The sequence below is a fragment of the Malania oleifera genome, chromosome 6, assembly GCF_029873635.1.
Source record: "Malania oleifera isolate guangnan ecotype guangnan chromosome 6, ASM2987363v1, whole genome shotgun sequence".
NCBI lineage: Eukaryota > Viridiplantae > Streptophyta > Magnoliopsida > Santalales > Ximeniaceae > Malania > Malania oleifera.
The window spans coordinates 15046888-15118976 of NC_080422.1; the positions used below are offsets into that span (position 1 = coordinate 15046888).

The following is a 72089-nucleotide window of genomic DNA, read 5'->3' on the forward strand; positions in this document are numbered from 1 at the left end:
GAGGGTTGATCTAAATGACAAGAAGCTCAAACAGTGTTCCAATGATTGTGTTGTTGTATATTTGGGGGGGTGGGGGATGGGGAGGAATTATCACTGAAATAAAAGGTGTTAGTTATAGTACTAAACTGGTTCGATTAATTCTAATTGTCCATAGGAATAAATTAAATAAATTGTAAGCAAAAATATACGAATATTTGTATATTGATCCAGATCAATATGCATTATGGGTGACCGCAAGATATCCTATGTGAGGGTTCAATGATACAGTCCTCTATGAGGTTGTTTCCGTAACTGTTGATTATGGTCTACACATTGTTTTGGATGCACACTGCATATGTCCGACATATTTAACTGTGCAGTCATATATCGAAACCAATCCTCAATTTGGTGTCGCCCCTTCTGACTCTGCTACCACCCCATCGATGTCATACCTATTAGACGACATTCTCAATGTGGAGGAGGCGGATGCACCGGTCATGTCACCTCGTTCTCGTCCAGAGCCATTATATGTGTTATCTTCCCATCCGCTTCGCATGGATGCCGATTATGTAGTACCTCTTGGCAGAGATGCTGGACATACAGGGCGACGACGAGATGGGACACTAGATGCAGATGAGCAGCCAGGAGAGGGTAGACGCAGACAACAGCCACCCCGAAACTAGAGACGACCTGCATGCGACACTGAGTAGTCTTTTTTGATTTCGAGTGTATGGCATCGATTATATTTATTTCATTTGTATAGGATTGATTATTTCTATTTCATTTGTATAACATCGATTATTTTTTTTCATTTGTATAGCATCATTCATTAATTTTCTCCAACATGTATATGTGAATGAAAGTATCGTATGACTGTTGTGAATGAAAGTTGTAAATAAATATTGTGACCATACTGATATTCCTAAGTAAGATTATTTTCTTTTAACAGGTGCATGGATTTGAACAGGTGCTCTTATGTATTGTTTCCCAATATGTATATGTATATGAAAGTTTTGAATGAAATTTGTAAACATATTGGTATCGATTGTCGAGGATAAATGTTTTCTTTGAACAGATGCATGGAAATTTGGTCATTTTTAAAAGGACATAGTCGAAATTTTTATTGTAATTTGATACTTTAAATGTATATGAAAGTTGTGAATGAAATTTGTGAACATACTGGTATTGATTGTCTAAGGAAAATGTTTTTTTGAATAGGTGCATGGATGGATATGGTCATTTTTTAAAAGGAGACTGTGTCGAAATTTTTACAGTAATGATTTTTTATATAATTTCTCATCTAATTGTTAGAATCAAAATTGTGCTCGGTAAATCAGATTATTGTTGCATGTTTATGGAAGGAGATGTCCGTAGAATGAGAACGCCTTGAGGCCAATGGAACAGCAGGAGGTATTTTGATATTACAGAACAAAAACAAATTCTCTCATTCTGCAATCAAAAATGATAAGTTCTCTATCTATGTAAGTTACCATTCAAGTGATGGTAGTTGGGACTGGTTGTTAATGGTTGTGTATGGATCACATGAGGATCGAGAAAAAGACTTCTAGGATGAACTTGCATAAGCAAGGACTCCCTCATCCATTCCTTGTTGCATCTGTGGGGACTTCAATAGGATTCGGTATCCCCGTGAGAGGACAGGCACGAACCACTTGACAAAAAACATGCTAAGATTTTCTGAATCCCAGAGAGCGTTGATTTTAAATTGGCAACAATGGAGAAAAAAATCACATATATGAGAAAACCAAATAGAAAAAATAGTGTTCATTAAGTTACATGTCAATCTAATCCATCAACATTTCCCTTCAACAATTATAAGAATGTTTGATGCATCCACCTTCAACGTAACAACAATATTATAGGCAAAAATAGATACGAGGTCAACTCAACAAAACAAAAAAAAAAAAAAAATCAAAAAAAAGCATTGCCCAAACACATATCATCACATTTTAGACTTCTTTTGGGGGAATAAAAATTAGTAGTAACAAGGTTTTACTTTCTTTAAAACTTGAAAATTTTTAGGAAAGAAGAATGAAGAAAATATAATTTTATATACTATTTATATTAATTTTTCCTCCAGTCTTAATTATATTAATGATATATTGATATATTAATATTTTTAAAATTTTAAAATTTAAATACTAATGATTGTAAAATTAATTTTTTTCATTAATTTATTATATTTTTTATTTTTTACTATTCTTAGAATCAATCATAAAAAGTAATCTGGTTTGTTGCTTGAAAAATATAAAGAAAATAAAAAGAAAAGGAATCCACTTTTTTTTTATTTAGTTATTGACGAAAAATTTAAAAAAATATATATTGAACAAATTAACGAATAATTTTTTTTTCATTTTTATCACACTAAAACACAAATTAAGTGTTCAAAAATCTTTAAAAAATAAAATGAAAATGGAATACTTAGGATTTTTTAATTTACAAAAAAATTGCATGCACAGTAAGTCTCACTAGACTGTTTAACAAGATTTAAGGGGTCTATCCAATCGTATTTTGATGCGTGCCACTCAAATCTCATTGAACCATCGAATGAGATTTGTTTGGAAAATTAGTTGGTACTGATGCGTGACAAATCTCGCTGTATCCTGCAGCAAGATTATGTAAGCATTAAAATGCGAAATTTTTTTTTTCAAATAAAGTATTATTTAATATTTTATTCTAAAATAATATTAAAATTGGAAAAAACTCAAAAAATCCTTCTCACCACCAAATTTGTTAACCCATTATAGCACACAACAAAACAATAAAGAATAAACAAACAAAGGGAGTTTTTTTCGGTTTTAACCTTTTATTTTTTAAATATATTAAATAATACCTTTTTCAGGAAAATATTTCCCAGAATAACCCTGACGTAATCTCGCTACTTGGAGTAGCGAGATTTAAACAAATCTCGCTACTTCAAGTAGCGAGATTCGCCACGTGTCATTTCCATAAAAAATATATTATTTAATATATTTAAAAAAAAATGATAAATCAGGAAATAAATTATTCTGCGTAATAAATTATTTCCCAATTTATTACACAGAAGAATTTATTACGCAGAATAATTTTTTTAAAATATATATTTTCATATTAAATATATAGATAAATATATATTTTTTTTAACAAATCTCAAAATTTTAAAATATAGATTTTTATATTTTTCACTAATTCTCTAAGGCACTATTTTCTGTTTAAAATTTTAAATTAAAGCGATTCACATATTATTTTGGATACCACAATTTAATTTTTAAAAATTGCTAACAAATGATCTTAGTTTGAATGTCTTGTTGATAATTAGGCGTAATTATATTTAATAAATAATAAATTAACAAAATGTAAAGAGAATTATTTAGAGTTTGAAATGATTTTTATTTACCGTCCCGCGACAAATTCCCAAAATTGTCACCGATTTTCTCTCTTCTCTAGGAAATTGTCACCGATTTTTCTCCTTTCTCAGCCAAAAATTTATTTTTTTTAATTTCTTTTATTTATTATATTTTCTGGGTATTTACACCCAATTTTATACCTTTTTTATATGTATATTCAAAATATTTTTTACAAAAAGCTAAATTTTTATAACTTTTTAAAATTTTAAATATTAGAAAATAAAAAATATTTTCCACAACTAAGCAAGTCTTTAACATTTTTTTTTTTCATCTCTTATAATAAAGATAATCCATCTTTACTTTGAATAATAAATGTATACATAATTATCATATCTTAATTTTCTCTCTTTTTTTTTTTATTAATTGAACAAAACAATAAGTGGAAACACCTAGAAGTAGTCTTAGAAAGAGTATCCCACATAATTAGAATCCACAAATAAATACATTAATTACACAAATCTTTGACTTAAGAATATTTAACCTCAAAAAAGTCAACACACTTTTTTTTTTTCTATTTCTTAAAAAAAATCAACTTTTTACTTTGATTTTTTCTATTCATCGATCATAAAAAATCAGTTAATAATTAAAATAAAAAATTATATTTGGGAATTTGAATTCGAGAGTCAAATTTAAATTTGAGTAAAATTATAAAAAAAATATTCATTTTTTTGTACAAATACATAAAAATCATATTTATAATTTAAATTTCAAACTCTAAATATATATTATTATTTTTAAATATTTTTTAAAAATGAATAATATTTTTGAACGTTATATTTTTTGTCCCTTTAACAAACTGTCAATATATATATATATATATTAATTTCAGGTACAATTAAAATTGGTAATTTAAAATAAAGTTCAAAATTTTAATTTATTATACAATAAATTCTTTTAATATATTTTTTTAAAATGATAAATCGGGAAATAAATTATTCTGCGTAATAAATTATTTCCAGATTTATAATACAGAATAATTTATTTCCCAAATTTTTATTTTTTTTAAAAATATATTAAATAATTTTTTTATGGAAATGACACGTGGCAAATCTCGCTACTTCAAGTAGCGAGATTTGTTTAAATCTCGCTACTCCAAGTAGCGAGATTACGTCAGGGTTATTCCGAGAAATATTTTCTCGAAAAAGGTATTATTTAATATATTTAAAAAATAAAAGGTTAAAACCGGAAAAAACTCCAAACAAAGGTGTTGAGTTGCAAACAGGCAAATCGATTGACCATAGTAACCTTTACCTTCAACTTCACCTCCATCCCCAGTCACCTCAAACCCCACACCCAACTTCTTCGCGTGCATCTCCATGGCAGGCCCCAAGTCCAAACCCTCCGAACCCATCTACTCCTACCACCCCGTACCTCCCCACCCAGATGATCCCCAACCCCCAAACTACGTCGTTTTGTCCCCCGCCGTCCTCCTCCCCCCACTCCGCCCCCGCCGCAGCCAGTGGCAATGCCGTCTCACCTGCACCGCCGCCCTCCTCCTCCTCGCCGCCGCCGTGTACCTCCTCTGGCCGTCGGACCCCGACGTGAGCGTCGAGCGGCTGAGGCTCGACCATTTGCGGATCCACACCTGGCCTCACATCGCCATTGACATCTCTTTGGCTCTCACCGTCAAGGTTCGCAACAAAGACTTCTACTCCATCGACTACGAGAGCGTCAAGGTCTCGATCGGCTACAGGGGAAAGCGGCTGGCCCACGTGCGCTCTGGCCACGGGCACGTGCCGGCCCTGGTGTCGTCATTCGTCGACGCGAAGCTCGACTTCGACGGGATTGAGGTGCTCTCTGATGCGATCTTCTTGCTTGAAGATTTGGCTAAGGGTGTGATCCCCTTCGATACTGCGACGAAGGTTGAGGGTCAGATTGGATTTTTCTTCTTCCAGTTCCCTCTACATGTAAGTTTTTAATGTCTCGTTATTATAATGTTTGGGTATCTTGTTCTGGTTGGATTTGTATTCTAAATGCTCAGATTGGATTTTCTTACTTTGTCACTTTCTATCCTTGGTGCTTTAGAAAAAAAAAAAAAATGGTGGAAAGTGTTTGATCAATTGCTTCTTAGTGATATGGAGGGAATAGGACTGGGAGGAATTAAAATGTTGGTTTGGAGATTTAGAACTTAGAAGTCTCATGGATCATGGCCCTGCTTACTTTTTCATCCTAATTCCCATATCATGGGTCAATCAAATGCAACTTTGGAACAAGAATGGTTTGGGTTTTTTGGTATGTTATGATCTAGACAATGAGCAAGCTGTTTGATCTTGGCATAATAATCCCAACTTATGTTTTACAGCCCTCAGTCCTTGTGAGCCTAGTCCTGATAAGTAGTTTCTTTGAAGCAGTTGCACTTGACAAATTTGGTGCCTCCTGTTGGTTAATTGTGAATTTAGTCAGAGTGCCTTAGTCCATTCCCCTCTATATCAGAAACAATGTTTGATGCTTCTATGATTTGTGTATCGTAAATAATCAAACAAGCGTACGCATACTCATGCATTCAACAGATGCGGATGTGCACCCATATAAAGTCATTTATTATTATTTTTCAAAGCAATGTGCACCCAGTGTAAGTTATGTATCATACTCTCTATGTGGAAAATGTATAAACCAGCTTAGTTAATCTGGAAAGATTGTAGGAGGGAGTATGAATGGAGTTCCACTTTGGTTTTGGTGTTCCATGACTCCTCTTGTAGATTATTTAATCTGGAAAGGATTTGGACTGTTACATTTTGCAATCTGATGGTTTTCTTATTTTTATAAAATTTTCGATTCTGGGAAGCTCTCTCTCTGTGATACTATTCTGAGTGCATAAACAATGACCTTTTGTTGCTTTCTGATATCCTACCGATTCTATGCCTTCCTAGTTTGTAAAGCAAGATAAGTACAGTGCTCATATATTGTTATATTTAATTTCAAGCAGGCAAAGTTATCATGTGAGGTATTTGTGAGCACAATCAATCAGACAGTCCTACACCAAAATTGTTACTCTGAGGTAAGACTTTGTTTGCTTTTGTTGTGAATAAGGTGAGCTCTCTTGTGTAGATCCAAGAAATAATGATATGCTTCAAAAATTCTTTTGCATTGTGACCTTAAATAACCATTGATGGGCTGTTATCCCCTAGCTTCCTATCACAAAATATGTTCAGTTTGTAGGCAATGAATTTTTTATTATTGTTTTTATGGATTAGTGCAGACTGTTGAGTTAGGGGGTGGTTGACTGGTTGCATACATGCTCGCAAATGCATGATAGATTGCCTAAGAGCAGCACATTGTTGATATTTTTAGGATAAAGCAAGCACCAGATCTGTTTCACACTTTAACTAATTCATGTTTTTGTGCTCAGTGACTGGCTTGTATGCCATGTTCAAGAACTTCAAGGTTCAAGGGAGCTGATGGCTGCGTAGCTGAAGGGAGTTTGTGTCAGTGAAATTTGTGTACAGGTTTGGATCTGTATATAGTGAAAGGATTACCAGCTGTATTATATTTACATAATACCCATGCCAATATATGTAATCTGTGTGATAGGTCTTCTCGGATTCATTTATTATTTATTACTATTTATTACCCCTTTTTTTTTCGGTGTGTTTTTGCAAATAGCATCTTCTACATCAAACAATTTTTAACAGTTGGCTGCATAAGCTTGGACTAGCTGTTTTTGAGGTGTAATGTAATTGATGCATTTCATTTTAAGAATGTTGTTTGGACTTCTAACTCTTCCTGTTCTGTCCCTCAACTCGGGAGCCAGGTCTAGCTATGTTTGAACTTTACAGATGGCCATAGAGGCTTCATGTTTGAACTCCATACCTATGTTTCAGCTCGGTCTTTCACACATTGGTCCCAATAGAAGGATTGAGTACTTGTTTGGTATGTAAAAATAAAATGAAATTTGTCACTCAATTTCTACATGTTTGTTTTATAATTTTTATTTCGCTCGTCTAATAATGGTTTTAAATTGTGGTAGCTGATAGTGTAACTTAACTATAACAGGAAGTAGGAGTAGCGGATGTTACATAATGGGAAGTAGGTGTAACTAGGGGTGTACTCAGTTCGGTGTGATTCGGTTATGGCCAAAATCAATAACCCATCCGAAAATCGGTTTTTGAAATTCTAGAACCAAAACCAAACCGAATGTGTTATCCCATGGAGAATAGAACATTCGATAGCTCGGTTATGATTTTTTCGATTTTTAATCGATTCGAAGGTCGAGAGCAGTGTGCCAGTGTCCAGTGAGTCACAACTCACAAGACTCGCAACTACGGGGAGATGGAGAGAGACCTAGATGTAGAGATGTAGATGAGATTTGAGGGAGAGACAGAGATTCGGCGTGTGCCATGGCTTGGGGTTGGCGACTCGCAAGGAAGGTCCCAATTCCCCCACTCTTAGAGCATTGTGTAGGTGTGTGCTTGATCTTGCACAATTGCACTTGATCTTTCGAGAGACGGAGAGATGGAGAGAGTTTGATACGAGGGAGAGGGCCGAGATTGGCCCGAGAGGTAGAGATTTAGCGTGTAAGGGTTGGCGACTCACGGACTACAGAGAGAAATGGAGTGATTTAGTGAAACTTAAACCCTAATCCCCAGCTCATATAAATGGAGTGATTCAGTGCAACTTAAACCCTAATCCCCAGCCCATATAAATATATATTAACTAGTTATATTTATTTATATATTTATTTTTTATTTAAATCAAATTTTTGATTTTTTTTAGTTTAGTTATATTTTGAAATCGAAATCGAAATCAAAAAAATGTATTTTTGAAAATAGAAATAGTAAAATCAAACTGCACGTGCTTTCAGTTCGATTTTAGTCTGATTTTTGGTTTTTCAGTAATTTTTGTACTCCTCAAGGTATAATGACTGAATTTTTTTTTCGAGCACACACAACCTTGTGCATATTAGTGTATTTGCATGTTTTAAGCTATTGACCCTTTTTAGAAAGAGTTTGTGTATTTTGGATCCGTTAGTTCATTACGTATGTTTTTTGCACTTTCTCATTATTGTTATGCATGATAAATTCTTATGCGTAATAAATTAATTAATAAAATAAAAATAAATTATACTCTATTAATCTATTAGACGCATAAGACGTACCATTATACGATTAATACAAATATACCATAATTAGGGGAAAAAAAAAGAAGAAGATTGAAGTTCAAAAATATAAAACATAAATATCAAATTGCTAATTTTATCTAAATAAAATATTTTTCTAACAAGTTGGTATTTTTAAATTATTAATTAATGCATTTTTTTGTGAATAATTTTTTCTTCCTTCCGTAAGATAGTATATTGAGGGGGTGGGTGTGGAAATAAAAGTGAGCTTGTGGCACTTGCTCTTGTTTGCTTGTATATTCTTTTGGGGTGCAGAGAAAAACAAAATTGGGGAAACTTCCATGAACCCACTCTCTATTGTGTTTTCTGCCTCCCATCTGGTAGGGTGAAAGTGGTCTCTTGATGGGATAGGGATAAGCATCAACTTGTTGGGGTGAAGGTTCCCAGATATAGTTTAAGAATAGACAGCATTCAGATAGTATGCTTTAATTATCCTTGGGGGTCCATTGATGAAGAATTTTACTTTAAAAAAAAGAAAATGATAGGAAAATAAGGAGAATTTTTTTTTTTTTTTTTTTTGTATTTTACTTTTTTATTAAATGTTAGGGCAAAAGACATACTTATCCGGAGGTTTGATAAAAAGATAGAGACTTTTCTTAAGGTTTCAAAAATGCCACGGACCTTATTCGAAGTTTTAGAAATGTAACAAACCTCCCTTGAGATTTGCCCAAAAGGCAAAGACTGTTTCTTGAAAAACTTGTCTTTTTATAAAATACAAAAGAAGGTTTGTATATTTTTGGTAAATCTTAGGAGCCCTTGGAATTCAAGAGATCTCGGGAGAGGTCTTTAAAATTTTTGAATCCTTAGAAAATGTCATTGTCTTTTTGTCAAACCTTAAGTGAGGTTAATTTTTTTTTTTTGCTCTAAATATTATAAAAAATGAAAGTTTGTTTTAATATGACTAAAAATTAGAAAAAATTAAATATTAGTGACGTGTAAAATCAAAATTTTGTTAATATATTTGATATATTTTTATTTTCTTGATAGTCAAACATGAAAATGTAAATTTCTTGATTTTTTTTTTAAAATATTTTCTGAGTTCTAAATTAATTTAATGGTGAAAGTTGTTTTCACATTATTTATTTATTTTTTTATTTTTTGATTACATCGGGTGTCCCCAGCTGGCATCTACCAGATTACCCTGGGATGCATTACAGCCAAGACTAATCCCACGCCCCACAGAACCCACCCTAAGGCCCTGTAGGGAGGTAAATCGAGTTTTTTTTTGTTTTTGGTCGCACCGTAGGTGGTATTGGTTTGAAAGAGAAGTTTCGTTTGCTCTTCATCCCACTAGAGGAAGGAAATAGAGCTTGGTCAAGTTTGGGCTTTCTTTGTTGGGAAGTTTTGCCGAGTCACACCGCGGCAAGACATGGTTGACCGCTCCTGTAACGCCGTTGCGCTGTGTTTGGTGCCCCCCCTCCTTTGCCAGGGACATAACAACAACTATTCCTTCGTGTTTCGACCACCAATTCCATGTAAGCTACAGTTTCTTTTGTCCCTTCTTACTCTGGCAGAGTGTAAATGCTGTCATCTATCGTCTTGATGGTATAGGAATGAAAATTCAAACCTGCTTGGCTTTGCCTGTGACACTTGACAAAGACAGCATCCACGCCACCATGTCGTATGATGTCTTTTCGTTTCTTTATTGTCTTTAATTTTCCGCACCTCTCTGCCTACCGCGGTTACCCTCCCTTGCATCAAGAATGTTACGTTCTAGATAACATGACGTTAATTGCTTTATAACAGAGTCATTTGGTAGTTTTTTCGCGCTTTCCTCGAGTGTTAAATACCTGAGAACCACACACGATTGTGTCACCGCTTCTCCCCCCCCCCTTCCCTCCTTTCCCTTTCGAGGTCTGTAAAACATGCCAGTTTCACTATCTATTGTCGCACAGTTTTCGCGGTTATTAATCGCCCAATTTCGTCAGTTTTCCTGACCGAGCCTCTTTGTCAAATAATGACATTGATGACTGTAAATTTCTATTTGAGTTATATGCGTGCACAAGAAATTAGTTCATAGTTATATAAATTTTAACTTGGTTCTACTCAAAAAAAGGATAAGTTAATTAAAAAGGGTGCTTCGCTTGTTGGCAATTAAATTTGTTTTCTCTATTTTATCTCATGTTTTTTTTAGAAAAAAAAATGGTATACAGTGATGTGGGTAGGTACTTTAGTTGTTGGTTGGTTGGTTGGTTGGTTTGTTGTTGGATGCCATGTGCCTTAGAGTACTTTGGTTTTACTTTCCCATAATCTACTTATTGTTTTGTTTTGCTATAATCTACCTATTGTTAGCCTTGTTTTGTTCTATTTAATACATTTAAAAATAATACCATAGTAAAGAAAAAGTTATAAAAGTTTATGATAAATATTAATGTCCGTCCAGTCTCACACCGTCTCTGTGAGCAGTTTCAAAGTCAGTATAAGATCATCTTAACTCTCTCTTTTTAACACTTAAGTTTTGAGGATGAGTTCTCTAAGATGGTATCTAAGTAGGGCCTTGGGCTGCTTAACTCCTCCGTGAGTTAGACTTATTCTCACCTCATTTTCTCCCATGAGCTCTCGTCGCCTCATTTCCCCCATAAGCTCGAGGGGGAGTATTAATCCTCTTAACTCTCTCTCCTTAACACCTAAGTTTTGAAAATGAGTTCTCTAACAATAAATGATTAATGACAATAATTGTACATCTGTTAGAAGATTTGAGAAGAAAAAATTTAATTTTCTTTTGCTCAAAATATTCTTAACTTCCAAAAATATAAAAAGAGCATGAAACAAAAGATGAACAATTTTTCGTTGTCTAATCAAAGCTCGACAACTAAGAGAATTTTGAAGTTATCACTAAAGATGTGCACAACAAAACTAAATTTAGAGAATAACTCCTCCATTGAATATGATGTTAGCTAGTAAGAGATTGATTGAATAAGATGAAGAGAATAGTTAAGGCTGAAGAGACAGAGCCCACCACTTCCATCTCTCATTTAGGGGTTCACCCAATGCAGACATTGTTCTAATGCTAAATAAAATAAAAGCAACAAAAGATTGTAATGTTCCCTTTTAGGTTTTAATTAATGTGGTCTATTTCTTGAATTATGTACCAAGTCATAAACTTGGAGTTGTAGTCTTTATTTTATTTTATCATATTTTTCTTCACCAACATACAGCCTAAATGGATCTCATGAACTTCTTTTGTTTTTTAATGCCACAAAAAATTACACTAATGTCACTAAAATTACAACAAGAATCTAATGTTAGAGTTTGACATTTTCTTAATTTTTAGATATATGAAAAGACACCTATGGTGACATTAAATTAGACATCACCAATCTTAACTTTTAGTACCCACTTAAACTTCACAGCATAGCCCTAATTGTCATTAAAAGAATTTAGGACAAAAAAAAAATTGACATATGCAGATATTTTGTAAAAAAATAGGGACATTGCTAAGATTTCAAAAATCTCGGTGATCTCTTCTATGACTTTAAAAATGTTACAAATCTCTCCTAAAATTTGTCAAAACTATCCTCAAAAGACTTGTCTTTTTGTAAAACATAGGAATATATTTGTATCTTTTTGACAAATCCTTAAAAAGGTCTTTAAACTTTTTGAAACCTCATGTAAGGTTTTTAAAATTTTTTAAATCTCAAATGAGGCTTTTGTCTTTTTATCAAATCTCAAGGAAGATCAATGTCTTTTATCCTAAAATTTAATTCAATATAAAGAAAAAACCCCACAAACAAAGGAAAAGGGGAACCTCTCCTTTCCAAAGGAATTATATATATATATATATATATATATATATATATATATATATATAAAATAAGGCAAATAATATAACAAAGTTTGTAGTACAAAATAAGTAATTTTTTTAAATATTAATGTTGTTCTTGCCTTCTTTTAATACTTTTTTGTTTTTTTTACTATATTTCTTTGTTTTTGTTTATAATTTTTTAATATAATTAATTCATTACATATATAAACAACAAATCCCATAATAAATAAATAACTTTATATTTAGAGAGGTCTTGAATTTGGCTGTATTTGATTTGGATAAAATATAATTCAAAATTCTATTAAAATTTTTTGGAATTCGTCCAAATCCAATTTTAAGATTCGAAATTTATACTCTCAAATGTTACGTGTTCTATTCATTTTTTTAGAAACACTTTTCACATATTTTACTTCTATTTTATCTGTTATAAATAATTTCAGTTCTTATTAGACCATTTAAACATAAAATTTTATTTTTGTCCCTAAGTGAACCCTTTTCATTTTAAAGGAATTGACACCTCAAAATCTCGATAAAAGTGATGAGTAATACTTAAAATTTTTTGTTACACTGTCCCAGCTATGTCTTTTGTTTACAAAGGCAAATATTTAAAACATAATATTTGGACTTATTTGAATTAAACAAAGCCTAACTAATATAATTATAATTTCTCAAAATTTGGAGGTCAAAGCAAGATCCCTCTGACTCTGTTTTTGGCCAATTGATGAACCCAAATGTGCACAAATTGCATTTGCATTGCTCTTTACCTACTCTGTTTTTTTTTTTATTCTCCTAGTGCTTTCCACCAACTTTAATGGCGACAAAACGGCATAATTCCGGCAGCTGGCAGATTAATATTGCAGCAAAATTGAAATCCATGTTTGACAAACCAGGAATTTGCAATGTCATTTTCACCCCTACGACCTCCCCTGGCCTAACCCACAAAGTCAAATTGTCTTTTTGTCAATTTCATCAGTACTTTCTCCTGCTTTTCTCTTTTATTTTTCTCGGGAGACAAACGGCGCCACGCCTTATTTTACACCTGCACGTGGCCTCCCCTGCCACTGCAAGAAAACACATTCCACCCGACGGTGATTTTAATACTCATTCCCAAAAAAACAAACCACCCCTTTTTCAAACATTTATATATATATGTATATTGCCCATTCGAAGAACTGGGATCGAAGTGCAAACCTGAGACCTTCAAACCTGATTTTCCCAAGAAACAAACAGAGCAAAGAAAATGCCGAAGAAGAAACTCCAAAAATCCATTCAGGTTTACTTCTCCAAGTTCAAAAAACAAACAACACACCCTCAACTCCCCTCCAAATCCTTCGCCTACGCCGCCACCTGCCGGATTCTCCCGCGGTGCGGCAACCCCAGGACGCCTTCCTTCGCCCTCGACCGCGGCGGCGACGCAGCCGCCTCCGCTGTCTGCGGCGCCGCCGCAGCCGCACACCCGGAAACCGACGGGTATCTCTTCGGGAATTTCCTGTACCAGACCGAGACCAGCGAAGATTATTACGACGAGAGGTCGGAGGGGCCAGCCGCAGCCGCCGCGGCCGCTGGGGGCGGTCTGGGGGAGTCGACTCAGTTCATCGATATTTCGCCGAACACGAGCCTGACGGCGTCGGAAGAACCGGGTTCGAGCTCGATGAGCAGTAACAGCGATGGGTCTGTGATTACGGCAGTTTCGGAGGAGGAGTTGAAGGATTTGCCGATTCCGGACGACTGCACCGCCGTGATGACTGAGTCGGCGAACCCGTACGACGATTTTCGGGAGTCGATGGAGAAGATGGTGGAGGCGCAGCTGGAGCAGGGGTTGAAGGTGGATTGGGATTTCATGGAGGAGCTGCTTTTTTGTTACTTGAACTTGAACGACAAGACGTCGTACAAGTATATCTTGAGCGCTTTCGTGGACCTGGTTGTGGTTTTACGGCAGAATTCAGGCAAGGTTCCGGCGAGAATTCAGGTTGTAGATGTTTAACTAGCGAGGGTGCAAATATGTTTGTGGGATTGTAAGAGTACGTAGTACGTGTTTTTTAATTAATTATCTTTCAACGACGACCTTAGTTTCTGATGATCATATCCAATAATACACTTATATAGTATCAGAAATATAAGTATGGTTAATTTGATCGATCAGAATTGAAGTTTAAGGATATGATAAGAGAATACAAGCAGAGGGAAATTAATATGATTGCCCTGCTTAATTAGTAATTAATAGTAAGAATTAAGAAAAGATCACAATCAAAGATCATTTTATTAATTACCATACTTCCTTTATGCGAAATTACTAAATTAAGTTGTGCAATACGCATTTAATTATGTAGATATTGATACGAGATTTTAATTAATTAAATGTTAGTACTCATTCACAATTAACATGACTTATTAGTTGGAAAAATAAAATTATTCTTGAAAAAAAAAAAACAAACATAATTTACATTAATTTGTGAAAAAATAAAATTTATTCAAGCCTTTAGTTGTACGAGAGTCTTATTTAATGCATCAAATGGTATGCAATTTAGACTATGATTAGCCTTATCTAATGCATCAAATGGTATATCATTCAAAGTTATTATTAAAAAAAATTTCAAATTCTCAAAATAAATATGAAAATTGTCTCGAGAAACCTACTAATTAAAATTTACATTCATGTACATCCTAAAAGTCATCATTTGATAAAGTCAAAGTTTGTTCTTTTACCAAACCCATTACCCATACCAAGTCACCATCTTTGGATGAGCAATTAAAATTTATCTTATCATATTTTTTAGGGTTTGGAGCGATACCCTCTTCACTTGGGCAACAAGCCAAGAGTGCAATTTCCACTTTTTTCATTTGTAAATATATCTTTAGCACTAATCCACCCTTAATCATGTATGATACTTCTATTCAAAAGGATTAATTATCGCCTATTTTACTTTAGGCTCTATTAAAAAAATAAAAAAAAAAGTAGATCGTGTTGCCAATCATAAAAGAAATTTTCAATTGTACCAAATGATACACATTTATATTAGGTAAAAATCATAATCATTGATTTACTAAGACACATATGGTCCACACCTACATTTGCAAAAGAGACATCAACCTGGCTATGATATGGTTGATACATAGCTTTATAAACCGCAACACCGATCCAAGATTCTAACTAACCTACTTCCATAATTGTGCCTTTCCAGCTCATTTCATTTTTTTAGGAATAAATTAAGTTTATGATATATATATATATATATATATATATATATATGTGTGTGTGTGTGTGTGTGTGTGTGTGTAATAGGTTGATACTTATGCCTTCAAAGATACATATATAATAGTACAATTATTAAGTATACTCGGTATATGCTAACGTGGATCGATATGATTGTTATTTATCTATTCTTCATTTATCGATTCTAACGGTATATAAGTGTGGCTAGTCAGACAGAACATGAGAGGCATACTTAAAAATAACATAAAATTATAGTACTGTACACTTATATTCCCACCTCCTCTATTATTTGTTTATCATTCGTTTGACCCATCTAGCGGGGAATAAGTAATAATCATAAATCTACCTCAATCATAAATCCCTCTGGCAATATTTGACTAATGCTATAGAAGAGATTATAATAAAAATATGTGATGAGTATAAAATGCATCATCTTTTCATCATCCCGATACACATTCTACATAAATTAATTTTATTTTATAAACAATAATTTTTTTTTTTGAAAATATGAATTTTAGATTTGTAATTTGAATTGACATGGGTTTGTACAAACTAATTAAGTTAAATTTATATTTTGTTTTATCTAAATTTACACAAACTCAAATTATAAATTCTCAAATTAGAAAAATTATGGAATAAAATTTCTCAAATTCGCAGACAAAGACTAAAGAATCAACTTGAAACACTATTTTATTAATTTTGTTACTATAGAGGATGAATTCGGATTAGCATTTTATTTTATAAAATATTATTTTGTAAATACTAATTGGTTAACCAAAAGTCTCATTACTTAATTATGTAAAGTGGCATTATTGCCTCATTAGTCGGTTGTTCTTGAAGTCAAAGCTTCCAGTTACTTTGATTCCCAAAATAACATCATCCTTACTTTAAGAGGAAAAAAAATAGGGCACCGAAATTCAATTGCATAATCATATCACTATTTTTCTATTAACAAAAAAAAAAGCTTTGCAAATCAACTGATAATTATGTTATGAATCTTGATTACTGTGTTAAATAAATAAAAATAAATGAACAATAATAGTATAGACAAAAGATACTTACATTTTCTGGTGTTCAACAAAAAAATATAGTCATAAATCTTTCATGAGATTTCAAAAATTATACTATTCAAACTCTCATAGAGTTTGATAGAATGAAAGATGTAGACTTCTTTTTAAGATTTTGAAAATTTCACGAAACTCCTATTAGGCTTGGCAAAAAAATATGATCGTTCCCGACATTTGGTAAAAATGCAAGTCAAGGAGAAGAAATAAGTGTCTGAAAAATCGATTTTCAAGGGAGATGCGTACGATTTTCGAAACATAGGTAAAAATCTATTTTATTTTATTTTTTTGTCAAAAAAAGAAGTTTGCATCTTCTACCAAACTTCAAGAGACATCAGTATTTTTTGGCCCTACAAAAATGCACTATGCATCATGTAATTAACTTACAATGTCTCACACCTAACATATAAACATTTATAATTAATTTCTAATTACCTTGTATCTTCAAATAGAGTAAAAAATTGAACTGTAAATATTAAAATAAAAAAAATTTAGTAAATTGTTTTATTCAATAAATGAGTTAAAGAAGGATATATTAACATTCATTGTGTACGTATGGTTATGCGTACATGTGCATTATCAATCACAGGTCCCAATCATGACGATTCATTAGTCACGCAACTAACATGCTTATACATGGCATCTTATGATTGGCCTGGAGTATTAGGTTCCCTAAATATGAAGGTATTACGTACCCTATATTCTCTTTTATAACTCGGATCAATGAGCCTCCATATCCATATAGATATAAATGTGTGTGTGTGTGACATGACTCAACTCAGTTCATTCAATTAAACCTAATTTGAACACTCATTCTAGTACAATTTCATAAAAATCTAGGCGCAAATTGCTCCCTACCAAACTCAATACATAGACTTATATCGAAAAATATTTTTCAACTCAAAACATGTAATTATTCCTCACCTTTTTTAAATGCATTGAGTGAATTATACCAGATGCTTCAATCTCTTGATTTTTAACTATATACTTTAATTATAATTTTGGTATGGTACAACATTAGTCAACCCTAACTACATGTTTCGTACCTCTCTTAAAAATAAAAATTTTCTATAAAAAAAAATTACCCAAATGGATATTTTTTAAAAGGTAATTACCCAGATTGATATACCTAATATCCCACCTTTATGTGTCTATTTTATTTAATACACGCATCATGCAAATACACCGAAAGTAATAGTTGTTAGATACCACTACTGTATTTATTGCTAGTTGTTCTCAAATATAATTTCATAATTTCACTAATATTTACAAAATTAGCCCTAAATTGTATATCAAAACTTTTTAATTAAGATGTTCGCATATAACTCAGCGATCATTATGTTTTTTTTTTTTTAAAGAAATATATATTTACAAAGATTGTAAATCGTTTGATTAACTTTAAATCTTGGCAATCCACTTTGATGCATGACAAAGTATTGTTTTTCTCCCGACACAATAATCAATCATAAATTCCCAAATCATAGTAATTTAATATAACCTAAACTATATTTTATATTATACATATATAGACTTGTATATTTACATAAAATAATAGGTTTCAAAAAATTATTATAGAGGGAGTAGGAGTGACTAAAAGTTATATATGTTTTTTAATTTTAATAATGATTCACAAAAATACGTGTGTAATACGTAATTAAAATTATGATAGTGAGAAAATTAAGCGATAAATAAGACTTAATACTTGAAAAAATAAACAAAGTAAGTATAAAATAAATGTAGACACAACTTTAATCCTTAATCTATTAGTCCCTATTTCTTGGCTTTCACATTGGATATGAAAGTTCATATTTTTAGTAACTAAGCTCTCAAATGGCTGCTTCTTATAGGTATTCCAAAGGTCAACATGAATAAATAAAAAATTTGTATTAAGATCACACTTAAATATATTAATAAGTTCATTATTTCATTGTTTAAAAAATTACTAGAGCTTATGTAAGAATATTTACATTATTATAACATTTTTAGGATCTATATTTAATTTTATCATGATATAAATTGGATGCGTATTGAGTGAAATTTAATAATTAACATTAATAGATATTACATTAAGAAGGTTGAATATTTTAACCCTTATGGAATTATTGCATATAAATCAATATTTTAATATGGAAAATTGGATTATTTGAACATTATGAATGTGACAAAAATTTGGGATTAAATTACTTTTTTCTATTTAAAATTTAACAATTTTGTTTTCTCCTAGTTTTTAAAATGTAGATTAGATAAATTCAAAGGTTATTGTACCTACTTACAAATATATATATATATATATATATATATATATATATATATATATATTCTCCCAGAAAAAAAATATATATATATTAGCCCATGGGACAAATTTATTGAGGTAAATTCTTTCAAAAGACGCCAACATAGCAAAATATCATAAACATGAAAATATTTTATTTATGGTGACTTTTTATTTTTCTTAAATTATATGTGAGTTGGAAATTTAGATAATTTTTTTTTTAAATCATTATCTACCTATATTTTTTTTGAAAAAAAATGTCATAATTTTTTTTAAAAGTGCCCTCTAAGGTTTTGGCCTAGTGGTCGCTCTCTATGTGAGTATTTCAATTAACTCATACTCATGGCCTTGAAGTAGGTATCCATTCACCAGTGGTGTATTGCAGAATATGTTGTTTCTTAGCTTTTAAGTTTGAGGTCCACTATGGGCTTGTGTGGGATTTAAAGTCCAACTTAGGCTAATTTTGAGTTTGAGGTCCACTTGCTAGATTTGAAGCCCAACTTGGACTTATTTTGAGTATGAGGCCCATTATGGGTCTGTACTTGATTTAAAGGCCACTTGAACTTATTTTGATTTTGAGGCCAACTATGGGTTTGTACTGGGCCTAACTTGGACTTATTTTGAGTTTGAGGAGCACAATGGCCCTGTGCTGGATTTAAATATCGACTTGGACTTATTTTGAATTTGAGGCCTATAATGGGCCTACGAGTAATGCCCAAAAAAATGATATGTTTAGAAATATAAAAATAATAATAATAACGAAAAATAATAATAAATAAGTAAATTATTTATTATTTAAAATTAAATTGAATAATAAATTAATTAATTAATTAATAAGAATTATGAATTAAGCAATATATATATATATAAAGGTTAAAAGTTATTATTATTATTATTATTATATTATTAAATATATATGTTTACCTGAAGCTTCAAGATAGCAAAGCTCCATCCCCTGGTATTTCTCAGGTTCTGTCTCGCCTCTCTCTGCTCTCTCTTCCATTTTCTTCAATTTCTCGACTAATTTTTGTCCAATTGAAAATCAGAAAATACTACTGGACTCCATTTTCCGCCACCACCATTTCTACCAGAGCGGATTTATCGTAGGAGCGGCGTAGGCATATCTCCTAGGGTAAGCTAAATTCTCACTCTTACCCAATTTCTCGTAAATCTTAAACCTAATTGACGATTGGATACCACCACGAGAATCTAGGAATGATTCTCTACAAGTCTAGTGGAACAAATTTCTCGTGGGATCGTCATAGGCATAACCCCAAAATTAGGATAAGCAGGTTATTAAGGGGCTAATTATTATTTAATTAATAAAGATTTAGAAATTCTAAAATATTGGGCATTTTGAGGATGAATTTGGGTTGTTGAATTTAGGACTCGGGTAAGTGTCGCGGGTGTAATTTCGAGACCCTGCAGGCATAGTTCAGGAAACCATGTAAGGGTGTTAAATATTACTTTAAATGTTAATTTGGAGTATATGGAACATAGAGAAGGTTATATGGGTATTATTTTAGGAAATGAGTTAATTAATTTTGGAAAAACGCAAATTATAGGATTTGAGTTACGGGCGCCAAGGGTGTAGGATCTAGGTTTTAACGAGACTCTCAGTAAGTTAGGTAAGGGGAATAAATTATAACAGTATTTTTAGAACTACAGTTTGAATTGATATGTGAAAAATGAGCATATGATATTTTTTCTGAAAATTATTATGATATAAATATCAGATAAATAGTGTGGCATTTGAGTAATATTGAATTGTGATATTTTAGAATATGAAATATGATTATAAAAATATTTTCTATAATAAATGGGGAAATATGAGAATATGATTTGTATTATTAAAAAGTGTGGAAATTCATGAAATAAGTTATATATATTGTAACGAACCGAAAAATAAAAGTATTTAAATAATAAAGAGTGAGAGAAATGGAAACAGTAACAGAAGGAGGCAGCTGAAGCGTTCGTCGACGACGTTGCACTTTGGGATATAATGACACAAGAGAATTTATCAGGTCCCTGTCGACGAGAAGATACTGGGAGAGGATTTATGGAAGTTTAAAATTCGTCGATGAGAGTGTAGGTTCATTGACGAACTTTCTACATGACTCGTCAACGTGGTGACGTGTTTCGTCGATGAATCCAGCTCTATAAATAGCTGAAACTTAGTTTTTTACGCAGCAAATTCACATAAACTCTCACTCTCTCCTCTCTCTACTGTCCTTCCCTCTTCTCTTTTCGATTTCGGTCCCGTTAGTTGCGGAGAGCAAAAATGAAGAAAAAGGAAAAAAATATATAAAATTAACGTTTGATGTGACCCGGCCATGCATGGCTAGGTCAGGTTGGGTAATCCGGGTCGTAGGGCAGCAAACCCTCCTCTTTAAATCCCCTCTTTTCCTGCGCAGGCACGCGGCTCCCTTTCCCTTCTCCTTTTCTTTTTTTTTTTTTCCTTTCTCCTTGCTCCTCTCCTTCCCTAAGCTATCTCCCTCTCTGTTTTTTTCTTTACAGTATATTTCTTTTAGCTCTCTCCTTCTCTCAACTCTCTCCCCTTCTTACTCTCCTCTCCTCCCTTAGTCTCCTCTTCTCTCCCTCGGACTCCCTCTGCAACAACCAGCAATTGCTGCTCCTCCAAGTCTCCACACAGCAACCACGCACCAGACCACTCCACCAACAGTTCCAGACCTTCAGCCACCTTCGAGCCCTCTGCCCAGCAACCACTTCTCTGCTGCAACAGCCGAGGAGGCCAGCCAGACCAGCCACCCGAGCAATCCTCTGCAACTCTCCACAATTCCCACCAGTCGACAGCACCAACACCAACTGCTATGTCTCTCTCTCTCTCTCTCTCTTCTTTTCTTTCCTTTTAATTGCAACATAATAGTATTTTTTTATTTTTTATTTAGTGCCACGTTTGGAATTTGGATATTTGATTTTAAAATTTTTTATTGAAGTTTCATTTTTTTTCTTATCTTACTCTTAATTAATGTTGTTATTAGAGTTGAATCGTTTAAATTAGTTTTTTATTTATCGTTCCTTTAGTTTAATTTTTGATTTATTTCTTTAAAAAAATAATAAATAAATAAATAAAAAGAATAAAATACAAAAAGAAAAAAAATTGTTTTTATTTTAGAAATTAATTTGCTTGCCTTTCTTTCTTAAGATTTAATTTTCTTGTTACGACTCGGGTTAATTAGGGTCAGTTTTGTCAAAGTTCACATTTTTACTGCTTTTCGTTATCCTTCAAGGCATTTGTGTTTGCAATTTGGTTCAAGTTCGTGTTAAAGGTTCGATTTTTAGTTTGTATTTGAATTTGATTGAGTTTCCATTCCTGCATATTTTAATTTTGAGTTCAAAGTTGTCATCTTAATTAACGCATGTTTTGATGTTTCTTTGAGTAGACGTAGGGTTTTCATTCTTACTTTTTAATTCAATGCATGCTAAGTTTAGGGTTTTAATCTGCGTGTTTATTTAATTGGTCAAAATAGGTCTCCACAATCTTGAAAATACTTGAATCTAAACTGAGTTCAGTACCCTTTAATTTCAATTGGAAGAACGTGAAATTTGATATTAAACGCATTCCCTGAGAAGACGATCTAGCCCTTGGGTTGAATATTACACGACATAACTCCTATACTTGGGATAACTTTCGAGCTGCTCATTTTTCAAGTGAGTCACCTTATCTTTCAAAGAAAAATGAAACAAGTGAAGTTTGACATACTCATCAGTTCCAGCCCTATTAATGAAAGTGGTGCAGACCAACTCAAAATCTGTCAAATGCTGGTATGGACTCTCAGAATCCATCACGTGAAATTAGGGTATCACAGATAACATTTCATGCTTAATTGTGAAATTTGGTGCATCTTGTGGTAACACAATGTAGGACAGTGTAGAAGTGCGTGTGGGCTGCAGAAAATCCTGAAGTGTACATGGTATAGGTGTAGCCATGACTTCCTCAAAGAATTGTTCAAACAGAATGCTCAAATCAATTTCAGAATCACTCGTAAAAGTAACAGGAGAACAATCAGATTATGTGCTCTGTGTGTCACTACTGGTGTTAAGTGAAATTTTAGACAACCTATTCGAATTATCTCGGACCTAGGGTATCAAATATCAATTCAAACAACAGAAATTCACCAACACATCAACAAACAAGCATGATAAAAAAAAATTCCAAAATTTTCAAAATTTTCAATTTTTTTATTTTTTTATTTAATGAAAAATAAAAAATAATTGGAAAAACACAAATTTTGAAATTAAAACTGACATTTCCCGGCAACGGCGCCAAAAACTTGACTCACTCAAAAAATGAGTAACTCAGAAGTTATCCCAAGTATAGGAGTTCTGTCGTGTAATATTTAGCCCAAATGTTAGATCGTTTCTTCAGAGAATGCAGTTTAATCTCAAAATTTGCATAGTTCCAATTGAGAATAAAAAGTCATTAAACACAGTTCAGATTCAGGTTTTCTGGTTTATTTGAGATTTTCTTTAATGAATTAAAGTAACATGCAATTTAAAGTCTAAAACTTAACACAAACCAATTTTAACCATGAGAAACAGAAATCCTACGTTTAGTAGCTAAACGGGAATCGAAACATGCGTTGAACTTCGGAAAGAGATTAAAAATGATGACTTTAATACGTGAATTAAGCACACAATTAAAATAGACTCATTCAAATACAAATTCAATAAACACCAAATTTTTAACGCAATAAAGAATTCAAACCAAAAATTAGAACTTTAACCACTAAACAATATGATTAAGCACGGGAAAAAAACGGACTTCAGTTAAACTAAACTTAAATTAAATCGAACTCAACAAAAATTCAATTTTTAAAAAGACAACCAATCCAAATCCTAAGAAGATAATATATATATTTGTATTTAGGAGATCAACATAATCACTCAACCAAACACTAAATAAATACGAAGAAAAGGAAAAGAAATTAACTTTATTAAAAATACCCAAACAAGATAAAAAAAGAGTTGAAATTTTAATTAAAATTCTACTAAAAAAATATGACAAGTTTTCAATTATCTAAAAATTAATAACAAAACAAAACTAAAGGAAAGAGGAAGAAAGAGAGAGAGAGAGAGCGAGAGAGAGAGAGAGAGAGAGAGAGAGAGAGAGAGAGAGAGAGAGAGAAAGTTGGTTGTATATGTTGAAGTAGGGATTGGTTGTGGCAGCAACAACACAGCAGGATGAGAGGGGCAGCAGGAACTCTTGGGTCCAGCTGCAGCAGGGGAACAACAGGGGCTCTTGGGTCCTTGTGGCAGCAATAGCAACCATGGTGTCCATTAGCAGTAGCAGCTGTGGTTTCCAGTAGTAGCTTCGGGTATGGCAAGACAGCAGCAAGGAGAAAGGAGAGAGGGAAAAAGTAAGAAGGGAAGAGGAAAGGGAGACCGAGAGGGAGAGGAAAGAGAGGAGAGGGAGAAGAGAGTTAGAGAAACAGAGGAGAGAAGGGACAACAGGTTCTTCTTCTGCAGGCAGCAATATGAAGAAGAAGAAGAAGAAACAGCAACTCGACAGTGGTGGCACCAGCGGCGGCTATGGTAGGGGCAACAAGCACGAAAAAGGAGAAGGAAGAGGAAATGGAGAAAGAAAGGAAGGGAGATCTGAAGAGGGAGAGAGAAGAGAAGGGAAGAGGAGGGAGGAGAGCCGAAGGAGAAAAGAAAAGGCAAAGGGACCGAAAGGGAGGGAAAGGAGAAGAGAGGAGAGAAGTAAGGAAGAGGGTGCGGGTGAGAAGGAGAATGGAAAGAAAAATATAAAGGGAGAAGGGGAGGGCTAGCCCTATGCCATCGCACGGAGGAGAGTATAGACCCAGCTGCATGGCCTGGTTTGCAGCCGGGTCAAATCAGGTAATTTATTTATTTTTTCTTTTTTTTTCTTGTTTCTTCTTTTTTTTTGTTTCCCAATGATCAAGCCCACTTTTGTCCATCTTGGAGCTCATATCGCTTGAAACTTAAAATATGAAAGTTGTAGATAATCTTCTCATCTTTTTTTAAAATTTTGAATTGTCTCGATTGGAATTGGAATGAAAAAATTATGCGCGAATTACAAAGCAGTGCTGATTTTAGCTCCCAATAATTGTCTTGCGATAAAAAATACCAAAAATTCATAAATTACTCAATAAAACTCAAATATTATAAATATGAGACCGTACTAAAATATTGAGAGTAATTAGGTATTTAATTAAAAATATAAGTCTTATTGCATGAATTAAAGTACTTAATTGCACAGTTTAAGCGCGTAATCACAAACAAACATAGCAAACTTAATGGATTTTAGCACTCAGGTGTCCAAGTTGGGCATATAAGGTCCAAACAGAGTGGGGTCAGTCCTAAAACATCTGTGACATTGAGATGGACGTGTTGGAGCTAACGGTGCCCAAAAACTCCTCCCGAAGAGCTTTTTGCACACCTAAAAGCCAAGTTGGAATACAAACAAACTTAGTAAACTTAGTGGATTTAAGCACTCAAGTATCAAATTAGGGTATACGAGGTCCAAACCGAGTGGGGTTAGTTCTGACACATCAGTGACATTGAGCTTGACATGCAGAGTTGATAGTGCCCAAAAACTCCTCTCCAATTGAAAATTTGGTGCTTAGAGGTGAACTTAGTAAACTTAGTTGATTTTAAGCACTTAGGTGTTCAATTCGAGCATATGAGGTCCAAACTTAGTGGGGTCAATTCCGACACATTCGTCACATGCCGATGGACGTTACAGAGCTGATAGTGCCCAAAAACTCCTCTCGGGAGGTTTTTGAGCCCTTAGAAGTAAAGTTAGAATACAAACAAACTTAGCAAACTTAATGGATTTAAGAATTCAGGTGTCCAAGTTGGACATACAAAGTCCAAACTGAGTGGGGTCAGTCCTCACACATCTATGACATTGAGCTTAACGTGCCGGAGTTGACGATGCCCAAAAACTCCTCTCCGATTGAAAATTATGCACTTAGAGGCAAACTTACTAAACTTATTTGATTTTAAGCACTCGAGTATCCAATTCAGGCATACGAGGTACAAACCTAGTGGGGTCAATTCTGACACATCCATCACATGGTGTTGAACGTTCCAGAGCTAACGGTGCCCAAAAATTTCTCTCGAGAGGTTTTTGAGCCTTTAGAAGTAAAGTTAGAATACAAACAAACTTGGCAAACTTAGTGGATTTAAGCACTTAGGTGTCCAAGTTGGGCATATGAGGTCCAAACTGAGGGGGGTCAGTCCTGACATGTCCGTGACATTGAGTTGGACGTGGTGGAGCTGATGGTGCTAAAAACTCCTCCTCGGGAGTTTTTTGCATACATAGAAGCAAATGTAGAATACAAACAAACTTAGTAAACTTAGTGGATTTAAGCACTCAGGTGTCCAAGTAAGACATATGATGTCCAAACCAAGTGGGGTCAGTCCCGACTTAGTGACATTGAGCTTGAAGCGCCGGAGCTAATGGTGCCCAAAAACTCCTCCCCTTGAGCTTTTTGTGCACTTAGAGGCAAATTTAGAATAAAAACAAATTTAGAAAATTTAGTGATTTAAGCACTCAGGTGTCCAAGTCGGGCATGCGAGGTAGCCACGGAGTGGGGTTAACTCTGATTGATCAAACGTAGTTATTTAAAATTTTGCTATTAAATCATTTTTACTTATAATTTATATGTACATATATATTCAAAAATTATATACTAATCTTTTGTATAATATTACTTTGTAGGGTTTGCAGACTGTCACAAGAGGTTGAGGACGATGCCGAGCACCACAGTCTGATGCAGCTTTTTTTTTTTGTGTATTTTTTGTTGTCTAAACTAATTATGTATATGATGTTTTCAAACAATCTTTATATGAATTTTGAACAATTTATAAATTTTCAGTAATTCTAGTTCAATATTATGTGTGCTGAAATGTAATTACATGTTTTTACATGAATTAATGGATGATTTCAAAAAAAAAAAATTAATTACTTTAATCTTTTAGTGACGGTTCTACAATCGTCACTAATAGTATCACTAGTGAGTATTAGTGACGATTTTAAAGTCATCACTAAAAGTTAGCCTATTAGAAACGATTTCAAACCGTCACTAATAGTACGATTTTTAAGTGACAATTAGAAAATCATCACTTATAGTTGGACTTTTAGTGACGATTTTTAGTTGAGAAAATGTTTAAGTTAATAGTGACAGTCGTAGACTTTTAGTGACGGAATAAGACCATCACTAATGCTCAACTATTAGTGATAATTTTAAAAATTATCACTTATAATTAGTTGTCATTGCCATTTTAATGACAAATTCTAAATCGTCACTAAGTCATCACTAATAAGTATTAGTGACTGTTTGCTATTATTAGTGACGATATGGAACCGTCACTAATAATCTTCCTTTTTGTAGTGAATTCGTCGTTCCTTTTGGATGTCTTACAGGGCCAACATGTGGTATTAGAGTAATGTTGTTGTACTTCTCTTATTATATTTTTATAGTAGATTTAAAGGTATCCATGACAAGCTATGTCCTTGTTGAAAGACATCCACAAACCAATAACCTCTATTTGCAATAGAAGGGCCTACATAAGCCCCAGGGTGTGGTTCAGGTGGTAGTGCGGGCTGCGGGAGTGCCTCTCATGAGGTTAGATGTTCAAACCCTCCCGGATTCGTTTCCGCCCCTGGACTCCTGAATTTACCCTCCCTTTGGAGTTGTGGGATCAACTTCAAGAAGCGCAGGATTAATCACATAGATCATAAAACGGACACGTGGATACCCGGTGCGTAATCCAAAAAAAAAATAAAATAGAAGGGCCTGCATTCAATCTCTTGATGTTACAGTATTTAAAAGGGTTAGTTATTCCTAGTAAAATAGTGGATGGAAAATATGCTCCAAAAAAATAAGAATGGAATCAGGAAAATGATAAAAAAAAAAAAAATCAATTAAATGCTAAATCTGTGAGCCTGTTTTGTGTGTTTAACTTTTTATGAATTTAACAAAGTCTCGTGCGATTCAAAGAAAATATAGGACAAATTTAAAATTATGTGTATCAATTATATTAAATAATCAAAAATAAATATAATGATGAGTCAATACGAAACGTTTAAAATAGAGGAGTCTATCATTAATATGTATAATAGATTTACCAATATAATCAACCCTATGAAAGAGTTGTTAGAAAACCTGTCCAACTAATGGAATAATAAAGAAAATTTTCAGGTCTTTATATTGAATTAAAAATATATATATATATATATATAATTTATGAATTAAATAAATAATTTATTAAATACTTAATCAAAGCCTATTTAAAATAAACATCGCACTTTTTCTTACTAGGATCATAAGGTTAAAATTAAATTGATTCAATTATAATATCTTAAATCCGAACTCGTTTCCGACACGCGGATGACTAATCATGCGTCTTTTTCCGCCTCGAATATGCTGGGCCGTCCCTCTGTCATTTCCGTCGAAAAGACGAGACAATGTCAATATAATACAAACGTTTGACTACTATTCCCCATCTGTTCCCATCTTTTCCCACCCACTCAGCTTCCCTCGAGAAGCAGCGAAACCCTATCATCTGAACTGAACAAACCAGCAACAGAGAACCATCGCATATGGATTCCATCAATTTCTTCAAAGGTTATGGCAAAATCGACCACCTCGAAAATCAATCTGCCACCAGCGCCGGCGGCCGAAAGCGCCTCGTCACCACGCTCGCCGCCTCCTTCACTGCCATCCTAACCCTCATCCTCGCCTCCCTCTTCGTAGCTCTGATCCACGAGTCCAACTCCGAGTCCGATGAGACCCCCTCTCTCGCCCTCAACCCTGCTGACTCGATCAAGGCCGTGTGCAGCGTCACCCGCTTCCCCGATTCATGCTTCTCCACCATTTCCGCCGCTAAGACCGCTCCAAGAGCTGACCCCGAAGTCTTCTTGGCCATCTCTCTTAAAATCGCCATCGACGAGCTCGCGAAGGTCGCTTCTCTGTCCAAAACGCTGGCTTCGAGGGTCAACGATCCGCCGACCGAATCGGCGTTGAGGGACTGCCGGGATCTGTTCGCGGACTCACTGAGTCGACTCAACGATTCCGCGTCGGCGATGGGGGTTGCCCTCGGGGAGCCGATGCTGACGGAGAAGAAGATCAAAGACGCGGAGACGTGGATCAGCGCAGCGATCACGAGTCAGGGGACGTGCGTGGATGGGTTGGAGGAGATGAAATCGACGGTTCTTGATGAGGTCAGGGCTGCGGTGCGCAGGTCCACGGAGTACGCGAGCAACAGCTTGGCAATCCTCGCAAATATTCAGACCCTACTCCGCAAGTTTGACCTCACCCTTCACTGAAGGTGTTTCCTTTCTTTTTCTTTGTTTTATCACTCTTATATTTGTTATTATCATCTTTGTTTGAGCTAGATTTATTTTTATTCTTTCACTTTTGTTTAGATTGAAAACGTTAGTTTTCATTTCATATTTTTAGAGCTACAAACTAGTGATAATGTATCAAGTCCCACACATGAACCCAAGACATTTTGCTTCTCTAAAAGCATAATCTAGATTTGTGAGTATGACTAATAGGTAGGTTTTAAATTGCGGTAGCGGGTGGTGTAACGCAACGGTAACAAGCAGATGTTACATAACGGGAAGCAGGTGTAATGACCGTGAATTTCTTTGACGCACGCACAAACTTGTGCATATTATCGTAATTACATGTGTTTAAGCTTTTAGCCCTTCTTAGAAAGAGTTTTAATATATTTTGAATCTTTTAATTTGAGTAACTAAGTTATTTGATAAGAAGAACAAGTTTACATTTGTTTTAAACCACCATGGATGTGTGTGAACATTAATATCACATTACTAATATTATTAAAATAAAATATTTTCCTAACAAGTTATTGTTTTAAAATTATTAATTAATACATCTATTGTGAGTATTTAAGAAATAGTAAATTTTGTATCATTGTGTGTGTGTGAGAAAAAAGGTTGAAGTTGAAAAATATTGAACATAAATATCACATTACTAATATTATCAAAATAATATATTTTCTTAACAAGTTATTGTTTTAAAATTGCTAATTAATGCATCTATTGTGAATATTTAAAGAAATAGTAAATTTTGTATCATTATCATCCTCATTATAATATTGTCTCCCTTTTGTCACTTGGTATATTGAGTGTGTGTGTGTATGTGTGTGTGTGTGAGAGTGAGAGAGAGAGAGAGAGAGAGAGAGAGAGAGAGAGAGAAATACCATTAATACAAATGTAAAATAGTTAGAAAAGAAAGAAGGTTCAAGTTGAAAAATATAGAACATAAATATCACATTACTAATATTATCAAAAGAAAATATTTTCCTAACAAGTTATTGTTTTAAAGAAATAGTAAATTTTGAATCATTGTCATCCTCATTATAATATTTTCCCCCTCTTATCACTTGGTATATTGAGAATGCTACATGAAAAGGGGGAAAAGTGAGAAGAAAAAATAAAAAATAAAATAATTTTTTGGTGTAATAATCCTGTAGCGATTACGTAACAACTGTAGCGGCCTTTACGTAACGGTCGCAGTCCATAACGGCCGCTAGGGTTGTGATTTTTCTTCCCACCAATTTCACGGTGTGCAACAGTATTGGTAACCCAAAAAATCGTTACCTAACGGTGTTATGTAACGGTCGCGGCCGTTATTTAAAACCGTGGTATGAAAAGTATTTTTTAAGTGTTGGGTCTATTGTTCCTTCATTTCTTTTAGCCAAAATCAATTCTGTTAATTTAGGTTTAATCCCATGAGGGGGGTGAATTGAGTATTTAAAAATATTTTAGTATTTCAATCCTTAATTGAAAACCCAACCATACATTCACAAATTTGGATATATGTCAATTTTAGTATTTTGCACTTAAATTGATTTACTTAGTGGATATCTCAATTAATTAAGTATTATCCAATTATTCTTACGTATTTTAGATATTCATATATATCAATATTTAACACATGCATATCAGATATAATATGAATACAAGTGCGGAAATATAAAGATATAGAGAGAGAGCACAGACACCGAATTTCTAATGAGGTTTGGACAAACTCGGCCTACATCCTCGCCTTGGGAAAACCCCCCCCCAAGGATTCCACTAATCCCACTCCTTTAATTAGGACAGAGCTTCTCGTTACAAAGTCGCTGCTTACAAGAGGTACAATTTCCTCCTTCTCGGTTCACAACTCGAACCGTCAATACAATAGATTGATGAAATTCCTAAACACTCAAATGCTTCTGAACAAGCTAATGATTGCTGATTGTAAGTAGTTATATTTGATTCTTGGGTTTAATCATGTATTTATAGATAGAAAAAGTATTATTTCGTATTCCCGAAGTTGCTTAGAGTGTTTCTCAAGTTTTTACTTTGTTTGGGAGCCAAGAAAAACACTTTTGGAAACTTTTTCTTCGCTATTAAAAAGTAGTAGTTACAAAAGTTAGTCGACTGGGCTTATCAGTGTTAGTCGCTCAGGCTTTGATTTTAAGTGAAAAATCAAAGTCAAAATGGGGTCAGTCGCCTGGATAGTTAGAGATTCATACTTTTATGTTTGTTTCCAAAACTTTTGCCAAATTATTTTGAGACTTTTGAAAATATTTTTCGGGGTTTTCAAAATTTGGTCTCTAAGTTAGTAATAAAACCCAGTGAGCTTCAATGCATCCATATTGACTTTAAATGAAGTACTTACATAAGACTTCCTTAAGACTTAAAAACTTTCTAAACACGAAGTCTTCATGTATGTCTTTGCTCTCAGTATCTTCATGTATTTGTTTTGCTTTCAATATCTTCATGTATTTGCTTTGACTTCCTTCATAGTTCATTGTCTTAAGTGCATACTTCATCAAATTCTTCTAGCTATAAGTACAAACTTTCAATAGACTTTTCAAGCACTTGACCTTGGTCTTTTATCAACACTATTGAGTCCTAAAACTTCACTTAACCAAATATGTTAAGTTCCTTTGCTTTGTTATCATTGAAACAAGATTCTAAGCCTTATGAGGTCAACACTTTCTTTTGCAGATGTTCAGACACGTGGACGACCTCCAAATGTCCAAGTTTCCTTCGCTAACATACTAACACATGGATGACCTCTGGATGCCCCTTTTGTTCATAATTACTTCGCAAGCACTCATGGAGTATCTAGAAGACATTTCAGTGTGAGAAAGTCCCGAATTGAGATGCCAAAGCAAATCCAAGATGAAGACCCCTTGTGGGCCCCCCCCCACACAGTATTGTGGGTCCCATACAGTTCCATATTGGGTCCCACACGGTTGGGCCTCCCCTTTGACTTACTTTGTATTATTGCAAGATAACTTAGCTTGCAGGTGTACTTAGTAATTATTCGGTCTAGTAAGTTGAATTATTTAATAGGTTTAGTAAGTTGTATTGATGTCTTTATTGTGTTTGAAAATTGTGAGTGTGTTGAGAGTTGTGTGTCTCCCATTCTTACATGGGAATTACTTGTGTGCATTTATTTTGTCCCCCCATGCTAGCTTAGCTAGTTATGTTTATGTCTTCCCCTTCCCCATGTGAAGTCTTTATATATTTCCATTGTAATTGTTGTAAAAGCAGAGAGAGCTAGAGAATATATTGTTATCGAGTTATAGACTTTGTCTTTGTTGAAGCTTGTGTAAGCTTGTTCTGATCCTCATGATTGAGTGGCGAGAGGCTACAAATCGTTCTCTCCGGAGATCAGGTGGTGAGAGACCACTAAACTATCTAGCGAGTCCATTCATTCCCCTCTTTCACGACCTTTATTCATCATCCACACAGCCACCACCAGGTTACTCCCACACGGCCAACAATACATCATTTCATTTGTTGAATATCATACATCAAAGTGTACATAAAGGATTTCAGAGCTAGTCTAACTTGTGAAGAATAACATCAAGATATCCTTCATAGTTATTGGTAGCGTCAGTATTCACTTGGACCATCACAAGTGCACAACAGTTCCATTGCAACTCAATGCTTGGTTAAGGAATTCTAAGGTGTGTTTTGAGTTTGTGGTGAATCAAATTAAGTCATCCAATGATTTTCTTTGGTAAGATTGTTCTTTATTTAACTCTTCAATTGATTGAGAACCCTTGTTTAAAACCCATAAGCCATAGTTGAGCAATAGCATTTGAATCCTTACATTTTTATTCAAACTCTTAGCAGGCCAGGCTACTGACCCTGACGATCAGTTGACTAACCTGCGACTGACTCTTGGTATTTTGTCTAAAATCTCAGACAATCGACTGAGGTCCTTCTATCAGTCAACTAACCTAACACTACCACTCCAGAAATCTATTCTTAAATTCTTCGGGCAATTGACCCTTAAGTCCAATCGATTGTAGCCACCCAGAATATGAATTTTCAATATTATTTCACATTATTTGAGTCCCTACTTAACCTTGTGTAATCTCATGCTTGAAATTATGAGCTTCCATGTTTAAATATCGTATTTAAGCTATTGAATTTCATTATTGATACTTGCCAACTTTAAAATCAATTCTGAGAATATTGCTTGCTAAACATAGAATTTTATTCTTGAAATATTGAAATATCATCTTTTCTGCATTTAATTTGATTCTTTTGTGAAAGAACTCTTAGGACTTATTTATGAACAGCGTCATACACCTTTTCAAAATCCTTGAACATGTGAAATATGTCATGATTTATTATGTTTATGTTTGGATAATTGAATTCTTAATTTAAAGTGTCTTGAGTGTATGTGCTTGCTTGTGAGGGTTAAATCAGTAGGACTAGGCCACCCTACCCCATCCTACATCATCCAAGGTATCAAAATTTACAAGTGTTATTTATTTCTTCATCATCAAGTTTAACTTTGTTTCTGATATTCTTTTTACTATTACTAAAATTACATTTCATATATTCTGTCTTATTTCTACTTATCCTAAAGCCTCTAGATTCCAAAGTTTCTTTCCATAATTCTAACTCAGCTTCTACTCTGTCCCTAATTTCATCAATTAATACAATATCATCTGCAAACAACATACACCATAAACTTCTTTTTAAATATTCTTAGTCAGTTGGTCCATCACTAAAGCAAAAAAAAAATAAGGGCTCAAAGCAAATCCTTAATGTACACCTATGGTGATTGAAAATTTTCTAGTTTCTCCATCTATAATTCTTGTACTGGTCATTACTTCATTGTACATATCCTTAATAATATCAGTATACCTACTACATACACATTTTTTCTCTAAGACCCACCATAGAACTTCCCTAGATATCATATCATATCTTTTCTCTAGGTCAATAAATATCATATGCAAGTTCCTTTTTTTTTTTCCCTAAAATTTCCCATTAAATCTATACATTTTTAGAAGAAAAATAAATCTAAAAGTTGACTCAGTTCAAGACATAACATGATCTTATTTACTTGAATAGAGAAAAAAATAAATTAAGTTACCTAGTAGAATAGATATGAAATTGAGTGTGTATATATATAAAGTTGGCATATAAGTACATTATAAAATTTTTTCTTTAACTCTTCATAATGTGTCTCTTGATTTGTCCAAAGAATTACCAGGATGCTTCAATGAGTAGATTGTAATATTTTCATCCCTCCAGCTTGGTGCCGCTTGGGTTGGTCTGAAGGGCTTGCCTAATAAGAGTTATAAGTTATAATAATTAGAAAATTGATTTTTAAAATGTATAATACATATCATCTTCTTTTTACAATTATTAGGAAAAATATATAATTTTATTACTTATATTGTAATATTATTGTAATGTGATACATCTTAAAGTATTAAAAAATGAACTTTTATAATCTACTTATACTCTAGGACAACTTTATATTCTTCTTTTTTTTTTTTGCGAACAATTATAAATACTCTCAATTTTAGATCATGGTACTGAAATGTAATTTATTTATTTTTTCTTTTGTTCAAGTAATGAAACTATGTGACGTCCTGAACTCAAAATGTTCCTCTTTTTTCACTTTTTAGTATGATTTTTTTTTCTTTTGAAAGATATAAATTTAACTGCATAAAAAGGCAAGATGCAATATATATCCTAAATAAAAAATAAAATTAGATCTTATTTTGAAAAGAAACAATTGATTAGAATTTGTTAATGTATCTACTTAAGAGTTATTAATGTTTAATTGAATTAGTCTATAAATGATTGATAGATTTAGCCTACCTAATAATTTATCTAGTTAGATAGTCTTGGAATTTGTGCATGTATTTTGCTCCCCCCTCCCCCCACTCTCTCTCCCTCTCCATGTTTGTGGGCTCTTAACTCATTTGTTTTTCTTTATTTTTAAGGTAAAAAACATTGATTTTCTTTGAGATTTGATAAAAAGATAATAACCTTTCTTGAAGTTTCAAAAATTTTAGAAATATATCCTAAAATTTCAAGAATGTTAAAAATCTTACTTGAAGTTTACCAAAAAGACATAAACTTCCCTTTTGTATTTAGTAATAAATAAATAAATTTGTTGGGAAGAGGTTTATATATTTTTGGTAAATCTCATGGAAGGTCTATGATATTTTTGAAACCTTAAGGGAAGTCTTTGTCTTTTTGTCAAATCTCAAATAAGGTGAGTGTATTTTGCCCCCTTTCCCCTTTCATGAGTGAAATGTAGAACATTAAAAAAAAAAAAAAAATGTGGACTTTTCATCAAGAAATGAATCCATGCAAAGTCTTCACATAAAGCTTTCATTTTTTTTGCAAAGTTTTCAAACATATTTGGTGTCATAGATCTATGATGCGGCATTTGGATGTTCTCCAAATTGTTTCTAAACAATATGTCAAGGCGGGTTTGTGGTTCTCCCACAAAAAGTCCACATTTTTTTAAGTTACATTTTATAGCTTCCTTCCAAAGAAACCAAAGTTTCTTTTTATAAAATTTAACTATTTAATGAACCATCCATGATGTAGCTGTTGAATGGATTAAAAAGTCTCTTTTATAAAAGTAAAATCAATATTCTTAAGTTGAGTTTTATAATTTTCCTCCCAAAAAAACCAAATCATTCAAATTCACAAGTTTTCATAAATAAACCAACAAAATATTTTTAAATTTGAAATTAAAAAGTCTACTTTGTAGATCTAACCATACCAAACAACAAATCAAAAAGTCTCTATTTCTTCTCTTCTTTATTTTCTAATTTTTATATGTTTGTATATTTGTTTTGAATAGGCATTAAGTAGTAGGATTTTCATGAGTTTAAGCTCTCCATATAGATCCTATGAAAGCCTTTTCAAAGGGGTTAAGTGTTGAAAGATTTTTGAAAAGAAAAGAGAAGAATTTTACAAAATGGTGGTCAACCTACCTTTGATGGCGATTGACCGTGAGATCCTGTAACTTGATTTTTCAAATTTTTTGCATATTTCAACCATTTATTTTAGAAATTTTCTTTCAAAAAAAGAGAGATTCACACATACACACAAAAGATAAGTATAATAACCATTCATAGAATGGGTGTTATACAGTTATAATTTTTTGAATTCCAACAAAAAAGAATTTAAAGACTTACCTTCTCCATTCACAAAACTATTTACTTTTTTAAAACTAAAATAAAGTGGCGACTCTATGTCAATGCATTTTCATTCTAAAAATTCTGAAATAAGCATAATTGGGTTGATTTTCATGTCATAAAAGTTTCAATTCGAATTGATGATTTAGTTTTTTGAAAAAAAAAAAATTGTTGTAAAAACAAAAAAAGTACCCTTTAAAGTCTTGGCCTAGCAGTCACTCTCTACGCTGATATTTCAATTCACTCATCCTCATAGCCCCAAAGTAAGTATTTTTTCACTAACGGTGTATTACAAAATCCATTGTTTCTTAAAGTCATTCATTTGCATTTATAAATAAAATATAACTGAAAAATAAAAAAATACAACCAAAAATAGCAACTTTTAGCTGTCCTTAGAGCTCCAATTAGGCTAGCATTCCAAGAGATCCTGCACCTACACACACAAGAGACCAAAGATGAAGTTGGTGGCAGCCCAACAAAAAATCATAAATTTTGGGCTTAACTTTTAAGTTTGAAGCCCACTATGGGCCTATTCTGGATTTAAAGCCCAACTTGGGCTTATTTTGAGTTTGAAACCCACTATAGGTCTGTGCTCGATTTAAAGTCCAACTTGAGTTTATTTTTAAGTTTAAGGTCCACTATGGCCCCTAAGAAATCCCTCATAGACAACCCATTTTCCCTTCTACCCCACCAGCCCTTAGCAAATCCTGAGCAAATCAAGATCTTGTCCCCTCATTTAGCCTATAAATAAAGAGGTGGAGAAAAGAGCAAAGCAAAGAGACCTTGTGTAGTGACCCGAAGAATAATGGTATTTAAATAATAAAGAGTGTGAGAAATGGAAACAGTAACAGAAGGAGGAAACCAACTTTCGTCAACGACATTGCATTTTGGAGGTGATAATTTCAAGAAATTTCCCAAACCTCGTCGACGAACACAGGGGTTTCGTCGACAAGGGTTCTTCAGGATCTCATAGACGAGGTCCCGTCTCGTCGACGAGAAGATATCGAGAGATGACTTTTGGTAGTTTGAAATTCATCGATGAGGGTGCAGGTTCGTCGATGAACTTTCTACAGGACTCGTCAACGAGGTGACGTGACTCGTCGACGAATCCCACAGTATAAATAGTGCTTAAACTCAGTTTTTACATAGAAATTTCAGCGAAGACTCTCTCTCTACGGTCCCTCTCCCATTTTTCTTTGATTTCGGCCTTGTTAGCCGCCGGATCGACAATCTGAGGCCACCACGACACTCCTGGCGGAGTTCTCTTCAAGTCTGCTGGGGCGGATCGTCGGTGAGATCGAGTCGAGTTTCTTCCCTGAATCAGGGTAAGACCTTTTAGTCAATTTTTGGCCTTATGGCAGTTGTAGGAAATGATATAGGCAAAGAAATATTGATATTCTGTTCTGGCGAATGTTGTTTTCAGGGTGTTGTGCAGGAAGCCCTGCGGGGGTAGGACCAGTATACGATAAGGGTTTTTTAATAGTCAGGTAAGGGAAATATGCTATGTTAGGAAAATTTAGTATGATTTTCAGTATAGTATATATATTTATTTATACCAAATTATTATTCATAGTCGGAATTAATACAATTTATCCATTATGTATAATATATTTTAAATTATTGTGTGGCTTGAGAATATAGATATAGTACAGAGACATACTTTATAGTATTTTTTTAGAGCTATGTTTTACAGATTATACAGACAATGAATATGTTTTATAATAATTACAAAACACCATGATTATATTGTTGATACAGATACAGTTTACAGTACCATGACGTATAGTTTTACAGTTTATTTCAGAAAATACAGTTGATACAGATACAGTTTATCATAACGTTATAGTTTATATAGTTATTACAGAATCATAGTAAAACAGATAGTTGTATATAGAGATGTATTATATAGTATCAGACCCTGTTGGACCATTACAAATTACAGAGCACGGTACTGTTGCTATATACAGTATATAGAGTGCAACCACCTATTCAGATAATACGTGGTATAACAGTCGATCGTATAGAGCCCACGAGTGGATAGGCTCCCCATCAGATATGGGTTGAGGAGGGCTGATCATACTGATGGAGTATAGTGGTTTATCCTGGTCGGCCAGCTAGGGTAGATCCCACTTACGGGCCGCACAACCCTATCATGAGGGGTTAAATCATGACACAGTTATCCACAGGGAAGTTTTCAATTATTACTAGAAGTATTTTGAGTAGAAACCTAAAGTACAGAAATGTTAAACAACAAGAAAAAGGTGATGGTTTATATTACTGGTATTGTATTTACAAATTCAATGATACACGATTATATAGTAATAGATTTTCATAGTATTGTAACTCATTTGCCACACACTAGCAATAGCATATTTCGTCTTACCGAGCGTTGGCTCATCCCATTACTTTAATATTTTTCAAGTGATCCAGGTAGGTGAGCAGATTAGGCTCACAGATAGAGGGGCCTCAGTATTGCCCTGACAGTATAGTGAGTATTTTTGGGAGTAATTTTGTATAGCCCTGGCCAGTTGAGGGTATTTTGGGAAACAGTCATATATGTATATTTTGGGAAATATTTTAGCACTCTAGTATTGTATATAATTATATATGGTTATATTTATTTGATTTCCGTTTCTTGCTGCTTAGGTTGATGGTTGGGTTTAATCCATTTTGGTATCAGAGCATTGTAAATTTTACAGTATATATATAAAAAATAAAAAAAACCCAAGTTAAATAGCAGGGTTTTACAATTTGGTATCAGAGCCTAAGTTGTTAGGTTCTGTAGACTTTAGAGTGTAGCGGAAGTAATATCAGAGTAAATGACTTAAGGTTTGTTTAGTGGTCTGGGTACAGGATTACCGTGGTGGTTTCTGTGTTTTTCCTGGGGTGACGATTTCAGGAAAACCATGGTAAACTATTATCGAGTCGTGTGTCTAAGTGACAGAACTGGAGATTGAGTTAAGGTCAAGGAAGATAGTTAATTTTGAATTGGTATAGGATATGTTTGTATAGAAGATAAGGTGCTTAAATGTGTTTCTCGTTTCAGGATGGACTTGAGAAGCAATGGTACGAATGCTGGGGAGGATAGGCCAGGACCTTCCAGCATAGGTGGAGGAGATACAGATGTTGTGCTGCGCAGTGTCACTCAACACGTGATGACTGAGATGGCTAGGGGCTCTAGGGAGCGTGGCTGTTCGATCGAGTAATTTATGCGGATGAAGCCCTCATCCTTTGTTAGAGGAGATGACCCGATTGTAGCTGAGAATTGGATCCATGGCATCAAAGAGACGTTGGCAGTGCTTCCTTGTTCGGATGAGCAGAAGGTAGTATTTGTAACATTTAAGTTGACAAGGGAGGCGAAGCACTGGTGGAGATCAGCGCAATTGATAAATGAGCAGAGGCCGATTCCAGTATAAGTCACATGGGACCGATTCAAGGAGCTATTCTTCGAGCGGTATTTCCCTGCTATCGTTCGGAGCGTGAAGGCAGCAGAGTTTATGCACTTGGTACAAAGGCAGATGTCGGTATCCTAGTACGTGGCTCGGTTTATCAAGTTGTCACGTTTTGCTCCACATCTAGCACCTGATAAAGAGAAAAAGGTCAGGAAGTTTGAAGAGGGATTGAGACAGAACTTGTTTGAGCAGGTGATTAGCTTCAGAGCTCAAACATTTACGGAGGTTATTGACAAAGTTGCGATCATTGAGAGTGGTATACAGAGGGGTATAGCGGCTCAGAGTCAGAGGAAGAGGCCTACGCGTCAGAGCTTTCAAGTTGGCTCCAGTAGGGGTCAATGGAGAGGAGGTAGCAATAAGGGAGATTAGAGGTAGATGGCAGGACCTTGGAGGAATCAGAGTGCGCCGATCGTCCTGGTATGTCGAACGTGCAGGAGACGTCTTTTGGGGGAGTGCCGGGTACGGACAGATGTATGCTATCAATGTGGAAGACCCGACCACATGGCACGTGCATGCCCAAGACTGCCAGAGCAGGTCCCAACTCCCAGGCCCTATCGGGGAGGATATCAAGCACCTCATGGAGGACAGCAGAGGCATGTGGCCTCGACGAGGGTTTACGCATTGACGTTCGGTGATGCAAAGGCTGCCGCGGATGTGGTGACAGGTACTTTTACTGTTTTGTCATATTTTGTTATTGTTTTATTTGATTCAGGTGCTACTCATTCATTTGTCTCTGCATTGTACGTTAAATTATCTGAAAGTGAGACTCAGTTATTAAATAGAGAACTGTCAATAGCTACACCATCAGGGTTAGTGTTAAGGTGTAAAAGGGTACTCAGAGACTATCCAATAGAAATTTATGGGAAAGTGCTACTAGCGGACCTAATTGTGTTTGAGATGTGCGGGTTTGATGTAATACTGGGTGTGGATTGGTTTACTGTTAATCACGTCAGTATTGATTGTCATCATAAGGAAGTAATTTTCAGACCCCTTGGTGAACAAGAATTCAGGTTTGTTGGTTCGCGTGTACATGCTCCGTTGCAAATAGTATCAATTGTACAGGTAAGCATATTACTTTGGTATGGAAGTTAGGGGTTTGTGGCTTTTGTAAATGAAGTGTCAGAAAATGAAGTGAAGCTTAACAGTACCCTAGTCGTACGAGAATTTCCAAATGTTTTTCCAGAGGAGCTACCAGGATTGCCTCCTGAATGTGAGGTGGATTTTCCTATAGAATTGCCTCCAGGGACAACGCCGATCTCTAAGGTTCCTTACCATATGACTCTAGTTGAATTAGGAGAATTGAAGAACCAGTTGCAAGATTTGCTGAATATGGGATTTATACGACCCAGTGTATCACCATGGGGAGTTCCAGTATTGTTTGTAAAGAAGAAAGACCAATCAAAATATTACAACTTTCATTCACAACAGTATTGGGATAAGATCAGTCGGCTAAGATTTGAAAATTTTTATTTGAGTTATATGCGTGCATAAGACATAGTTATATAAACTTTTGAAACTTGATTCCACTCAAAAAAAGGTATAATGTTAAAAAGGGTGCTTCACTTTGTTGGCAATTCATTTGTTTTCTTATATATTGTTATTCATTTTTTTTTTAAATGGTATACGGTGATGTTGGTAGCTACTTTTTTAGTTGTTGGTTGGTTGGTTGGTTGGTTTGTTGTTGGATGCCATGTGCCTTAGAGTACTTTGGTTTTATTTTCCTATAATCTACTTATTGTTTTGTTTTGCTATAATCTACCTATTGTTAGCTTAGTTTTGTTATATTTAATACATTTAAAAATAATACCATAGTAAAGAAAAAGTTATAAAAGTTCATGATAAATATTAATGTCCATCCAGTCCCACATCGTCTCTGTGAGCAGTTCCAAAACCAGTATAAGATTCTCTTAACTCTCTCTCCTTAACACTTAGGTTTTGAGGATGAGTTCTCTAACGTGGTGTCAGAGTAGGGCCTTGAACTGCTTAGCTCCTCCGTGGGCTGGACTTTTCCTCGCCTCATTTCCCCCATGGGCTCAAGGGGGAGTATTAATCCTCTTAGCTCTCTCTCCTTAACACTTAGGTTTTGAGGATGAGTTCTCTAATAATAAATGATTAATGACAATAATTATACATCTGTTAGAGGATTTGAGAAGAAAAATTTTAATTTTTTTGTGCTCAAAATATTCTTAACTTCAAAAAATATAAAAAGAGTATGAAACAAAAGATGAATAATTTCTCGTTGTCTAATCAAAGCTCAACAACTAAGAGAATTTTGAAGTTATCACTAAAGATGTGCTCAACAAAACTAAATTTAAAGAATAAACCAAATGCAGACATTGTTTTAATACTAAATAAAATAAAAAGCAACAAAAGATTGTAATGTTCCCTTTTAGGTTTTAATTAATGTGGTCTATTTCTTGAATAATGTACCAAGTCATAAACTTGGAGTTGTAGTCTTTATTTTATTTTATCATATTTTTCTTCACCAACATACAACCTAAATGGATCTCACGAACTTGTTTTGTTTTTTAATGCCACAAAAAATTACACTAATGTCACTAAAATTATAACAAGAATGTAATTTTAGAGTTTGTTGTAAAACATGTATATTTATGTGGATGACTATTTAGATAATAGGTTATAACCTTTGGTATGCCCACATAATGGTTCATTATGTGGTTAACTTTTGGAATGCCAATGTATTTGTCTATATAAGGATGTATTTGTCTATATAAGGACATGTTTACAATAAAATGAGATAATAAGATGATTAACAACATCTAGTTCCTAAAGAACTAGACTGTTAAATTTTTATAACTTTAAATTTTTTTGTATTCTTCTTTATTTCATTAACAACAGAGTTGACATTTTCTTAACTTTTAGATATATGAAAAGACATCTATGGTGACATTAAATTAGACATCACCAATCTTAACTTTTAGTACCCACTTAAACTTCACAACATAGCCCTAGTTGTCATTAAAAGAATTTAAAAAAAAAAATTGACATATGCAGATATTTGATAAAAAGATAGGGATATTGCTAAGATTTCAAAAATCTCAGTGATCTTTTTTACGATTTTAAAAATGTTACAAATCTCTCCTAAAAATTGTCAAAATATCCTTAAAAGACTTGTCTTTTTGTAAAATATAGGAACATATTTGTGTCTTTTTGACAAATCTTTAAAAAAGTCTTTAAACTTCTTGAAACCTTAGGTAAAGTTTTTAAAATTTTTTAAATCTCTCATAAGTAATTTTTTGTTTGCCTTAAAAATATACAAATATTTGTATATTGATCACCCGTAATGCATATTGATCAAGATCAATATGCATTACGAGTGACCACAAGATATCCTATGCGAGGGTTTAATGATACAGTCCTCTATGAGTTTGTTTATGTAACTGATGATTATGGTCTGCACATTGTGTTGGATGCACACTGCATATGTTTGACATATTTAACTGTGCAGTTATATGTCGAAACCAATCCTCAAATTGGTGTTGCCCCTTCTGACTCTGCTGCCACCCCATCGATGTCATACCTATTAGACGACATTCTCAATGCGGAGGAGGCGGATGCACCGGTCATGCCACCTCGTTCTCGTTCAGAGCCATTATATGTGTTATCTTCCCATTCGCTTCGCATGGATGTCGATTATGTAGTACCTCTTGGCAGAGATGCTGAACATACAGGACGACGACGAGACAGGACACCAAATGCAGATGAGCAGCCAAGAGAGGGCAGACACAGACGACAGCCACCCCGAAACTAAAGACGACCTGCATGTGATACTGAGTAGTCTTTTTTGATTTCGAGTGTATAGCATCGATTATGTTTATTTCATTTGTATAGGATTGATTATTTCTATTTCATTTGTATAACATCGATTATTTTTTTTCGTTTGTATAGCATCATTCATTAATTTTCTCCAGCATGTATATGTGAATGAAAGTATTGTATGACTGTTGTGAATGAAATTTGTAAATAAATATTGTGACCATACTGATATTCCTAATTAAAATTATTTTCTTGGGACTAGTAGGTTATTACCGTCAATTTGTGGAGGAATTTTTGGCTTTATTAGGACCACTCACACGGTTAACCAGGAAAAATGTCAGATTTGTGTGAGATGAAGAATGCGAGCAAAGTTTCCAAGAACTAAAGCAGCGGCTCATCACTGCACCAGTACTGACGATTCCATCAGGAGGTGATGGGTATGTGATTTACAGTGATGCGTCTTTGAAAGGGTTTGGTTGTGTACTAATGCAGCATGGTAGGGTGGTGGTGTATGCGGCCAAGAAGTTGAAAGAGTATGAAAAGAACTACCCTACTCACAATCTAGAATTAGCTGCGGTTGTACATGCACTAAAGATTTAGAGACATTACTTATATGGTGAGAGATGTGAAATATTCTCTGACCATAAGAGTTTAAAGTATTTCTTTACACAGAAAGAGTTAAATATGCGGTAAAGGAGGTGGTTAGAACTCATCAAAGATTACGACTGTACCATCAGTTACCACTCAAGTAAAGCAAATATGGTTGCTGATGCTTTGAGCCGTAAACAGAAAATACAGCATAACTAGCTGCAGTAGTTCAACACCCAATTTAGATGGACTTGGAAAGACTCGGCGTGGAGTTAGTGGAAGATGATCCTCAGGCGCTTATTGTCAGTTTGGTTATACAACCTACACTTTATGAGAGAATTAAAGCTGCTCAAAGGAATGATCCAGAATTGGCAGAAGTGATAGGCAGAATACAGGATGGTCAGGGGGAAGAATTTAGCATTTCTGACGATGGGGCTCTGAGATTTTGCACCAAATTGTGTGCGCCTGCAGATGACAGTATCAGGAGGATGATTCTAGAAGAGGCACACAGATCTCTATACACAGTCCATCCTGGCAGTACGAAAATGTATAGGGATCTGCGGGAGTATTTCTGGTGGAGTGGCATGAAAAGGGAAATAGTAGAGTTTGTGCGGTAGTGTTTGACGTGCCAGCAGGTTAAGGCTGAGCACTAGAGGCTGGTTGGTCAATTGCAGCCACTTTTCATTTTTGAGTGGAAGTGGGACCACGTATCCATGGATTTTGTTACTGGGCTACCGCCGGCGCCGCATGGTCAGAATTTCATTTGGGTGGTGATTGATAGATTGACGAAGACAACTCACTTTCTGCCCATTAAGATTAGCTACCCTATTAACAGGTTAGCAAAGATTTACATGGAGAAGATTATTTGACCCCATGGAGTGCCAATATCCACGTCTCGAACCGTGATCCACGTTCACATCGCAGTTGTGGAGGAGTTTGCAGGAGGCACTAGGGACTCAGCTAGCATTCAGCACCGCTTTCCATCCTCAGACTGACGGTCAGACAGAGAGAACGATTCAGGTACTTGAGGATATGTTGCGAGCTTGTGTATTGGATTTTGGAGGTAGCTAGACTCAGTATATGTCATTGGTGGAATTTGCTTACAATAACAGCTACCAGGCTAACATTGGCATGACTCCTTATGAGACACTTTATACCAGAAAGTGTCGTTCCCTTTTATACTGGAGTGAGCTGGGTGAGAGGCGAATTTTGGGGCCAGAGATAGTTCAGCAGACGTATAATAAAGTCTAACTCATTCGAGATCGAATCAGTGTAGCACAGAGTCGGCAGAAAAGCTACGCAGATACTCGCCGCCGGGAACTGGAATTTGTAGTGGTGATCATGTATTTCTGAAAATAGCACTGCTGAAAGGAATCATGAGTGTTAGCTTTACCGTGATCCCAAGAGAGGGGGTAAATTGGTATTTTTAAATTTTACCTCCTAGGTATTCCTTTCTAACAACAGTATGTTCACAAGCCTAGGGTCAATCTAATGCAATTAATGTAAATATACCTGAAATTAAATAAGGCAGTTTAAACAATCATATAAGCACTAGAAAGCAGTAAAGAGAGGATGACACAGAGATATGTTATCGAGGTTCGGCCAACTGCCTACGTCCCCGCCTTGGCTAACCAGCACAAGGATTATCACAATACCTTGCTCACTTAAACGGGTGGAGCGGCACCTATACAAACCAGGTCAAATTAACACAGGGCTGACCTCAACCTTTACACCAATCCTTACCGGGCTGGATTACCGCCCCCTCAGGCCACGCCTGGAATCACTTAGATATACAATCAAAGGTACAATACAAGAGTACTTTCACGTAAAGCAGATTTGTACCACAAATGCGCACAAACACAAACACCACAGATGATTTAAAATGTAAGCTCTGTGTGGTCTAAATATGTCAACTCTCAACAATGTTTTCTATCTGTGTAGCAAGTACGTGAGAGAGTGTCAATAATAATCTGTGTACTTCATAATATTCAGTCAAGAGTGTTCACACAGAATATCAAACAAGCCTCAATATTATCAATCAATAGAATGCGTATATGCTTGGATTGCAAAAAGGATAATCTTTGTTTTCAGCAAATGATATATATACTTGTATAAATAATACCACAAAGATTGATATATCACACACACGAATATCTTTTCACAAATATATCAATATGAGCACCACAAGATATTCGGTAATATTTGAAAGTATTTTTGCAATCTCCAAACAAAAACGAACTTCCTAAGATATTGCAACGAGAATGCAATACTTGGGATGTCACAACAAGTCTTTCTTAGGGCAGGCTTATTGGCAAAGCCTCCTAAGAAAACTTAGGTTATGCTCTCAAAAATCGATTCAAATATGCAACAATATGGAGAGCTAACCTTTAAGTAAAAGTACTCAATACACTTACAAATGATTTAGATGAATGAAGAGTGTAAGCTTGAGTAGGTTTCAAAAGAAGTGTGAGTAATGAGAGGCAAAAATGAGTATTTTGGCTTGAGAGAAATTTTGTTAATCTTTTTGCTAATCCGTGCTTAAATCACCAAATGAAGGAGTATATATAGACATACTAAAAATTTTGACCGTTGGGGACTTATTAGGGATTTTTGGAAAAGATTAATGACACTTAAGATAATTTAACCCTGTTTAAAAAATTATTAACCGCGGTAAAAATAGGAGCAACCCGAGAGGTCCGGTCGACCAAAAGTGTTTCGGTCGACCGGGACTCAAGTAGCTCGGTCGACCGGGGGCATTTTGAACTGAGTGGTCGGTCGACCGGGAAAGGGCGATTTTCAAAAATACCGAGGTTCGGTCGACCGGGGCCTTTTTGAACTACAGGGCTCGGTCGACCAGGTTGTTGGGAATTCTCCCAAGACCCCTCGGTCGACCAGGTAGATGTAGTACAAATATGGTCGGTCGACCGGGAGGTCAAAAAGTTGACTCCCAGGCGGTTCGTCGACCGAGGTTAAATGACCTATAAGGGCTCGGTCGACCGGGCCTGGGTCAAACAGTTGACCCAGACCGGTTTCGATCGACCGGGCCAAATTGAACTGAGTTGGCCGGTCGACCGAAAGTGCACCAAATGTGCATTTCGGTCCCTTCTTGCAACATTCAAACCCTATTCAAGTGCCTATTACATACAAGTGCAAAAGTGAGTGTCCTAAGGTCACTTGGGTCCAATTTGGAAACACCGAAAAACTCCGGTGTCGGTCGACCTTCGGTCGACCGATGGTTCACCCTAAGGTCTTTCTATGGTTCGGTTTGAGCTTGCAAATTAAATCATGCATGTGATGTGTGTGAGCTTATTACAAACCGAAAACCCTTATTACAGATAAATTTCATTTAAAAAACTATTACAATTAAGAGTATAAAATTGTCTTCAAGTCTTTAAGCTTTTCACGTGCCACTGAAGATATGCTAATATGAACCTGCACATGAACTAGATATTTATTAAATACAATTGTATTTGTCATTATCAAAACCAGGGTGTGACTTATAAGGTCAACAATGAGGTTTGGGAAGAAGGGTAAGTTGAGCCCTAGGTTCATTGGCCCATTTGAGATACTCAAGAAGATTGGGTCAGTTGCCTATGTGTTGGCTTTACCGCCATCTCCATTCAGAATTCACAACGTGTTTCACATTTCTATGTTAAGAAAATACGTCCCATATCATCAACTATGCAGAATTGGAACTTAGTGGTGACCTAGCATATGAGGAAGTTCCAGTACAGATCCTAGATAGAAAAGAACAGGAATTGTGCAATAAAAAAATACCACTAGTAAAAGACCTGTGGAGGAATCACGCGATAAAAAAAGTCTCGTGGGAGCTTGAAAATGAGATCAGACAGAAATATCCCCACTTATTCAGTGAATACAGCAGTGATATATGATTCAAGTAATAGTAATTTTATTTTGTTTAACATAGTGGAATTGTAATGTAGTGTATAAGATAGGTAGTATTCTGGTTTTAGAAGAATTTTCTTTTATACTTGTAATCTCCCAGAACTACCCATGTAACCACGATATTCCTCTGCCATAAGTGAGGGCAGGTAATAAAATAAGTAGACCGTTTTGCCTTTAAGGGATGATAAGCGACATGAATAGTAAATTTCGAGGACGAAATTTATAAGGAGAGGAGAATGTAGTGACCCAAAGAATAATGGTATTTAAATAATAAAGAGGGAGAGAAATGGAAACAGCAACAGAAGGATGAAAGTTCTTCAGGATCTTGTAGATGAGGTCCCGTCTCGTCGATGAGAAGATACCAAGAGAGGACTTTTGGTAGTCTGAAATTCATCGACAAGGGTGCAGGTTCGTCGATGAATTTTCTACAAGACTCATCGACGAGGTGACATGGCTCGTCGATGAACCCCACAGTATAAATAGTGCTTAAATGCAGTTTTTACGCAGAAATTTCAGCGAAGACTCTCTCTCTCCCCTCTCTATGGTCTCTCTCCCATTTTTCTTCGATTTCAGCCCCATTAGCCGCTGGATCGACAATATGACGCCACCACGATGCTCCTGGCGAAGTTCTCTTCAAGTCTGCTAGGGCGGATTGTCGGTGGAATCGAGTCGAATTTCTTTCCAAAATCAGGGTAAGACATTTTAGTCAAATTTTGACCTTCTGACAGTTCTAGGAAATGATATAGGTAAAGAAATATTGATATTATGTTCTAGCGAATGTTGTTTTCTGGGTGTCGTGTAGAAAGCCCTACGGGGGTAGGATCGGTATACAATAAGGGCTTTTTAATTGTCAGATAAGGGAAATATGCTATGTTAGGAAAATTTAGTATGATTTTCAGTGTAGTATATATATATATATATATATATATATATATATATATATATAGATATATATATTTATACTATATTATTATTCCCAACAGGAATTAATACAGTTTATCCATTATGTATAATATATTTTAAATTACTGTGTGGCTTGAGAATATAGATATAGTACAGAGACATTCTTTACAATATTTTTCAAAGTTATGTTTTACAGATTATACAGATAGTGAATATGTTTTATAGTAATTACAAAATACCATGATTATATAGTTGATACAGATACAGTTTACAGTACCATGACGTATAGTTTTACAGTTTATTTCAGGAAAAATACAGTTGATACAGATACAGTTTATCACAGCGTCATGGTTTATATAATTATTACAGAATCATGGTAAGACAGATAGTTGTATATAGAGATGTGTTATATAATATCAGACCTTGTTGGACCCTTACAGATTACAGAGCACGGTATTGTTACTATATACAGTATATAGAGTACAACCACCTATTCAGATAATAAGTGGTATAACAGTCGATCGTATAAAGCCCATGAGTGGACAGGCTCCCCATCAGATATGGGTTGAGGAGGGCTGATCAGACTGACGGAGTATAGTGGTTTATCCTAGTCGGCCAGCCAGGGTAGATCCCGCCAACGGGCCGCACAACCCTATCATGAGGGGTTAAATCATGACAGACTAACGGAGTATAGTGGTTTATCCTAGTCGGCCAGCCAGGGTAGATCCCGCCAACGGGCCGCACAACCCTATCATGAGGGGTTAAATCATGACACATAGTTATGCACAGGGAAGTTTTCAGTTATTACTATGTTTATACAGATTTACAGAGACAGAAAAAATATATATATATATATATATATATATATATTAGAAGTATTTTGAGTAGAAACCTAAAGTACAGAAATGTTAAGCAACAAGAAAAAGGTGATGGTTTATATTACTGGTATTGTATTTACAAATTCAGTGATACACGATTATATAGTAATAGATTTTCATAGTATTGTAACTCATTTGCCATACACTAGTAATAGCATATTTCGTCTTACCGAGCGTTGGCTCATCCCATTACTTTAACATTTTTCAGGTGATCCAGGTAGGCGAGTAGATCAGGCTCGCAAATAGAGGGGCCTCAGTATTGCCCTGACAGTAGAGTGAGTATTTTTGGGAGTAATTTTGTATAGTCGTGGCCAATTGAGGGTATTTTGGGAAATAGTCATATATGTATATTTTGGGAAACATTTTAGCACTCTGGTATTGTATATAATTATATATGATTATTTTTATTTGATTTCCACTTCTCACTGCTTAGGTTGATGGTTGGGTTTAATCTAGTTTGGTATCAGAGCATTGTAAATTTTGTAGTATAAAAAAAAAATTAAAAAAAAAAACCCAAGTTAAATAGCAGGTCTTTACACCCTGGATATTGAGAGGGCCCCTCGAGCAATTAAGAAGAGAAAATAAAGAGAGCAGGGAGTGAAAAACACTAAGGAATAGAATTTAAAGAGAGCAGTGTAGAACCTAAAAGGAGAATCAAAAGGAAAGAAGGCTTAGCTAATAGAGAATAGAAGTAGTGAAGGAAGAAATGAGTATCCTAAGAGATAAGTACTCTCACTCTCCCCTTTTGATCTATAGCCAAATGTTTTCTAGTTGTTTTTGGATTCAATGTGCGCTAATTGATTGGGCTGAAAACTGTAGAAGGTTTGCGATTAAGACTCACTGCATGATTTAGGGTGGAAATGAAATGGTTGCATTTTGGGAATGAAAATGACAATTTGAAAATTGAAATGGATTTTTAATTGAGAGGTGATTTTGAAATTGCTCATTTGAATATTTCCTTAGCATGCCCTAGGTTTTCTACCTATATTTGTTGAAATAACAACTCAAAATCAAAACAAGCATAAATCCCCAACTAAATCAAAATACCCTGCCAAAGCCCCAACCAAACCTTGTCGAACTACCTACAAATTCGGGTCATCCTGACTTGAATACCCTAAAAGAACTCAAATACCTAAGTTAATCTGACCCGAACACTCAAGTCAAACTGCCCATGACCTGACTCAATAAACCCGAACAAAAGTCAAACCCAACCCGAATACCTAGTGCAGAGACCAGAAGAATTATAGTATTTAAATAATAAAAGAGGTAGAAAAACGAAAATTTAAAAAAAAATAAAAAATCAGGGTTTGTCGACGAATACCCTATTAAATTCGTCGCATGTCATGTGTCTCGTCAATGAGAAATTACCGAAAAGGCTGTTGCAGGGTCTGAAATTCATCGGCGATAAATAAGTGTTCATCGACGAACTCTCTTCTTGGCCTCGTCAACAAAGTGACGTGTCTCATCGATGAAGTCAAGTGTTTAAATAGCTCATACTTGGGTTTTCAGCGAGTTTTCTGCATGCAACTTTCCTCTCTCTCACTAAAATCGTCCTTTACTCCTTCTCTTTTCAATTTCGGCCCGGTTCTTTGCTAGATCGACAATATGAAGCTGCCACGCTACTCCTGGAAAGTTTCTCTTCATTTCTACAGGAGTAGATCAATGGTTAGGCTAACTTGGGAACCATCTCAAAATTTGGGTAAGTTAGTTAATTTTAGTTTTATTAGGTATTTAGAGTTTCTGGACTGAGGAAAATATGTTAGTGTAAATAATACTGAAGTTTTGTTGAGGAAAATTTAAATATCAGGGTGTTGTGCTGGGAACACTGCAAGTGTAGGATTGGATGTTTTGTGGGCTTCTCAGTAAGTCAGGTAAAGGGATAAACTAAGAATTTTTCATGAAATTATTTATTATTTTACAACATTAAATTTCAGGAAAATATGTATATTATATAATTATGTTTGGGAAATACTGCTATGAACAGGGATATGATTTAAACATGTTTTATCAGAAAATATGGTTTTGGGGATAGATTTTACACTCAAGAGGTGACCCATTTCTATGTGGCATGAGTTTAAATTTCCATATAATTATGTATGTTAGAATATTATGTTTTCCCAAATCAAGCATGATATGATAGTTTTCAGAGATATTATAAAATAATACAGGAACCATGATTTTATTATTATAATATTAAACAGTAAAAAGAAATTATGTTTAGTATATTATAATATGCCGATGCAGATGTCGTGATTCATGTTATGTTATGTCGGTGCAAATGTTGTGATTCATGTTATGTTATGCCGGCGCAGATGTCGTGATTCATGTTGGCGCAGATGCCATAATCATGTATGACAAGGCAGAATTGATGAAATATTATCATGTCAGATATTATTATGAAATACGAAACAACTATGTTCAGTATAGGAAACTTATTATATGATATCAGAACTCGGATGACATGGTTTAGTTCAGTTTCAGGAGCACACTACCGTAGTTGTATGTTTAGAATGATAGTGCTACCACACGACCAATAGTGTGGGAGATGACAGTCGATATGACTTCAATGTAGAGTGGAGTTGTTCCCCTAGTAGTTCGAGACCAGGTCGGACAGGCCCATCGTACTTACAGACTTATGTGTGATCTAGTATGGTCGACCAGCCATTACTAGCTCCCGCCTTCGAACTGCACAACCTAGTCATGTGGGGGTAAGATTGACATCAACTAACTATCCATCCTGAATGTTATTTCAGTATTGTACAGTTATATAAGATGATTTTCATGTTAGTAATTTAGTATGTTATATTATGTTATGAGGAATCATGTTTTATTCAGGTATGATATCAAAGAGTTTTTACCAGATATGATGTATGTACTGATAATATGTATAACACGAAAACACTCATGTTGCCACACACTAATATTAGTTTATTTCCCTTAGTGAGAGGTGTCTCACCCCAATTATATAAACATTTTAGGAAATCCAGGCAGAGGAGCAGAAAGAGCTCCGCAACGGTAGAGTCCGACTGAGCTACCCTATCAGAAGGGTGAGTTGTAGAGTCAGAGTTGGATTTATTTTTGGGAAGGGACCCTAGGCTACTTTTAATCTTTTGTGGATGATTGTATATATATATACAACAGTTTTAGTAGGACTCTGGTATTATGATTGGTTGTATGGTATGTTGTAAAATTTTGTTTCCTGCTTCTTAGGTATCAAAGTTGTATTTTGGGTATATCCCTGATACCCATGGGTCCAAGTTGATTATGTTATTCCGTTGAACAGGATATCAGGATTATTATATTTATTAAAAAATATATGGTAAATTAAGCAGGTCGTTATAGTTTGGTATCCGAGCTTAGGTTGCTAGGTTCTGTAGACTCTAGAGTGCAGCGGAAACAATACCAGAGTATAGGAAAAGGATTTGAGATTTTGTTTTACAGTTTAGAGGCAAGACTTCCGTGGTGGTTTCTGTGTCTTTTCTGGGGTGGCGATTTCAGGAAAGTCATAGTAAACTATTGTCGAGTTGTGTTTCTAAAGTATAGGACTGAATCTTGAAATAAGATAAGGATGTCAAGATAAGGGATTTTGGTTAGACGCGTAAGTTATAAGGATAGAGTTCCTAAGTCATGTTTATTGTATTTTTAGGATGGACCCTAAAGGAGGTAGTGTCCATGCAAGTGGTACTGATGGTGTAGGGCCCTCGAGTGCAAGCGGGGTTGATTTTGATGCGGTATTACGTAGTGTGGTTCGGCATATTATGGTTGAGATCGCTAGGAGCTTCAGGAAGTAGGGTGGCCCATCTGTAGGCCATAGGTGCACGATAGATAAATTTCCCAAGATGAATCCTTCGACATTTTCAGGAGGAGCTAATGTTGCAGCCGCCGAGAATTGGATGCAAGAGATCAAGAAAGTTTTGGTAGTATTGTAGTGTACAGAGGAGCAAAGGGTCTTCTTCGCCACCTATAAACTAATAGGGGAGGCTGAGAGGTGGTGGACTATGGTGAAACTTCTGGAGCAATAGAGGACGACGCCGATAGTTATGACATGGGACCGATTTAAAGAATTATTTATTTGACAAATATTTCCCAGCCACTGTCAGGGAAGTTAAAGTGGAAGAATTCCTAAATTTGAAGCAAGGACAACAGTCGGTCCAGCAGTACGCGGCGGGGTTTATTGAGTTGTCCCACTTCACCCCATATATTGTTCCTGATGAAGTAAAGAAAGTAAGACAATTTGAAAGGGGATTGAGGCGTGAGATCTACAGGCAAGTTATGATGTTGAAAATACAAGATTTTGCTGAGTTAGTTGATAGAGCAGCTTTGGCTGAGGCCAGTGAGCGGTTGGGTGCAAAGGAATAGGGATAGAAGAAAAGGTCCGCACCTTTAGGCTTTCAGTAGGGCTATGGTTGGGATCAGTGGAGGAAAGGAAACTATAGTAGAGGTTAGAGAAAGGAGACTAGGCACCATGAGGTTGAGGGTGCTCAGACCTACCTTGTATGTCAGATATGTGGAAAATGGCATCTGGGGGAGTTTCAAGCAAGGAGAGGTGTATGTTATTGATGTGGAGGATCTGGGAACCTGGCACGAGATTGTTCTACACCTATTGGTAATGCTCCTGCTCCCAGGCAGTTTAGGGGAGGTTACCAGGCACCTCAAGGAGGTCAGCGGAGGAATATAGCCCCAGCAAGGGTTTATGCTCTGACACCAGGAGACACTGAGAATACCGCATACGTTGTGATAGGTACCCTTACTGGTTTTTCATGCCATGCTATTGTTTTATTTGATTCAGGTGCTACTCATTCTTTTGTGTCTGCGAATTTCGTTAAATTGTCTAGAAGCGAGACCCAGTTATTAGAGGTAGAAATGTCAATAGCTTCACCAGCTGGTTGGGTGGTAAAGTGTCGTAGGGTGCTCAGAGGTTATCTTGTAGAAATTCAAGGGAGAGTGCTACCTACCGATCTAATTGTACTTGACATGCATGAGTTCGATGTAATACTGGGTATGGATTGGCTGGCAACTAACTATGCTAACATTGATCGTCATTTAAAAGAAGTAATTTTCAGCCCACCAGGCAAGCAAGAATTTAGATTTGTGGGGTCGCAGGTGTGTTCCCCGCCTCAATTAGTGTCAGTTATGCAAGTGAGAAGGCTACTCCGGGATGGTATTCAAGGGTTTATGGCTTTTAAAAAGGAGGTGTCAGGAAATGAGTTTAAGCTTAGCAATACACCAGTGGTTAAGGAGTTTCTAGATGTTTTTCCAGAAGAATTTTCAGGATTGCCTCCTGACCGCGAGGTAGATTTCCCTATCAATTTTTTTCTAATACAGCACCAATCTCTAAAGCTCCTTACCGGCTGGCTCCAACAGAATTGGGGGACTTAAAGAACCAGCTGCAAGACCTATTAAATAAAGGATTTATTCGACCTAGTGTATCTCCGTAGGGAGCTCCAGTGTTATTTGTAAAGAAGAAGGACAGGACTATGAGGATGTGTATAGATCATAGGGAAATTAATAAGGTGACAATCAAGAACAGGTATCCTCTACCTCGTATAGATGATCTATTTGATCAGCTTCAGGGTACGCAGGTCTATTCTAAGATTGACCTCAGATCAGGCTACCACCCGTTGAAAGTAAAAGTAGAAGATGTCTCGAAGACAGCCTTTAGAACCATATATGGGCATTATGAATTCCTCGTTATGCATTTTGGTCTGACGAATGCTCCTAATGTATTCATGGATTTAATTAATAGAATCTTTCATCAGCATTTAGACCGGTTTGTTGTGATTTTCATTGATGATATACTGGTCTATTCTAGGAATTTTGAGGAGCATAAGACACACTTACGGCTAGTACATCAGACACTTAGGGAAAAGAGATTTTATGTCAAGTTTAGTAAATGTGAATTTTGGTTGGAGAAAGTGGCATTTATGAGGCATGTTATATTAGGAGATGGAATTTATGTGGATCCTAGCAAGATTGAAGCAGTAATGAATTGGACCAGGCCAAAGAATGTTCAGGAAATCAGGACTTTCTTAAGGCTGGGAGGTTATTACCGTCGTTGTTGAGGGATTCTTAGCATTATCAAGGCCTCTAACGCGTCTTACCAGAAAGAATGTCAACTTTGAATGGGATAATAGTTGTGAACAAAGTTTTCAGGAACTGAAACAGAGGCTTGTTACTGCACCAATGTTGATCATTCTGTCAGGGGGAGATCGTTATGTAATTTATAATAACGCGTCTTTAAAAGGGTTCGGTTGTGTATTGATGCAACATGGAAAGGTTATAGCTTATACCTCCCGACAGTTGAAAGAGTGTGAAAAGAACTATCCTACCCATGATCTGGAATTGGCTGCAGTGGTACATGCGTTAAATATTTGAGGGCATTACTTGTACGATGAGAGATGCGAGATATTCTCCGATCACAAAAGTTTGAAGTACTTTTTCACTCAAAAGGAGCTGAACATGAGACAGAGGAGGTAGTTGGAACTTATTAAATATTATGATTGCGCTATCGGTTGCCACCCAAGGAAAGCAAATATGGTAGCTGATGCTCTGAGTAAAAAATTAGTGGGACTAGCACTGGCAGCTATGGAGGTTTAGTATCCGATCTAGATGGATCTGGAGAGACTCGGTGCAGAGTTGGTAGAGAGTAATCCTCAGGCATTTATGGTCAGTCTAGTAGTGCATCCTACTCTACAAGAAAGGATTAAGATAGCTCAGAGAGATGATGCAGAATTAGCAGAACTAATAGTTAGTGTACAGGACGGACAGGGAGTAGAATTCAGAATTTCTGATAACGGGGCTTTGATGTTCCATTCCAGTTTGTGCATGCCTGCAGATGCTGATATCAGAAGGATTATTTTAGAGGAGGCTCACAGGTCCTTGTACACGGTTCATCCAGGTAGTACTAAAATATATAGGGATCTGCAGGAGTCTTATTGGTGGAGCGGCATAAAAAGGGAAATTGCTGAGTTTATGCAGCAGTGTCTAACGTGCCAATATGTAAGGGCTCAACACCAAAGGCCAGCGGGTCAGTTGCAGCCATTTTACATCCCAAAATGGAAGTGAGATCACGTATCTATGGACTTTGTGACGGGTTTGCCACCGGCACCACATGGTTAGAATGCTATTTGGGTGGTCGTTGATAGATTGACGAAGACCACTCACTTCATTTCTATTAAATTCAACTACTCCATTGACAGACTGGAAGATTATATATTCAGAAGACAGTACGATCGCATGATGTGTCAGTGTCTATAGTATCAGACCGAGACCCACGATTCACGTCACGGTTTTGGAGGAGCTTGCATGAGGCTCTGTGATCTCAATTATCTTTCAGCATAGCGTTTCATCCTCAGACGGATGACCAGACTGAGAGGGTGATTCAGACATTCGAGGATATGCTGCGGACGTACGTGTTGGATTTTGGGGGTAGTTGGACCCAGTATATGCCGCTGATAGAGTTTGCATACAATAACAACTATCAGGTCAGCATTGGCATAACCCCTTATAATACGCTCTATGGTAGGAGATGTCGATCTCCTCTTTACGGGGATGAGATTAGTGAAAGGCGAGTTTCGGGACCAAAAATTGTGCAGCAGGTGTACGATAAAGTTGGGCTCATTAGAGACAGGATCAGTGCAGCTCAGAATCGGCAGAAAAACTACACTGATATACGCCGCCATGTGTTGGAATTTGAAGTAGGAGACCATGTATTTTTTAAGATAGTATCATTGAAGGGAGTTATGAGATTTGGGAGGAAAGGTAAGTTAAGCCCTAGATTCATTGGCTCTTTCAAGATTCTTGAAAGAGTAAGGTCAGTTGCCTATCAGCTGGCTTTCCACCAGCTTTATTTAGAATTCACGGCGTATTTCATGTTTCCATATTAAGGAAATACGTCTCAGATCCTTCTCATGTCACCAATTATGCCAAGCTAGAACTTAGCGATACTTTGGTTTATGAAAAAACACTAGTGCAAATTTTGGACAGGAAGGAACAAGAATTGCGGAATAATAGGATTTCATTAGTAAAAGTCATGTGGAGGAATCACGTAATGGAAGAAGCTTCTTGGGAGCTCAAGGAAGAGATACAACAGAAATACCCGCATTTGTTCAGCGGGGAATAACAGTAATCAATAAGAGAAGCAAGTAGATGTGTAATGTTCCTTTTATGTAGGTTAATCAGTACATGTAATAATTTTCAGTTGTAGGTAGTGTTTTGGTTTTGGGAGAATTTTATTTTATGTATTTTTAATCTTACAGGACCTTGAATGTAACCACGATATTCTTCTGCCATAAGTGAGGGTAAGTAATAAAATAAGTAGCCCATTTTTCCTCAAAAGATAGTGTTCAATACAGATAGTAAATTTCGAGGACGAAATTTTATAAACAGGGGAGAATGTAAAGACTCGAAGAATTATAGTATTTAAATAATAAAAGAGGAAAAAAAAAGGAAAATTCAAATAAAAATAGGAAAAAGTAGGGTTCGTCGATGAACCCTTTGGTTTCTTCGACGAACAAACTATTAAATTTGTCGAATACCACGTGTCTCATCGACGAGAAATTACCAAGAGGGCTGTTGCAAGGTCTGAAATTCGTCGGGAATAAATAAGTGTCCGTCGACAAACTCTCTTCTTGGCCTTGTCGACGAAGCTAGGTGTTTAAATAGCTCAAACTCAGGTTTTTAGCGAGTTTTAACTTTCCTCTCTCTCACTAAAATCGTCCTTCACTCTTTCTCTCTTCAATTTCGGCCCGATTCTTCACCAAATCAACGATCTGAAGTCGCCACGCTACTATTGGAAAGTTTCTCTTCATTTCTACAGGAGTGGATCGTTGGTTAGGCTAACTTGGGAACCATTCCAAAATTTGGGTGAGTTAGTTAATTTTAGTTTTATTAGATATTTGGAGTTTTTGGACTGAGGAGAATATGTTAGTGCAGATAATACTGAAGTTTTGTTAGTAAAAATATAAATTTCAGGGTGTTGCACTGGGAACACTGCAGGTGTAGGATTGGGTGTTTTGTGGGCTTCTCATTAAGTCAAATAAGGGGATAAATTAAGTCAAAATTTTTCATGAAATTATTTATTATTTTACAGCATTAAATTTCAGGAAAATACATATATTATATAATTATGTTTAGGAAATAATGTTATGAACAAGGATATGATTTAAAGTTATTTTATCAGAAAATACGGTTTTGGGGACAAATTTTACACTCAGGAGGTTACCCATTTCTATATGGCATGAGTTTAAATTTCCATATAATTATGTATGTCAGAATATTATGTTTTCCCAAATCAAGCTTAATATGATAGTTTTCAGAGCAATTATAAAACAATACAGGAATTATGATTTTATTATTATAATATTAAACAGTACAGAGAAATTATGTTCAGTATATTATGATATGCTGGTGCAGATGCCGTGATTCATGTTATGATATGCCGACGTAGATGCCGTGATTTATGTTATGTTATATCGGCGCAGATGTTGTGATTCATGTTGGCACAAATGCCATAATCATGTATGATAAGACAAAATTCATGAAATATTATCATGTCAGATATTATTATGAAATACAAAACAACTATGTTCAGTATAGGAAACTTATTATATGATATTAGAACTCAGATGGCATGGTTTAGTTTAGTTTCAAGAGTACGGTATCGTAGCTATATGTTCAGAATCATGATAGTGCTACCACATGACCAGTAGTGTGGGAGATGGCAGTCGATGTGGCTTCAGTGTAGAGTGGAGTTGTTCCCCTGACAGTCCGGGATCAGGTGGGGCAAGCCCATCGTACTTACAGACTTATGTTTGATCTAACATGATCGGCCAGCCATTGCTAGCTCCCGCCTTCGGGCTTTACAACCTAGTCATGTGGGGGTAAGATATGACATCAGCTAACTGTCCATCCTGAATGTTATTTCAGTATTGTACAGTTATATAAGATGATTTTCATGTTAGTGATTTAGTACGTTATATTATGTTATGAGGAATCATGTTTTATTCACGTATGATATCAACAGTTTTTACCAGATATGATGTATGTACTGATAATATGCATAACATGAAAATAGTCATGTTTCTACACACTGATATTAGTTTATTTCTCTTACTGAGAGGTGTCTCACCCCAGCTATATAAACATTTCAGGAAATCCAGGTAGAGGAACAAAAAGAGCTCCGCGACAGTAGAGTGCGACTAAGCTGCCCTATTAGAAGAGTGAGTTGTAGAGTCAGGGTTGGATTTATTTTTGGAAAGGGACCCTAGGCTACTTTTGATCTTTTGTGGATGATTGTATATATATATATACAATAGTTTTAGTAGGACTCTAATATTGTGATTGGTTGTATGGTATGTTGTAAAAGTACGTTTCCTGCTGCTTAGATATCAGAGTTGTATTTTGGGTATATCCCTGGTACCCATGGGTTCAGATTGATTATGTTATTCAGTTGAACAGGATATCCGAATTATTATATTTTTTAAAAAATATATATAGTAAATTAGGCAGGACGTTACACCCAACCCCCAATACCAGCTTGGATTTTGGGAGATGAGGCAAAAATCTCAAAGCCCTTTGCCTTCACGTGTTCTTGCTCGACATACAAAAGAAAGGGAAATTAGAATCAGAAAGAGAGAAATTGAAAAAAAAAAAAAGAGGTTAGAGATTAAAAAGTAGGAGACTAAGAAAGTTAAAAGAGAGTGTGATCTAAGAGAGTTAGGGAGAGTGAGATCTGAGAGAGAAAAAGAGATGGGAGATGAAAATAAAAGAAGTTTTTACCTTGTGAGCCTCGCCAAGGGCAGTAGCAGTGGAAGAGAGAGAGGGAGAGAGAGAGAGAGAGAGAGAGAGAGAGAGAGAGAGAGAGAGAGAAATGAAAAAAATGCAAAAAAAAAAAAAGAAAAAAAATGTTCGCCTAACAAGGCTTATGACTCTTATTTTGATGATAACAAATCAAAGTAATTTGATTTGCTTTCAAGTTGATATGTTTCAGGAATCAAAACTTAGATAGCTCAATGGAAATATGCAAACAAGATGCTCAAGCTAAAAGGATGTTAAAGCTCAAAGATTGACATATTTTATAAAAGCTTGAAGGATTAAAACTTAAAGTTTGTTTAAAGCTCAAAGAAATGACTCAAAGCAAAAGAAAAGTATGAAAACTCCAAGAGCTGAAAGATTTAGAGTCATTAAGAGAGTCTTGATGTAAGTACTTCAAGTAAGACTCGATATAAAATGGTTGAAACTCTTTAGGACAAGATAAAATCTAAGAAACAATTTTCTTGAAGACCTTGAAATATGATTTCTAAAATTATAAATTATGAAGGTCACAAATGAAAATATTTTTCAGAGTCAAAATTCTATAAAAAAAAAAAGTTTTTGCAAAGCCAGACTCCTGCCCAAGCTTTTTAAGCGACTGCCCATTTAATGTTTTTTAAGAGCTGACAGACAGAAGGGTGTCAGGTGCCTGCTAGGTGCTTAACAGGGGACTGCCTGGTCATCCCAGGCACCTGCATGTGTTTTGACAAGCCACTGCCAGTGTTCTGACTTTTGATTTTGAACTGAGACAGGCGCTTGCCATGTCGTGTCAGGCGACTGCCACTCGAAGAATTTTTTTTTAATTACAAACGAGAAAACTTTTAAATTTGATTCTAGGGTTTAAAATCTTTTGCAAAGTTGACCAAACACTCCAAGTCAACTTGGGGAGCAAGGAAAACTCTATAAATAACCCCCAAGACATGGATTTTTTCATTGACCTAGAAACATCTTCAATAGTCTAAGATTCTCACACGCTTTCAACTCTCAAAGGCATTTTTGCCAACATCTTGCTACCCATTCCACTGAGTTCTCATTGATTCTCACACAAAAATTGTGCTTTCAAAGTCTAAACCTTTCAATCAAAGGAAGATTAATTGGGGTAATAAAATTTTATTGAGCTTTAATTACTTTATATTGAATTACTTTGAAATATATAGTGCTGATTGGTGTACTAACCTACTCTATCTGAGAGTATCTCTTGTACACAAGTTCTCTTCTCTCATTTCTTATCATGTAGACGATTCAGGGCTATTGGATCATTGTTACCAAGCGTAGGGTTTTGTTTGGAGAGGTATTTCTACCTGTAAAAGAAGGAAGTATAAAAGGTTTGTTCCGTCTGAAAGGAACAGGTATAGTGGAATCCTTAGGTGGTTTTCCTAAGGCGAGGACATAGGCTAGGGATAACTCGAACCTCGTAAAAACCTTGGTCTCCTTCTCTTTCCCTTACACTTTTTTATATTTCAGCAAATATATCAACTGCATGGATGATTTAAATTTCCTAATCATAAGAACTACGTGGTTTGGATTTTAAATAAGCAAAAGTTTAATTTGTTTTTTGGGACTTGCGGAAACCGAAAGGGAGTATGTTGGTTGATCAATAATTTGCAGAAACCATAAGGGAGCACATTGATTGGTCAACACCCCAAAACCTATTAACTAAAGGTTTATTTGAAATCTGAAATTTGGAAAGAGTGTGAATATTATGTTGTTTATCATATAGAAAGACCAAATTCATTCTTCATAGGGCTACATACAACCAAGCTGAGAATTGTCAAAGGAATTATATAGTATATCTTGATTGAACACATTGTGGTTGTTCAATTGGTTGATTGAAGTTTTTGTTTAACTTGTGTGGTTGCGGATTGAATAAAAAGACTTAAGTTTTTGTGTGATTACTAAATCAATAAGAAGTCAAGAATTCATTGAAAGAATTAAAAGATGTTAAGAATTTTATATAAAAAAAAAATTTAAAAGAAATTTTAATAACCCAATTCACCCCCCCCCCCCTCTTGGGACTATACCTTGGTTTTCAATTGGTATCAGAGTCAGGTTATAACAAATCTTAATTAAAAGCTATATAAAGATCTAGATGGCACACATAGGAGTAGCTCCCTTTGGTGAGGGTCAATCCTCAACTAGACCACCCATATTTTGTGGACTCAACTATACCTTTTGGAAACATCGCATAAGAATCTATCTTCAAATAATGGATTGGAAGGCTTGGAAGGTTGCTACACATGGTAACCTAATCCCTACCAAACTTGTGGATGGAAAAGAAGTCCCTAAAGATGAAAAAGAGATGAATGATTTAGATCATAAAATGTTGTAAGCTAACTCTAGTGCAATAAACGCCCTATATTGTGCACTTGATATTAATGAATTCAATAGAGTTATGGCATGTAACACAGTAAAGGAAATTTGGGATAAACTAGAAGTAACCTATGAAGGTACTGTAAATGTTAGAGATAATAGGATTGATATGTTGACTAGTGAATACGAAGCCTTTAGGATGAATTCTGACGAAACCATCACAAGCATGTACACTAGGTTCACACATATTATAAACTCACTAAATGTTGTAGGGAAAACATACTCCATATATGAGATGATTCGCAAAATACTTATAGGACTTCCACCCATTTGGGAACCAAAAGCCACAGTCATAACGGAAGGTAGAAACCTCAAAACAATCTCACTAGATGAACTCATAGGATCAATACTAACCTATGAAAGGGCTATGAAAGAAAGAAATACTAAAAATAAAAAAAAATAAAAAATCCATAGCTCTTAAAGCCTAAAAAGAATTTTCAAGTTAAAAAGAAAACGACTCCAGTGAATTAGATGATGAAGAATTAGCGTTCATAACTAAAAGACTTGGAAAATTCTTCAAGAGAAATAAGAAATTTACTATAAAATTCAGAGGGTCAAAAACTGAAAAAGGTGAAAATAGTAAAAAGAAAAACAAGAACAAAAATGATCCACCTACTTGCTACCATTGCAAAAAGGTCGTACACATCAAGTCGGACTGCCCTCAGCTCAAGAAGGAAAAGAGAAGAAAAAGCCAGCAATAAAAGCTATATGAAGACGACCCAAGTTCAAGTGAATCGGAAAGCTAATCCAGCGAAAAAGAGATGGCCAACATGTGCTTTATGGCGCACAATGAAGAGGTAAACTCTTACTATACTCCTCCTCAGAAGATTCTAGTAATAAATCATGTAATGCTTCATGTGAGAGTATACCTCCTATAAGGAACTTCAAGATGAATATTGTCTCTTCATAATAAGTTTATCAAAGTCTCAAAAAGGAAAAGAACCTTTGAAACAACCAAAAGGAATCAGTTAAAAATTCAGTCGAATCTTCAACAAAATGCTGAAAAACGAAAAAGACCATACAAATTGATGAGCTAAGAGAAAAGTAAAGGGCATCAGAATTAGAAAGCATCAAGTAAATGACGATGGCAAGAAAGATTTAACAATAAATGAACCTAAAAACCATTCAAGATAAAGAAGAGATTATTAACAACTTTATATAAGTAAAGAAAAGAAGAAAACTTTGAAACATGGTAGAACAACAAAGAAGACTAACAAGAGAAGGGGAATGGTTTCAATGGAATACCAAATAAAAAATAAAAAGACTTAGTTTTGTGGTGATTACGAAATTCAATAAGAGTCAAGGACATTCATTGAAGAATTAAACGATGTAAGAGATTTTATAAAAAAAAAAAAAATTTAAAAGAAATTTTAATAAACCCAATTCACACCCCCCTCTTGGGGACTATCCCTTGGTTTCATTGGTATCAGAGATCAGGTTAAACAAATCTTTAATTAAAAGATATATAAAGATCTAGATGGCACACAAGTGAGTAGCTCCCTGGTTGAGGGTCAATCCTCAATAGACCACATATTTTGTGGATCAACATACCTTTTGGAAACATCGCATAAGAATCTATCTTCAAATAATGGATTGGAAGGCTTGGAGGTTGCTACACATGGTAACCTAATCCCTACCAAACTTGTGGATGGAAAAGAAGTCCCTAAAGATGAAAAAGAGATGAATGATTTAGATCATAAAATGTTGTAAGCTAACTCTAGTGCAATAAACGCCCTATATTGTGCACTTGATATTAATGAATTCAATAGAGTTATGGCATGTAACACAGTAAAGGAAATTTGGGATAAACTAGAAGTAACCTATGAAGGTACTGTAAATGTTAGAGATAATAGGATGATATGTTGACTAGTGAATACGAAGCCTTTAGGATGAATTCTGACGAAACCATCACAAGCATGTACACTAGGTTCACACATATTATAAACTCACTAAATGTTGTAGGGAAAACATACTCCACATATGAGATGATTCGCAAAATACTTATAGGACTTCCACCCATTTGGGAACCAAAAGCCACAGTCATAACGGAAGGTAGAAACCTCAAAACAATCTCACTAGATGAACTCATAGGATCAATACTAACCTATGAAAGGGCTATGAAAGAAAGAAATACTAAAAATAAAAAAAAATAAAAAATCCATAGCTCTTAAAGCCTCAAAAGAATGTTCAAGTGAAAAAGAAAACGACTCCAGTGAATTAGATGATGAAGAATTAGCGTTCATAACTAAAAGACTTGGAAAATTCTTCAAGAGAAATAAGAAATTTACTATAAAATTCAGAGGGTCAAAAACTGAAAAAGGTGAAAATAGTAAAAAGAAAAACAAGAACAAAAATGATCCACCTACTTGCTACCATTGCAAAAAGGTCGTACACATCAAGTCGGACTGCCCTCAGCTCAAGAAGGAAAAGAAGAAGAAAAAGCCAGCAATAAAAGCTATATGAGACGACCCAAGTTCAAGTGAATCGGAAAGCTAATCCAGCGAAAAAGAGATGGCCAACATGTGCTTTATGGCGCACAATGAAGAGGTAAACTCTTACTACTCCTCCTCAGAAGATTCTAGTAATAAATCATGTAATGATTCATGTGAGAGTATACCCTCCTATAAGGAACTTCAAGCTGAATTATTTTCTCTTCATAATAAGTTTATCAAAGTCTCAAAAAGGAACATAACCTTGAAACAACAAAATGAATCAGTTAAAAATCAGTTTGAATCTTCAAAAAATGCTGAAAAAGAAAAAGACCTACAAATTGATGAGCTTAAGAAGAAAGTAAATGGCATGTCTCAAGAATTAGTAAAGCCTCAAGTAAATGAAGATGGCAAGAAAGATTTAAAAATAAATGAACTTAAAAACTCAATTCAAGATAAAGAAGAGATTATTTACAACTTTACTATAAGTAAAGAAAACTTTGAAAAAATGGTAGAACAACAAAGAATGACTAACAATAGAGAAGGAATTGGTTTCAATGGAATACCAAATAAAAGAAAGAAAAATTTATTCATGAGATACTTTGTAAAACAAGCTAAACACTATGCAAGTACTTCATCCAAAAACATACATGAACATACTACTTGTTATATGTATAAAAATAAGGGACATAGAATGTTTAATTATCCACTCAAGAAAAAATTACATCAAAGTAAAAAATGAATGGAAGATAAACACTAAAACTAGACAAGACTTAAAAAGAGTTAAGAAAGTTTGGGTCCCAAAAGTAACAACATGAATCCTTTCTTGTAGGTCTACTTTAGGTCCACTCCATCAAAATAAAAATGGTATTTGGACAGTAGATGTTCAAGACATATGACAGGAGATAGATCAAAGTTCACCTCACTCAAAAAGATGGAGGATATGTAACCTTCAGTGAAAATGCAAAAGGCAAAATTATTGGAATTGGTAAAATAGGTAAAGATTCCTCATTCACCATTGACGATGTTTTGCTAGTTGATGGTCTAAAGCACAAGCTATTAAGTATTAGTCAACTTAGTGACAAAGGTTTTGACATAATCTTACAAAATCCTAAGAATCATGAAATACTATTCATAGCACATAGAATGAATAATGTGTATTGCATAAATCTTGATAGCCTAATTTCTCAAGATGTAACTTGCTTGGCTGCCATGAGTGAAAATAGTTGGCTTTGGCATAAAAGATTTGGACATACTAGCATGGACCTTCTATCTAAACTTGTTAAGAAAAATTTAGTAAAGGGCTTGCCTAACACTAAGTTTATCAAAGATAAAATTTGTGATGCTTGCCAACTAGGAAAACAAATCAGGACAAAGCTTAAAAAGAAAAAAAAAAACATATCAACTAGTAGACCCCTAGAACTCATACATTTAGATTTATTCGGACCTACTAGAACACAAACCTGAGGAGGAAAACAATATGCTTTCATGATTGTTGATGACTACTTTAGATACACATAGGTATTGTTTTTAGCTAACAAAGATGAAGCTTGTGATTTGTTAATAAATCTATGCAAGAAACTTCAAAATAGGAAAGGCTACAATGTTTCAAACCTAAAAAGTGACCAAGGAAGAGAATTTAAAGATAAAGATGTTGAAAAATTTTGTAATGATCATGGAATAAGTCATAATTTCTCAGCACCTAAAACTCCACAACAAAATGGAGTTGTTGAAATGAAAAATAGAACTCTTCAAGAAATGACAAGAACCATGCTAAATGAAAATAACTTACCTAAGTATTTTTGGGCCCAAGTTGTAAATACAATTTGTTATGTAATTAACAGGGTGTCTATTAGAACAAGTCTAAACAAGACACCTTATGAATTATGGAAAGAAAGAAAGTCTAACATAGCTTACTTCCATGTTTTTGGATTTAAGTGTTTTGTTCTCAATAACAAAGATGACTTAGGAAAATTTGATGCTAAATCGGATGAAGAAATTTTTCTAGGATATTCTACAAATAGTAAGGCCTATAGGATCTATAACAAAAGAACACTAACCATCATTGAATCAATATATGTAAACTTTGATGAATCAAATCCTTTCACAAAAGAAATCAAGAATGAAGAAAAGGATGATAACTCACAAAAAGAAGATAATCTAAAAATCAAAAAAGAAAAAGAAAAAAACATTGAAGAAACCTTAAAAGATAAACCTATAGAAAATCTTGAATTACCAAGAGAATGGAAGTATGTAAGAAATCACCCTCAAGATCAAATTATAGGAGAACCTTCTAAAGGTGTAACTACTAGATTATCATTAAAAAATCTATGCAATCATTGTGCATTTTTATCTCAAGATGAATCTAAAAATGTTGAAGAAGCTTTAAATGATGACTCTTGGATAATTTCTATGCAAGAGGAGTTAAACCAATTTGAAAGAAGTAAAATACGGTAATTAGTACCCGAACCTGAAAATCATTCAATTATTGGAACTAAACGGGTATTTAGAAACAAAAATGATGAAAATGGTATAATATTTAGAAACAAAGCTAGACTTCTAGCTAAAGGGTAAAATCAAGAAGAAGGGATAGATTATGATGAAACTTTTGCCCCCGTAGCTAGAATGGAAGCTATAAGAATGCTATTAGTTTATGCATCCCACAAAGAATTTAAATTATATCAAATGGATGTTAAAAGTGTTTTCTTAAATGGTTATATTAATGAAGAGGTATATGTAGAACAACCCCCTAGATTCGAAGATATTAAAAATCCTGATTATGTGTTTAAACTAACTAAGACTTTATATGGGTTGAAACAAGCCCCTAAGGCTTGGTATGAAAGACTTAGTGGATTTCTAATAGAGAATGGGTTTTCAAGAGGAAAAGTTAATAGTACCTTGTTCATTAAAACTAAGAAAGGTGACATGCTATTAATTCAAATCTATGTAGATGATATAATATTTGGTGCAACTAATACAAATCTATGTAAAGAATTTGCGAAATGTATGCAAGAAGAATTTGAAATTAGTATGATGGGGAAATTAAAATATTTTCATGGACTACAAATCAAACAAGCAAAGAATGGGACTTTTATAAGTCAATCAAAATACATAAAAGATATGATTAAAAAATTCAATATGGAAAATAGTAAATCCATAGGAATCTCTATGAGCGCTTCCATTAGCCTTGATAAAGATGAGAAAGAAAAATCAGTGGATATGAAGTATTATAGAGGTATGATTGGAAGTTTACTATATCTAACAGCTAGTAGGCCCGACATAATGTTTAGTGTGTGTATGTGTGCTCAATTCCAATCAGCACCCAAAGAATCACACCAAATAGATGTTAAGAGAATTTTGAGATACTTAATAGGCACCATGAACTTAGGTCTTTGGTATCCTAGGGACACTAGTTTTGAAATGATTAGTTACTCGGATGCGGACTATGCCGAATGTAAAATAGATAGAAAGAGCACTAGTGGCACTTGTCACTTTCTAGGAAACTCACTAGTCTCCTGGTTTTCTAAAAAGCAAAATTTCATAGCCTTATCCACAGCTGAGGCCGAATACGTAGCTGTTGGGAGTTGTTGTGCACAAACATTATACATGAAACAATAATTAAAAGACTATAATTTGGAATATACAATAATCTCAATTAAGTGTGATAATACAAGTACTATAAATATATCAAAAAATCCAATATCTCATTCAAGAACAAAACATATTGACATTAGACATCATTTCTTGAGAGATCACGTACAAAAAGAAGAAATAACCCTTGAGTTCGTTAATACAAATGATCAATTAGTGGATATTTTCATAAAACGATTTTCAGAGGATCGATTTGTATTTATTAGATGTGAATTAGGGTTGCTACATGTTCGAGAAGTTGTTTAGGAAAGGAATTCATAAAAAGCCTGCATGACAGACGACTGCCACCTGAAAGGCAAGCTCCTGTCAGGCTTATAGAGATTCAAATAATTTTAGTAATTAAATAATAAAAGAAAGTAGAGAAAGGGATTTTTCAAAAAGGGGTTTCAGTAGGGTCTCGTCGATGAGTGTTGGGTGCTCGTTGACGAACAGGCTTTTTGGTCTCGTCGATGTGGACATGCGTCTCATCGACAAGAACTTACTGAGAGACTATTTCGTAGGGCCTGAATTTCATCGACAAGGAGTAAGCATTCATCAGCACTCCTTCTTGGACTCATCGACGAGGAGATGTGGCTCGTTGATGAGGCCACGTGGACAAGCATTTCTATAAAAGGCCAAAAATCATTTTCTGCGAGAGAAACATGCAGATTTCTCCTCTCTTTCTAACTTCGTTTCCCTCTCATTCTCTCTAGAAATTCTACCTCATTTCATGCTTGTTCGATGATCCAAAGTCGTCGTGCTACTCTTGAGAAGATTCTCTTCATATCTACTAGAGTAGATCGTTGGTTGGGCCAACTTGGGCACCATCCCAAAATTTGGGTAAGTTGATTATTTTTAGTTTTATAAGCTATTTGGTATTTCAAGACTGAGGAGGTGTAGTAGATGAAATAATACTGAAGTTTTTCTGGGAAAAAATGTGAATTTTAGGGTGTTGAGCTAGGAACACCATAGGTGCAAATTTAATTAAATTTGTGAGTTTTTCAGTAGCCAGGTAAGGAGATAAATTAAGTCAGTTTATTCTTATAAAAATTTATTATTTTAAAACAACATATATTTATAGTAATTATGTATTATCAGAATATTTGGGAATACTACTGTTGAACAGGAAAACAGTTTTAAAATATTTAATCAAAAATATATTCAGCTTAGGTATTCAATTTTAATATTATTTAAAATTGTGTGGCATAAATATCATTTTATGAATATTATGTTATGTCAGATTTTCAATAAAAGTATGTTTACAATAGTTTTTCAGGAAAACCATAAATAATACAGGAAATTATGGTTTTAGAATTTTATGATAAACAGTACAAATTTCAGTTCAATATGTTATAATATGCTCGTCATAAGGTTGTGATTGATAGTCAGCGCAAGGCCGTAATTATGTATGTTATTCAACGCAAGGTCGTGATTATGTATGATATGTCAAAATTCAGAAAAATATTACCAATCCAGTTTCATGTTAAATTAGTATATGTAAACATACTATATGTTATCAGAACCCGGATGGTTTAGTTTAGATCAGTATTCAGGGCTTCATACCCTAGTTATTCAGTTTAGTTCAGACTAATGCTACCACACTTGCTAGTAGAGAGTGTGGGAGATGGAAAGTCGATGCAGCTTCAGTGTAGTGTTGTAGACGTCCCCTTGGCAGTCCGGACCAAGGGGGCGGGCCCATCATACTTGCACACACATTTGACTTGGTAGTGGTCGGCCAGTCATTGTCAGGTCCCGCCTTCAGGCTGCACAACCCAATCATGGGGGGTAATACATGACATTGGCTAGCTATCCATCCTAGGTATTATTTCAGTACTATCAGTTATAGCAGATGATTTTATAATAACTGAAATTCAGTATGGTTTAACATGATCATGATTATGTATGTTTTATTCAGTATTATATCACCAGTTTTTATCCACACATGTGTTATGTATTGTTTATCTATTATAGTACGAATATACTCATACTGCCACACAATTGATATTAGTTTATTTCCCTTACTGAGAGGTGTCTCACCCCAGCTTACAAAACATTTCAGGGAATCCAGATAGATAGGTGGACCGAGCTCCGCGTCAGTAGAGGCAGTTTATACTACCCCGATAAGAAGGTGAGTTACTGAGTTAGGGTTAGATGGTTTTTGGATTGTAATCCTAATTTTTCCCTTTTGGTCTTTTGGGGGATTGTATATTATAATTACAGAAATGTTATGGATTGTAGTAAAACTCTGGTACTATTTGTTATGGATGTAATTTTATATTTTCTGCTGCTTAGGTGTCCACTGTGTATAACAGGTGCATCCTCGGCACCCACGGGTTCGGGTTGATATTGTTATATTGGTATTAGGGTTATTATTAAGAATGATATTTATGTTTTTTAGGAAAAAGAATTATGGTAAAATAGGCAGGTCGTTACAATTTTGTATCAAAACTTAGGTTGCTAGGTTCTGTAGACTGTAGAATGCAGTGGAAATAATACCAGAGTATAGGACAAAGGAATTTAAGGTTTTGTTTTGTAGTCTGGATGCAGGACTTCCGTGACGGTTTATGTGTCTTTCTTGGGGTGACGATTTTAGGAAAGCTATAACAAACTATTATTGGGTTGGGTGTCTAGGTTGCAGGATTGAACCTTGAATTAAGAATAGAGATGATAAATTAATTAAGGATATGATATACTAGTTAGATGAAATGTGTTGGACATGTTAGGGTAATAAGGTCCTAAAGCCAAGTTTATTGTCTTTTCAAGATGAACCCTGGAGGTGGTAGCGCACATGCAAGTGGTAGTGAGGGTGTTGGGCCCTCAAGTGCAGCTGGTGGTGACTCAGACACAGTATTACGTAGCGTGGCTTGGCAAGTCATGGCTAAAATTTCCAGAAGCTCCAGGGAGCAGGAAGGTCCGTCTGCAGACCATGGTTGTACGATTGAGAAGTTTCAAAGATGAATCCTTTGACTTTCTCAATAGGAACTGATCCTGTAGTCGCTGAGAACAGGATGCAGGAGATTGAAAAGGTGTTGGCAG

General features: G+C 35.0%; 2 protein-coding genes across 3 annotated transcripts; both read left to right on the top strand.

Moving 5' to 3' along the window:
- Positions 1-4578: 4578 nt before the first annotated feature.
- On the top strand, positions 4579-7100 carry LOC131157620 (uncharacterized). Of its 2 annotated transcripts, XM_058111911.1 has the most exons (3): positions 4579-5290; positions 6310-6381; positions 6733-7100. In XM_058111911.1, exons 1-3 carry the CDS (start codon positions 4700-4702, stop codon positions 6733-6735), a joined length of 666 nt encoding a protein of 221 aa, XP_057967894.1. In that variant the 5' UTR covers positions 4579-4699; the 3' UTR covers positions 6736-7100. The 2 variants fall into 2 exon arrangements, with proteins under 2 accessions (XP_057967894.1, XP_057967893.1); XM_058111910.1 differs by having other exon boundaries at positions 4600-5290; positions 6310-7100.
- Positions 7101-28157: 21057 nt separating this feature from the next.
- Positions 28158-32424, top strand: LOC131158300 (pectinesterase 1-like). The gene is made up of 2 exons (XM_058113067.1): positions 28158-29138; positions 31837-32424. Exon 1 carries the CDS (start codon positions 28411-28413, stop codon positions 29134-29136), a length of 726 nt encoding a protein of 241 aa, XP_057969050.1. The 5' UTR covers positions 28158-28410; the 3' UTR covers positions 29137-29138; positions 31837-32424.
- Positions 32425-72089: the final 39665 nt, after the last annotated feature.

What these genes read in the sequence shown, in the direction of transcription:
- LOC131158300 (XM_058113067.1), top strand. Translation starts at nt 28,411, where the DNA reads ATGGATTCCATCAATTTCTTCAAAGGTTATGGCAAAATCGACCACCTC.
- LOC131157620 (XM_058111910.1), top strand. Translation starts at nt 4,700, where the DNA reads ATGGCAGGCCCCAAGTCCAAACCCTCCGAACCCATCTACTCCTACCAC. An exon ending in TCTTCCAGTTCCCTCTACAT is followed by an intron (nt 5,291 to 6,309) that starts GTAAGTTTTTAA and finishes AATTTCAAGCAG; the next exon opens with GCAAAGTTATCATGTGAGGT.